Source organism: Perca flavescens, chromosome 1 (assembly GCF_004354835.1).
Source record: "Perca flavescens isolate YP-PL-M2 chromosome 1, PFLA_1.0, whole genome shotgun sequence".
NCBI classification, from domain to species: domain Eukaryota; kingdom Metazoa; phylum Chordata; class Actinopteri; order Perciformes; family Percidae; genus Perca; species Perca flavescens.
In genome coordinates, this window is record NC_041331.1 from 18,418,596 (window position 1) to 18,490,684 (window position 72,089).

Consider the following 72,089-nt stretch of genomic DNA (forward strand, 5'->3'; position numbering starts at 1 on the left):
CTCATTTTTGCTTTTACATGTAAATAAGTTAATAAAATTGCTTTGAAGTAGACATTGTTCTAAATCTGTATCACATGTGACACACATTTTATATATTTAAAATACCATTGATAAATTCCCATGTCAGTAAAATACATAATTTGTGAAAGAGAAAATGTTGCTTATGAAAACATATGTACATTACCTTTTCCATCTATAATTTTATCCTTTACGTTTCTTTGTTTCTAATCTATATTGAATCTGGTCTTAGCACAACCTTAGAAGTACAGTATGCCACATTTAAGTCTATATTACATGTGTATTGTAGGCTATGTGACAAATAAACCACAGAATCTTGAAAAATGTAAATTTGGCACACGTATATTATCAGAGATTGGGTGTCTTGCTTTGTGGCATTTGTTAGAAAACTCTTCTATGGCTCATTGACTCCCACCACCACCAGCATGCCCCAGGTGAGCAGATAGGCCCCTGAGCATGTCAAATCCAGTGACCATTGAATGCTGTCAGTCCCGCCACCATTTTTAACAATGTTCACAGTAGGATTAGTGATAATCTATCCTTTAAAAATACAGCCACTACCACCTCTATTGTGCAGCGATGTGGCGGCAGTACTAGGTTGTATGTAATGTCTCAGCTGAGGTTAGTTTGATTAATGCATGCTGGCATAAGTGAATTAAATGATATAAAACAACTACATTTATTGACAATATATCAATTTATGAATGTCCCATCAATAATGGGAAATAAAGTATAGGATTCTGTCATGCTTGATTCAGGCCAGTAAAGAGGACAATCTGTTTGACAGACTCAGGGGCAGCATGTTTATTTTATTATTTAAGATATGTGTATTAAACCAATGTGGAAAAGCAAGCGGTGCATGTTTACAATGCATCATACAAGACAGGGCCAAGATTTACAGTAATGAACCCAAATGTGCCATCCTACTCTTCAAGGGCAAAGGGGCGCCATCACTGCACTTTGGGAGATTAATGTTGAGTTTGCAGGTTGACCTTCGCTGCTGAGCAAGGACACTGCCCTGTGAGATAGGCCTAATTTTAGAGATATTGCTGATATTCCTCTGCGATGCTGCTCACAAATCTATTTGTGTATAGCCTATTATTCATGTTCTATCCATGTTGTACTGACAGCAACAATACTTTGATCTGCATAACATTAATAATTAACCAAGCATGTCTTAATTAGACAAATTAGATAGGCTTGATGTTGTCTAAGACAGTTCTATTACGGTAAAGGGCGTCCATGTGTAAGGAAAAAGATCATTGGCTTCAAAACAGGTTAGAAGACTTAAAAGAAATACACAGGCATCTGTCACCCAACAGATACATACAAGCCTGATATATCGTGATCCTCTTTGCCATTGTCCTCCATTGTTGTCCAAAAACTATTAAAATCATCAAATTCAACATCATTTTTGCCTCATCGTTGCACCGGTTAACATAACCTTCATGTCCATGAACATGCTCACTGCAGATTGTTTTTATTCAATTCCACATACAACATCCAGCTGCTGTATAAAAAATATTTTTTTTATAGAGGTATATATTTGTAGCCTGTTTTGTAAAGATTAACACATTGAATAGGACCCAATAAACCTAATGGTAAGAGCCACAAATGAAAGTAGGAAAGCACAGAGTCCAAATAATCCATTGTTGTTTCGGTCCTTTCATGGGATTTGTGGATCAAATATAAATCATCGACCTTATCTAATATTTTTATATTTTAGTCTTGTCCTTTAGTCTCTCTATAGCTTTTTCTGTGGTCAAGAAACATTCATCCTTTTTTAATATATTTAATTAATTTAATACCCTTATACTTCAACCTATGTATGTATGTTTGGGGCTAATTAGCAACAATGTACATATCTCTTCAATGTACTCAGAATAACTAGCCTAATGCATATGGATACTGGCTTTTCTAACCAGCCCACAACATAAACTAGTGTTTCTGCATGAAAAGAACCCAGCATAGCAGTGAGATTAAATCATATATAGTAAATTTATAATAGTACTTTCAAGGCTTGTTGTGCGTAGCATTGTACAGTGTATGTGTAGGAGTGACATTATCGACTACTTAATCCATCCTTTAGGTGTACAATATAACAAAAGCTGTTTGGAGGTGTGACCTTCTCAAATGGTGGAGGACAGTCCAAGATTTATGTCACAGTTGAGAGCTTCTGTTGGGAGCCCTGACAGACGGATAATCCTGTGGTTTAAACTTGGCAAATATTGATCCCATGGCCCTCAGTGACAAGCCTCAAGACCTGAAATTGAGGGAAATGGATTACTCTGCAGAGTCAAAAAAAAAAAAAAAGATGATGAAAGAGCAAAATATACTATCTTGACCATCAAGCTAGATAACACATTGAGAGGAAACATACACATTAATTCTCAGCCATCCCATTTGGATCTATTGCATCTATTCTTTCAGTAAAGGATTGTCTTGTCTGTCTTAGCATTCATGGTTTAAATGCCGGTTGTCCTCATCCATCAAAGCAAGCAGTCCCGTGCTTCTACTGACATTAACCTCAATAACATTGCCACACATTACAAGGCTTTTTAGAGAGTGATGCGATAGAGGGGGTCATTGTTGGGACCTTCATTTTTGTTAGAAATCTTCTTCTCCCTGTCCCCCCTCATAACAATCTGGACCATGTCTCATTTTATGAAACAAAATTGAAAGATGGTGGCTGGTTCACACTAAAATATTTGATAAGAGAATAAAAAAGTCTAATAGTAGCTTTCTTTTTTTTACTTACAATGACATAGTCATGTGCCTGTCACAGGCGCCCTAAGCGTTTGGGGGGAGGGGTTCGGTGCCTTAGTGATGAGCACCTTGGCAGTGTCCAGGAGGTGAACTTGCATGTCTCCAGCTACCAGTCCACCATCTGTACTTCGGTCCATACGGGGACTTGCACCAGTGATCCTCCGGTTCCCAACCCAATTCCCTACAGATTGAGCTACTGCCACCCACATACATGATTGTTCCGGAGCTTTTCATCACACAATGCATTCACTTGTCGCGTTGAAATGTCTCACTGCTGACAATACCAATTCAAGATACATAACCCATCAATCTGTAGCAGTATAAATATCACTACATTGCATGAATGCACAACACATCAGTTATGGGCAGCACAATGAGTGGTAAATGAGAGAGTGGCCATCAACCCTAACCTGTAGCTATACTGCATCAGGTACTTAAAAGTACATAAACTTGTCTATCAGAAACAAAATGAATGAATGAATGAATGAATGAATGTATTATGGAGAAATGTTGTGAGAATAATAGTGAAAACATTATGGAAGGTTCTCCTTTGTGAAAAAAAAATTACAGACACTCAGAATATCTATAGTAGGTGCAGTACAGTATGTGTGTTGGTCTTTTCATTTGTTCACATGTAGTGCTTTAAGAAATGTGCAATGCTTAGGGGTTACAGTCTTCTCTACAAGTTGTTCTTGAGCAAAATCCAGTACAGTGTGCATGTACACCTGGCAAGATGATAGACTTCTGACAAGCATCAACCAACGCTATTCTCAACAATACGGTGTACTACCACTTTACTGTGGTATTGAACATTTACTTTACAACTCAATCCCTCTGCCTAAGCATCTAGAAGGTAATGCATACACTTGTTATGCATTACAGTAATTCACTTCAGTTGGTCATTCAGATATTACATAAACTGATTATTGTAGGGGCTAAGACTGATTTGTATATTGAAAAAAGTGTCTGTGTAGTAATGATTTTTACTACACAGACACATGCAATGTGCAATATGTGTGTGTGAGTTCGCGTGTGTGTTCACATACTGTACGAGCAATTGCTGTGAGTAGCAGGAAAATAATGCACACTAACATTAAATTAGTAGGTGCTCTCTCATAGATTATTAGACATAATGTGTAATGTTGTGTAGTAAACACATCTATGTCACAACACAGTGTTTGCAGCACTATTCAGTCTTGCTGAAACTGCAGAATGATTTTCTTTCTTTTTTACCAATTCACAAACAATTTAGAAGGGTGTCAAGGTTCATGAGGGGTTAAATCTTGAATTGTACATTTTTATTTTACACCCCAGTTGAGTTATCTCATAATGGCACATTCAAGCGTATGATTGCAGTTCAGCTCAAATGGCATTTAAATAATTTTGTGTTTCCTCTATTACATATGAATGAAACATCATGTTCAGTGTGAAGCAAAGTATGTGAACTATCTGTTGTTATCTACAAGCTACATTAATAGTGCTACATTTGTAAACCATAATTGTTAAGAATTCAAAATCTTCATCCTTCTGTGATACAAACACAAACAGCAGCTAGGCCTACATCATATTCCTTCAAAGGTCAGGATCACCAGCACAGCACACTTTGAGCAGTTAGGGTTCAGTTCCTTGTTGAAGGGCACTTCAGTGTGTTGATGGAAACCATATTGCAACACCCTCCAGGGAGTCATTCACCAGCCACAATACTTTTGAATAGGTGGGTGTGCTTTGAGCACCAGCTGGATGCAGAGAGGAATTGGTTTTCTCCTGACATTGCCAGTTGGCACACCTGTCCATGAATCAGGTTAATTGGCCAAGAACAAGGTAAAGCTCTTTTATTCACTGATATATAGTGCAAGAGAATAACAGAGGAAGAGAGAGAGAGAGAGAGAGAGAGAGAGAGAGAGAGAGAGAGAAAGAGATCTTTAAAACCGAGGTACGCCAATAAAAAAAGTTATATTTTTCTGTACTGTATATGGATGGTTTCAGCAACCTTGCGATTTCTGGTCACTGTAGAGTCCTATTAAAAGCCACTTTTTTGCCGCAATGCGACATATATTATGTATTTTATATACCACACATACTATACATCTCCATGCTTGTGCAAGGAATACAGTTAGTTATTGATCAGTTATAAAACAAAATGTTTTTTACAATTTCCATTTACTCTCACATTCATACCTGAATGTATTCCTAAATCCTCATACCTTATCCACAAGATAGGCAAATAGTCATTATTAAAAGTACTTGGTTAGGTTTAGGTTAGTCAATCAAAAATCATCAATGCCTTTCTATTGGCAGGACACAGGACATGAATCCTAATCTTCTTGTCGAAGTCATTACTATATTTAAAGTACACCAATCCATTCATTGGGGCCAGTGCAGAGAACAGCCTTCCAATAAGTGACCACATTCGTCCATTTTTGTAAGAGTCTAAGAACATCATACTATTTCCAGACCAGCACAAAACAGTCTCCCTGGTCAGGCTCACAAGGGGCAGGCATTGGTTTAACAGCAGGGAAACCTCCATGTCGGATCCCCAGTACAGAGAATAACAAATACCTGTAGATCAAACAGAGACAAATGTAGGGCCCCAATCACACCTGAGCAACTTAAACTCACTATCTTACCTGACTTACAGACTGTGGAAGAAAATCAAAGCACCCAAAGGAACACATGCAAGGAAACAAGGACATTCCACATCGTTTTGAAATGACGGCTGAGCCTCGGGTGCAGTTATCAGGTGCAATCAGAGGAGTGAAAGGCTTTCGAACCCAATTTGTCAATCATATATCACCTCTGTTGTTAAGAAATTGAGTTTTATTCTCAAGTTCCTTGTGAAATACTATATATTACCGACAACCTTTATTGAGTCCTCACCTTTCAGATTGACAGCTGATGAGAAGCTGTTAGAAACGTTAAATGCTCCAAAGTTGTGCTGCACAACATGTACATGGCCACCACACCAGAATGAACACATGTACCTACATTTCTGATGTATGGTTTAGCTGTATTCACATTATAGCGTAAAAACAAGTTTTCTTCTCAGTGCAGGATTCTTATAGGATTGGGGAGGTCTGTGAGGCTAACTGATTCTGAGGGCCAATATTTCACCCAGCTAATGTTTACTCAATATGATGGCGCTTTGTTAATTTATAGATTCATTCAGAAACACTACTTATTTAATTTCTCCTCTATTTGTAATAGCAGGCAATGGCTGGAGGCTACTGCCTGGCAGCCCTCAGCCATCGCCTGCGGGTCAAAGCTCATCTTTTAGAGAGTGCCACATGCGCTCTGTGCCACGCATTCATCTGCCAAGGTCTGTTGCAAAAACCACGTTAAAAATAATGAAGGAGGCTCTTGCTGTTTTTTCACTGTAATTTCAAAATGGCTTTTATGTGATTTTTTTTGTCAGGGGTGAATGCATGGTTGAAATCATTACAAAATATGAAAACTATAGTTAAATGATTGTTAACCTCATTTTATGAGCTGAATAGATACAGTGGAGGGACAAACAATTCAAGATGGGTTATAGAAATACTACATACTATATGTAGATTACATACCTATACACTGAGAGGAAAAATGCAATACACATGTATGCAGTAGAATACATTTACACATTGGTATACTATATATATATATATATATAACATGTACTTTGATGTTTTCTGAATCCCAGCTTACTGAACAAAAAACAATGTTGAGCACAGCAATCAGAACAAGGACCAACGGTAAAAGGCAAATTTATGCTCAAATAGTTAGCCACACTGCTTGCTGCACAACTACTTGCATTTTCTATTTAAAAAAAGACCAAGGGCTTGTGAACTTTTTTCATTTGTACTATTACAGTTTCATCACACACAGCACCATTGAAATCCTTACCAACATAATTCAAAATACTGATAAAAGTAAGGTAATTTGTAGGATTCAAATGTATTTCATACGCCAAGTTTACTTGTTGTAATGCAATATTCTTTCCATATGGTTTCAGTCTGTATCTTGTTGTGTTCTACTCACAAACTCATTCAACATTTTCAGTCTTTGAGACAAATGTGCACTTGAAAAATTTTAGAAATGCATTAATTTACTTTAACAATGTACAACAATTGATGACACAACTGATAAATGGCACAACTGGGCATTGGCTGCTTGTCTTCCCTATTATGAATATACAGTTTTTTGTTGAATTTGTGAAATTAAAAAAGAACTGTCCTATATTCAGGAAATACACCCAGAACAACTCACAGTTTGGTTGCAGCCAAGCTAGTCTTGGCAAAGCTAAAGCCAATACAAAACAATACTTCTGGGCAGTGTTCCTATCGACTCAGTGGCCTCATCCAAATGCAAGGAACAAGTGATTAGATACTGTAAGTGAGTCCAAATTGACTAAAACCTTGCAACAATACGCTTACAATGACTAACAGTGCAAACAAAAGGGACAGAATGCCTCAAATAATGAAATCAGAGATGTGCCATAAACAAATAATGTCCCCACTGATAAACCAACTGTCTAAAATTGTTTTCTACATTCTGGCTACTGTACAGGTACTATTGCAGTAATTATGGTTTGAGTATTTTGCTTTAGAAGTATTTATTGGATAACCTTGAATTCATTCTTCCTCATTGTATTGTAGTTATGACTATATGTCCACCCAGTCATAACAAAGACTGGATAAATATAACAAAGTCTGACAATAAAATGTCCATTAGTTTTGTTTACTTATGAAGGCACAGTACATTTAGTTTTTCTTTTTTTCTATTTAATTGGATCACCCATTTCCCTGTTCTTTTCTATAATTCAGACTGTTTGGGCTTTGTAGAGTTGCTGTACTATCTGACCTATAGAATTTAAAACAATGCCACAGAGATGAATGAGAGAGGTGAACTTTGTAATGATTACTTTAGAAAAATAGCAGAAAAATCAATGTATCTGCTACTGACATTGTTTTATCCCTACAAAACTACTGCATGATTTCTACAGACCAGCATCTTTTGCTCAATATACTGTACACATTGCATTTTATAAGCACGGATGAGGAAAGTATTGTACTTAAATATGTATTTCATTGACTGCTTTAAAACTCTCCACAGTGCTTAGCAGCATTGGATGCCTCCCTACACATCATTGTGAATGTATTGTTTCCTGTTATTTACTCCTGCATCTTTTATTCAGATTTTTAATCTTACTGGTGTTTTTTTATGCTTACTCACCATTTACTACACTCGGTTTGGAGATGTTTTGTCTGTTATATGTGTTAAGTATATACAAAGTAAAAATTTAGTAATTACCAGTGTAAAACTTCTTTGGTAAGGAATGTGAACAGTGTTCTGCACTGAAGAAACAGCTCAAAATGCTGAAAGGCAATTTAGCATTTTTAGGGTGCCTACAGTACATATTAGACTGTTAACTACTATGTATCGGATGTAGATGTCCAGAAAGTAAAGTAACAAAGAAGCCAAATTTCCTTTACCTAGGAGACTGGGGTTGTGTCCTGGTTAAAAATAAAAGTAAACGTTTTTTTTCAACTTTATAGAACACACGGAGCTACATCACATTCCGCATTACATGCGTAACCAGAAGTGAAGTGACGTCTGATTTGAACCTAAACCAAAATCTTTTTCATTAACGTGTTTAAAACTGCAACTGTTACGCTCTCTGGTTTAGATCGTATCAGAGGGTAGAAATAAGCCGTATGGTTTTGGTAACTTGTTGGAAAGAGAACATAAAAAGGCACATTCTGGGCTGTGAAAGAAACAATATAAAGGAGTTGCTGAGAAAGCACCTGGCTCTTATTGCATCATGCAGACTACAAACATATATCACAATGGGCCCCTGGAGCAATTCCTTTGTGACTTTCAGTGACTTGCTTTCTGCCACTGCATGCTGGTCATTTCCGATGCCTACCTGCAGTTTGAAGTTGAACATATTTGTTGCTTTTTTAGCTACAAGTACATTTTGTATGGCCTGTTGTCTACAGACTTTAGGAGACAGTGTTAATAAGCTTACTGTCTTCACCGTTATTTGTGTTCAGATCTGTGTTTTAGTTCCCGCACTGTAGAATGTGAACAATAAACTAACTGATTTTGTATTTTTGGTTGGTTTTTAGTTAAGGAGCTCCATACATTATAAAGGAACATACTGTGAAATGTAAAGAAAAGGAAAGCCTTGCTGTCTAAAACCAAGATATAGGGACCTGATATAACACAACAAAAATGGATTGAAAACACTAAATGCTAATTTTTTTTTGCTGCCACTTATCTTGGTGACAGGAGGCTAAACAAAGTAGCTCAGACATCCTTTTCCCAAGCCACAACCTCCAGCTACTCGTGGGGGATCCTGTCCCAGGTCAGGTGTTCCCAGGTCAGGTGGGCTATGTAAATCCTCCAAAGTGCTCTGGGGATGCTTTCACTCTGCTGGTTGGATGTGCCTGGAATACTTCACAGAGAGGTGTTCAGGATGCATCTTGAGCAGAGGCCTGGAAACCTAAACTGGCTCCTTTCAAAGTGTACGTACCAGTGGGTCTAACTGTACTCTGAGCAGTCTCAAGCTTAAGGTGGGCCCAAACACTGCCAACAAAATTCATTTTAGCCATTGTATCCATGATCTCATAACAGATTGAGTAACATATTTATATATTCTCACAAATAATTTGTTTGTTAAACATTCACATATCATGATGTAATTATGCCGTAATTATGTGCTGCTTATGCTAATGAACGCTTGAACATTTTGCATATGCATGTGTAATTTTTTATAAATATATATATATATATATACAGTAGATATGTACAGTAATGCATATAAACAGACTTAAGATGTACTAATCTGTTCCAGGAAACTGTGGCACTGTCACCAGTGTTCCCTCTCTTAAATGCATTTTTCTAATTTAGGGAGTGTTTAGGTTTTCAGTGTTTTGGTCAAGGACACACTGCTGTTCGTGGACTGCCACAGAGATTGCACCTGTGACCTGCTATGTATGGGACAAACTCTCTAACCAATGTCATACTTATGTAAGCAGAATTTATCTACAGCACTACTAATGTCACTTATCAGCAGCAGTTTCCACTTAATATAATATAATAATAATAAAGACCAGTGCACACAAAATCCAAATTTGAATAATGAAAATAAAACCCTCACTCTGAATTTTCACTGCACAAACAACAAACTGAGGGATGAATTAATTTAAATATGTATTTGTTGACCTTACTGTACAGTAAATCTGTTTTCCACTCCAGAATAGCAAAAACATTTTGTCCAGTATGTGACTCATCTACAATAATGTTACTTTTTCCCACTATGTTGTCTTGCTTTCTGTTAACGCAGTGCATATAGGGAATGCATCCCCTCTTCAAATTGCATTATGATCGACCAATGAAGCCAAAAGATTAAAGACATTGCAACCACCAAAGAAGATAGGCTACTCAAACCATGCTATTATAATAGCCTATTGCTGACCTAGATGAGATTAGTAGGAAACAGATATTTCAAAGCCTTTGTGTGTTGCTATCTACAAATAAGCAAAGAAAGAAGCTGTCTAAGCAGTGCAATACAAGTATTAGTCAGACCCAGCACATGCCCACATGCTTGGCCCACGGCAAGCAGCATCACTGGATTGTTGTCTGCTTAATTTTCCTCTGAGAGATTATTTGCACTCGCTTTGAGACCCAAACAAATGCTGGAATGCTCCAAGAGAGTGTGTCACTAAGAGGGTAAATAAATAAATTGGGGAAAATCTTGACAGGTTATTACACCATGTGGGTTAAGAAGGAGGAAGCTCCAGTAATCCATTATTTAAAGTTTGTTTTGGACTTCAAATTAACTGCTTTGAAAAGAAAGTCATTGCTTACAAGATTAAAAGAGTACAGGCAAAGCAGGCCATTTTAAACTAAAGCCAATCATTTCTGCAGTACTTTTGCATGTAGTTTTCCTGCAGTGCTGGTATTTTATGCAGTTTCTCTTTAACTCTATCAAATGAAGCACATTTCTAAAGAATGCTTAATCCACAGCACAATGTCATGTTGAAAAGCTCGAATACCATACAACAACACAAATCAAACAGGAAATGAGTAAATGAAATGAGCAGAACGAATTGGTCAACAATGAGTAAAGAAGAGGGCAAACAGCAGAGACAGAAGGTTTTCAGTGCCACTTCTAATATGATCGAGCGAGAGCTGGTGAGAGCTTTAGCAATTCATCTGCTGAAATCTCCCATCCTGTTTTTGTAGAAAACCTTAAATGCTTGACAAAGCACAAAGTAATGTTTGTCTGCATACTCAAAATCACTGAAAAAATGCTTGAATGCTGATGTGGTTATTTTCATTGCTGTGAAACACATGAATTATGACTATAAAAATGATGAAACCTAAAGTAACTGTCTTCTCCTCTAAGTCCAAATCTGTAAACAGCAAAATATGTAAGGGGATGGGGGCAATGGGTGGACAAGTGTGTCTATTGTAGCACACATTTACACCTGCGCTGGTTGTAGCCAGAGAAACACATAAGCACGGTTATCTATTGAATTTAATCCTCAGAACCAAGTGTCAAGTACTTCCATTTGACATCTTTTTGCTGACACTCAATGTAACAGTAGTATTTTTAAAGTGTGATTTATTCAGTTTTAGTTGTACATCCAACGTGCAGGCTGTGTTTACTAGACTTCCCAGTACACACATATCAAGTTCAAACAAACAAACCACAACACACTGAACACGCTGCTTGCTCTGCAGTAATAGCCCACCATGCTAACTTGGCTATAGTAACTTCATTTTCAACACATTGTAGTAGAAATATTTGAAAGCAACTCTGTATTTAGGCTGTCACAGCGTAAAGAAACAATCACCTACCAACCCTGTTTGTATAGGAACCCTAATAATGCAGCAACTGCCTATTGTGTTTATTTCAATGCTAGTTTTATCAGTGCAGCAAGTAAGTTTGTCTTCTTAGAGCAGTGGTTCTCAACCTTTTTGGGACCAGCGCCCCCCTATCCATTATCCAGGTCCCTTAAAATCATCAAAAAATTGAATCATTGAATAAAAATTTTCGACAGCAGTTCATAGAATTATTAAAGATAAATTATGTTAACGTTTAATACAGACTATAAAGTTCATGACAAGAGCGATTCATAACGCTGCAGTACGGAGTTTATATAAGATGATACTCTGACGTCCCGTTCCCATGAAGGCAGCACGGAGCTGCACCACACAAAGCCTAAAGAAACACTAAATAGAAGAAGAGTTAAAGGCTGATTTATACTTCTGCGTAAAATCTACGCCGTTGCTACGTACGTAGGTACGTGAAGACACAAACCTACGCCGGACCCTACGCCGTAGCCTGACGCGCACCTCTCGAAAAATGTAACTACACATCTCGGTGACGCACATCGCTCAGCCGTGGCTTGATAGCGTTGCAATATCCCCCGACTCATTTCCTGGTTCTCCTTCTCTATAAACAACATGATATCAAGGAGAGGGTTAACTTTTCCTGCTACAGATTTCCCACCTTGGTCAGAAAGAACAGGGGAGACACTTTGCTTCTGTTATGACTCTAGAGTCGTTACTTGCTCCGAAGTGAATCGCTGTCACTCTCTCACTTCTCCCTTGCTCTACCACACACTCCCCACACACACACACACACGCCGGCTTGACGCACACACCAGGGCACAAGTATAAACATCAGGCCACTTATGTAGGCTACGGCGAAAGTTCTGCGTGGAGCCTCTGCAGAACCATAAAACAGCCTTTACGATCCACCGTCTCGTCCAGTTGCAGGGCAGTAAACTGGCAGGTTTTAATGTTGCAGACGACTGCTTTTTGTTGGTTGCAAAAATTGACAATACGATTGCCATGTTTTAAACTGCCTATATTTGGAGCAATTCATTTCTTTTGTAACCATACCACACATTTTAATAATGAAACAATGAGATAATGGCTTACAATATAATTTCCCATCCCTCTCAAATAGGGGTGCAACGGATCACAAAACTCACGGATCGGATCACTGTTTTGAGTCACGGATTGGATACATTTTTGGATCAGCACAAAAAAAAAAATTATTAAAATGTAATAATACCGTTTAACAATAATTACTTCTTTCACCAGTAAACTGCTGTTAAAAGAAAAAGCAAACAGATGAGAAAAGGGTATTTTACAATAACTATGAATGCACCACGAGGTTTACCAGTTTACCAGTAAACGCAACATTTTGTCCTGTCTGTGTTAACAGCTGTGATCAGTGCTAGTTTGTGTCTTAGCTCATAGCTTTAGCGGCAGACCGCTGTACGTCCTGCTGTGGGAATCCTCTACAGAGAAATACAGACACACTTTTACACCGTTTAACTGTCACCATTTAAACCAGTTGCTATAGCTAATGGTAGGCTAACGTTACCTGCTGTGTAACGTGTTATTAGTGTTTACTAGCATGACATGCAGCAATGTTTCTGTTGCCTCTAACACTCTAACATGGGTGTCGGAGCATCAGAGAGCAGCGCAGACATTTAAATAGCACCATAATGAGGCATCGAAATCCGCATTGCTATTTGGTCCGGCAGATACCGGGCGGCGTTGCCATATTAGCACTGGATTTTACCATGCGCTGTTAAGGTGAACAGAAAATGACGTTGCCTGTATGTTGTCACGGCAAACGCACGTGTGTGGAAAGTGGTTGCATAACAGCTGAAATGTTGCACACTAACGTAGTATTTAAAATTTACGGAGACAACCCAAGAAAATATTGACTTCTTTTGAAATCAATTTTCCAGTTTTGTAAGTTCTGATTTGTACAGGTGGTTGCCAAAGAGGACAACCAGAGACCACGAAACGGTTGCCATTTCTCTATTACTTTAACATCAAGCTAAACAGTTGCACGTGAATGCAATTCTTCTTGTTTTTTATTATTTATTTTTTTAACGTTTGTTCAATATGTATCTGTGTACACATTTTGTATTTTGCCAGACACTGGTTCCCCAAAAGTACTTTTCCTCTAGCATAACCAGAAGTGCAATGTTTTTACCTATCCTGTAAAATATCTCACATGTGCTCAATGAATTGGCACACAATTTCATGCAGACATTTATGGTTCCCAGACGTTTGTAGCCTAGTGAGCCACTTTTTCCGCTAGTGTCACTATGAAGTTAACATCTATGGATTTCAGTGAAATGTTTCATGTTCCTTTGACTTTTCATCTAGTGCCACCGTCAAAGTTCAATTTGTTCAAAACTTTGGTTTATGACCAAATAACCATCAGCCTCAAGTGTACTTTGTATTTATTGTTAATTATACAATGTAAACATACAATACACTTAACTACAGTTAAATAGTGATCATGGTAAACATCAGACCTGCTTACCATCAGCATGATAGCGCTGTCATTGTGAGTACATTAGTAGTTCACTCAAAGCGCCGCTGTGCCTAAGCTCTGCCTCACTCTGCCTGACTTCAGTCTTGTTTAATTTCAATTTACCTCAATGTTTTATAACCTGTTTATTATTATTATTATTATTATTATTATTATTATTATTTCTGTTTAAGTTCAGTCATGTTTAATGTGCATGTGGTCTGAAAATGTGTTACATGGGTTACAAAAACACATGTCACACGTTTTCAGACTACTCTTGTAGCCAATTATTTTAATAAAATGTTCAGATACAGAACCATATGCTGCTGCTAGATACATTTTTGTATCCTTGACCACTCTTTTTTCAAGTAAATAATTTGCACTAGCACGGATGCCTGCTGGCTGTAACGTGTTTCATGGAGTTTTGAACTTATCAAGATATATTTTAACTGAACAGCATGTGGGTTTTACCAAAAGCAGAATAGGAGCAATGGTCCCATATCCGAGTAAAATTTAAATGCTGATCAGAAAGAGAAGTGCTTGAATTTCTTTTCAATGCCTTGAGTTATATTACACATCTATATAAAATACAAACAAGCTAGTCCCTACTGACTAAAATGAAAGCTATTATGTCTCACTGTTATTGCAGGAATACAGTACCGACACATTTTTTAAGTCACTTGATATTTGGTAAATTGTGATTTCTTTTGAAAGCAGCATAAAAATAATTATTTCTAAGTCTTAATATGTCAGTGGAATGCTCTGTCTGTCACTGAAGGTGAGTTAGTTCTCCATTTACATATTGAAATTATTATTAATGACTGAAAGTCAAGATTTGCTGACAGTACCAATCAATCTTGCAGAATTGCAATGGACATTAGCACCCAGTTAGCGAACAGAACTGTGCCTGTTTACTGGCAATTTGGCAAAACGTCTATAGCTACTCTTTTACAGTGACACCGGTACTCAGCCCGGGGCTCAGCCTGGGGCTCAGCCCGACGCTTGGTGCCGCCCAAGATGATTGTGATTGGTTTAAAGACATGCCAATAAACCAGAGCATGTTTTTCTCCCATCCCAGAATGCTGTGTGGACTAGCCAGACCTTCCTCCCTGGCGCTGTGGTGGAAGGTCTAGCAATGCTAGACTAGTGTCACCTAAAAATTAGTCTATATCCTTGACGTTCAACTTTGGGGATAGCTCCCGTGCAGTAGGAAATTCCGCCGGATGCATGTATTTTCCTAGACCGTCCTGATCTCGCGAGCTCCAGTTTTCCACTCGCAGATCAGTCTGGCATCTTGAGGTAGAGAAAATTTGGAGCCGTTAGCCAAACGACCGGGCGAATCAGCGTTGGTTTTGAGGTGGGTTAGGTGGTGATAGACAGATGGTTTATCCAATCAGCTAACCAGTATTTTCAGAATGCGGTAGCCCTAATTCTGTTAGCCGCTCGCTAATGCTTTTTTTCTCTTGGATCCTTCTTTTGGAATATGATCCGGGAACCTGAAATGGTGTCTTTTATTCCTAAATTCTCGTTATACAAACGGCAAATATCCTTTACCGACATGTTGCTTGCAACGGAAAGTTCCCAGATGGATATGCCGAGCAAATGCGAAGCAATCCATCTGGCGGAGTCAGGTTAGTATTTTCCATTTCCTTCCACTTTCTTTGTGTTGGAATTTTAAATTTGGTGGATTAATGAGGACTATTACTGACTGCTTCACAGATCTTTGCATGGTAAATTGAGACAGCTAGTTAGACCTCACTACCTAGGTGAGGTATATAAGCAAAGGTTTTGGGTGGGTGACACACTCTTAATCAAACCCTGAACAATAAATCACACTAACACACCGTGGGCAGAGTAGTAGCCTCAAGGAAACTCTGTTGTTTTTCAGTTGATCAGCAAGATTGAGATAAAATAAAAATATAGGCTACAAGAGAAATGTAAGCATTAAGGTATGGCGGAGAATGACAAGAATTATTAAGTCACTGTGAAATTTAGTGAGACATCACTAAACTGTTGGTTGTTTATTTTTTCAGTACAATTTTCACATCACAAGAAATGAGCTGTTTACATTCAGTGTTGAAATACTTCTTAACCAATTCCATTCCAATTGGAAAAGTCCCTTATAGCCCTAATGCATTATATACTACTTAATACTACAGCACTACGTTTCAGAGGATATAACTTTTAACATCATTACATTTACTTGACAGTGGTTACTTCGTTGATTTAGATTTTAGACAAACAAGATATCAGATGAGCTTGAAAATATATATTTGTTTATAGATGAACAAAGGTATATAAAATAGTTACAATTATCTCCACTTTGACTAACTACATTAAAAACAGTTTACACGTTAATGCATAAGCTATGTAACAGTAATACAATAATACAATGGCCTATAATCAATAATATAAAGCTCTAGAAGAGGCCATTCTATAATAAGTAATTTTACCTGTAATGGGGTATGTTTTACATTATTTTTGAAAATGTAAACACTCACACAGTGAATACAACACAGTAACACATGTCATGGGCTAGAAGTATGACATTTGACTGAAATTTACTTCAGTGGAGATTTTGTGCAAGTGAATCATTACTTTGCCTAGAATAATGCACATAACAACTGCAGTGTGATGCGGTGGTCTCTATGGAGACAGATATATGATACATTACAAGATACAGATAGATAGCTGAGAAGGAACACGAAGAGCAATACTGCTTACTGCAACGGTTTAGGTTTAATTATAAAGTAAAACAATGAGCAGATCACACCTTTTTGCTCAGAACACAATCACTCATCATGAAGGGCCTGGTGAACCCACCCTCATTTAGAGAGCGATCAAAGCCCCTCTCTCAATGAGCTGGCATATTGGTTGCTCAATGTTGTTTTCAATTTCACCAGTATGCAAATTTCCCCCCACATTCCCTGAGAAGTAATGAGGAAAACAAGAAAGCTCTAACCCCAGATGAAAAGAAAATGGCTATTGAAATGACACATACCCACTATTTTGTGGTAGTGCACACAAAAACAAACAGAAACAAACACTGTCGCAAAATATTGGCTATAAACATAACAAATAAAACATTGGAACATACTTTTGGTAGTCTATTTGTGCAATCATGATAAATTGCATGCTGTATTTCTATATATTATATTTCTATTCATCTTGTAAAGAAAATAGTCCCCAATTGATTGTATCCTTATCAGTATTCTTTGAGCATAATTATTTATCAACACATAACAGAGATGTTCACAAGTCGTTTTTTGGAAGTCCAAGTCGAGTCTCAAGTCTTTGAGGTCGAGTCCAAGTCAAGTCTCAAGTCTTTTACCACAAGTCCAAGTCATGTCTCAACTCTCTGGCCATCTGATCTGTCCCTAACACTGTATTGTTAAATCTTATGAATTCAAAGCATGTCCTGTAGCTACCATCCATACAGTACAGTATAAAATCAGTTGTAGGATAACTTTATGGGGTCTACTTAACACATCCCTCTAGCCCTCGGACCTGGTGAAATATTAACCAAGTCACATGATATGGATACAACTATAAAGATACAATTTGCTTGTTCCCAGGCAATCCAAGCATTAGCACAACACTTTGGTTGGTTAGCTTGTTACCTGTGACGATATATGCTAAATGTCTCTTTCACTCAGAAAAATGTCGTAGTGGAAACCAAGAGAATAGTAGAAGCGCCACACCAGTTACAGAACAACATGCATCTCAGTGTCAGTCCAAATTACGCACAGTAAGCAGTTTGAACTCACTTATGTAATGCAATTTATTTATTTTATAAGTGTTAGTATGCTCAGTGAAACTAAATCCAGCGCGAGGGACAGCCGACTCAGAGGAAGAGAGGTTAGTGAGGCCAGCGTCTCCACGGCAACTGAAAGTGCGCACGGATCCACTGCGCCATGCATGGATGAAATAATGAAATAATAAATAGGACTACAGTAACAGAAATATGTGCAGAAATAAGAATCACTTAATAGCATACAAATCATCCACGGGATCAATTACGCATCATATGAGTTTGCCCACCCGACACAGCATTTGTTCCTGGGGAGATGGATCCGTGCGTCCCGCCTCCTGTGCGCCATGGATGTCTGAGACTCAGCAACTACTAACTATAAAGATACAATCTGCCTGTTCCCAGCATTAGCACAACACTTTGCGATGGTTAGCTTGTTACCTTGTGACGATATATGCTAAATTTAACGTCTCTTTCACATTAGCAAGTGACTGACCTATCTGGGTGCGTTTTGAGATGCCTGATGAAGTTCGACGTTGTTGATCCGGCATCATTTATCTTGGTGCCACACACCTTGTATGTAGCTGTTAGCTTACTGCCACCATTTACGAAGTTATTGTAAGCAAAACTAATGACAAAAGGCACAACTCCGGGAGAACTTGGTGTCACCATCGTCAATGCATATAAGGCATAACACATGCGTTACGTTGCACATTATGGCCAAGGACAGGGGACATGCAGCTCATATGTTTCCCCAACGTATATGCGGCAATACATATAAATACATGAATACATTTAGATTTAAAAAGCAATAATTGCATGAAAACAGGTTGTCGACGAGTCTCAAAGCTCGAGTCAGAGTCAAGTCTGAAGTCTTTTGGGTCGAGTCCGGGTCAAGTCTGAAGTCAGCTGTTTGTGCGACTTAAGTGCAACTCGAGTCCCCATCTCTGACACATAACGATAATTGCAACAGATTAATCTCAGGAATACAACATATTAAGGAATTAACACATGCAAAGTGTTAATTGTCTAATGTGCGAACAAAAAGCTTGTAGTTGTGAACATACTTCGTAATATTTCATAAAATTAATTTTACTAGAATAATTATAAATGTAAATAATGTAAAAATAATAATTTATTTTTTGTAAAGTGCTTTTCTAAACTGGTATTTAAAATTAAAATGATTAATTACATTTAAAGTTAAATACAATCAAAGTTTAGATGTATACTGGTTCAAACATGTTATTGTACATATTTAACTGATAGCATTTTTATAAAGACAGAAGCTCTGAGAGTAACCATGTCACTGTCTTATTTGCTGATTTAAAATAGGTCAGTAGACAGTTATTTACTGGCTTAGATCAAGCAAGCAGAGTCTGGACTGTGTTAATTTATCACCTTCTAAATGGCAAAGCTGACTACACTCGTGATGCCAGTGCTACATTGCATTACTTATCATCCACAAAGTCACATCAATGTGGCTGAAATTTACTCCAATGAAAAGAGCACAAGGGCATACAGATGGAGACAAAAACTTATGTTGATGAATTATGTTGAAGGACTGCATTTAAAATATTCCTCATATATCGGCGAGAAATGGAGCATATTACAACAAATAGATGTCAAAAAGACAAATCAGTCATGATTCTTTTCATCTTTAACAAAGTTTACGTGAATACACAGGAATGCATTGGCTGATTATAAAGTTGAACTTTTAAACTAATAACTCAGTATCACCCGGAATAATGAGTGAAATGAGAATTGTATTCCTCTGGTTGGTTAAAGGATGAGGATCACAGAAATGCATGGAGGCAGATCTTGCTTCACTTGAGTGTCAAAACATATTGATTTGTAATGTGAACCTGGCAGAGTAAAAACCACAAGCTGTGGTCTCAAAGAGGATTTACTTGTATTGCATAACAATCTATGGAGACGGCCTCCCTTATTAACCTTTATTTACACAGAGACAAGTTTCTCCTCTGCTGCTGAATTCTGAAATTTCCTCTTTAACCTTTGGGCTCTCATATGACTTTATCTGTGATTGTGCATACACATACTTACATGCATCTAACTATTAAGTTGGGTGGAACTGATCTGTTGTTCATTGACTTACTTAAGATGAGGTTTATAGGGAGTAAGTAAACCAGTGAGTCACTATGGAGCAAAGCCAAGCAACACTTTCTATATCAGAGGTTTAGCACATTTACAGTGAGCCAAAAAAAAAAAGAGACTTAAACTGAGACTGTGAGAAACATGTTCTCTGGTTCACGTGAGTGTGAGGGTTAGAGCAGCCAGAGGGTGGACTGCAGATCTGCAGTAATCAATTATAGTAATGTACAAATCCATTTTTATGGGTTTTTGATTAAGAACACAGTCTTCTAAGGTGGAAAATATGATTGTGATCTAATTTGCTTTGATGCAATTGGCAGTAAAAAGCATTGGATCTATAATAATACAGAGAGCATTGGCAGATATTCCATTCAGTAAAATTGCACAAAGAGGGGAAAGGTAAACATTTAAATGAAAGTAAAAATAGACATTTACTGTATGTGTCTCTTTTGCTTTTTCAGTGTCTGATACCGCTTATGTTGAGTGGGAGCTTAGGTTGAAACCATCTAATATGAATTAATCTCATTCTCTCCTTGTCACACCTCTCTTGCAAAGGCCCATCTGCTTCCTAAAGACTTGTTTAATTGTTTTGCTGAGCCTCTGTCACGTTATGTGTTTGTGTTCATGCTTACATGCATGTGCCAACCCTGTTGAAGGCTGCCATCAATATATGGTGCTGCTTGAGGTGACAAAGAGAAAGTCCATGATCACCTTATATCACCCTTAAGTATCCCTAAAATAAAAATCAGATTGTAGACACATTGGTAGATGAAGATTAGATGAGTGTTGTTGTTGTTGTTTTTTAGTAGGGATGGAGGGTGTTATATATATTAATATATTCCATGTTTATGTTGAGAAAATTGTGTTATATTAATTTAAGTTAAATGCTTTAGAAACACATTAAGTGTCCGTGAATACAAATATGTACATTATATGAATGCTTACATATTTTAAATTGTTTTAAACACTTCTGACATTGTCCAACTTTCTGAAAAAAAGTCAGAAACTGGGAAACTACCATTTCTGTTTATCCCTACTTTTAGACATTTTGCCATCAATGCCATCAGTTATGATGGCATTGTATTGGCATTGTATTCACCATTTCCATTGTCAAGATAAGGAGACAAGAGGATTCTGCTTGACAGAGCTAAATTTATATAACACAAGCCGTTATACCATATATCATGCTCCAGTGGGTCTGGCTCATTTACACCCCTGGTGATAGAAATGGCATTTTGCTTCTTCTCTTCTTGAATCTATTCAGGGGGGATGTCTGTGTAAAGGTGTTAAATGAACATGTGTTGGTGGCTTGGGTGCCACTTCAATCAAACGATTTAAAACATGAGATGAACGGATATCGATATTAAAAATCAAAAAGCCTCCTTATCATGAGAGTACATTCATCCTTATTTATTGTGAAGAATGTCCTACTTCTTGTTGTTAGTGAATTTCTCTTTGATGAAACTGCCCTGGGTATTTGGCGTCAACTAAAATGTCTTGCTCCTCTTCTACCAGGACTTGGTTGTGAGCATCCTGCGTTATGGAATCTCAGCCTTGTTTGAAAACCTCAGTGTACAGCTGAAAGCCCAGATTACCCGGCTAACAAAGAGCCATCAAAATTATGGGAGTCAGACAGCATCCCACACTCTAGGCTGTCTTTGACAAAACTATCCTCAGGCAGGCCCAGAAGATAATTTCAGACCCCACCCATGTCCTCCACCCCCAGTACAAGGTTTTCCCTTCAGGCAGATGCTTCAGAGTCCCCAAAACCAGGCTCACCAGCTTTGAGAACTCCTTTGTCACGCTGTCCATCAAAGGCCTAAATGGCAAGCCAGCCAGAGCCTAACCCCTGAAATGCTGCCTTAATCCTAACTACACACATGTACATTTTGTTGTGGATGGCTAGCAGAACCTGTAAAGTGCTCTGTGATAACATCCAGGGGATCACCAAAGGTTTTAAATTTCAAAAAGTTCAGAGATGGTGGGCGGACACTTCTTAGACCTAAAACAGTGTAGACTATACGTCTGTTTGTTGATATATTCCAGGGTAAATTGTATGTCCGGGTTAAGTCATTCAGGCATGTGATTGCCAAAAAGCAGGAAAATATACGGAGCGTCCACATCTACCCACGACACTATCAAAACGTTGTCAAAATATTGATAGTTAGATGTAAATACACTAGTCCAATTGAGTAAGGCCACGCATCATACAGATGTCCTTTGTTCATTTATTTCCATGTTTTATAGTAAGACACCGTGAAAACTAAAAGAAAAATAAACACCTAAAATACAATAAGTCAAATGCAATTCCACCAGTCATTTCACAGTCTCTAAAACACGTTTCACCAACTAGACGGGTCCACAATGTTAGCTTCACAACAATACGTTAAATGTAAAGAAAGTACAATATTAAACATAAATGTGACAGGGCTGAAATACAAGGGCAAAATTACCGTGTGCGCCTCTTGAACCGTGCATAATCTTAATTTGAAGCCGTACATGTGTCTCTGCGGCCACGTTTGCTCTCTCTGTCTGTCTTCGACCCACAATGCAACAGGTGTGGCCTTCATTAAACTCTGGTCATTTGACCTCCACATAAAAAATGACATTTGTACTACAGAACAACATTCAAACCCACTTATTTTAAAGTAAAATATTTTTGTGCAATTTTAAATTGAACATCCCCTTTTTAAACTCTTATTTATTAAATTTTTAATGTTTTTAATATGAAATTATCAGAAATATAGACCACAAGAGCAAATCTTTATAACACTGTCCCTCAGACAGTAACATTAGATAAAACACAGGGGATATTTGTTGCCACAAAGTAACTTTTTCTGGGTACATAACATTACATGTCATTTAGCTGACGCTTTCATCCAAAGCGACTTACAAGTGCTATATATCAGGGGTTGCATGCCTCTGGAGTAACTAGGAGTTAAGTGTCTTGCTCAGGGACACATTGGTTGATGTATCGCAGTGGGAATCGAACCCAGATCTCCCACACCAAAGGCATGGGTCATATCCACTGTGCCATCACCACCATCACCACCCACCTGGTAAAGGCCATGGTTAATGTCAAAAACTGCAAACAGTTTCTCTTTTGCACTCCGGAAGAAGAGTAAGTGCTATCAGGATAAGGACCTCTTTCATCACAGCCCCTACTTTTTGCACTTTTCTAAGTGATTTGGTACCAAGTGGCTTGGCCTGCCCTCAAGTGATTTGTGTATTTATTGCTGTACTTTGTAATGTGTTTGAATGGGTGGTTTATTTTGTTTTTGGAGTGTTCTGTCTATGGCAATCCCCCTGAAGAAAACCAAATTTTCTTTGTTCATGTTGACCTTAAAATTAAGCTTTTGCCATTTCTTAGATTGCCTTTGCAAGAAAGTAATGGCCCCAACACTGGGATTGACATCACAAAATTCAAATGCCACTTTCTTGATACTGTATTGTTAGTAATGTAAATGGCCTGCATTTATACGGCACTTTTCTAGTCTTAACGACTACTCAAAGAGCTTTTACATAGTACAGGCACCCTTCACCATTCTCACACACATTCGTACACTGGTGGCCAAGGTTGCCATACAAGGTGCCACCTGCTCATGACACACATTCACCACCTGAGCCACATCTGCCCATATTAGTAACATTAGATTACCTATAACTGTATTCAATTGTAAACCATTTGTTTAGCCCTGAATTGCCAGATTTGATGGCATATACACATATTCATCCATCACCCTGACCATTACAATATTTTAGTGTCAGACCACTTTGCGCTTTGTATGTCTACCTCACGTTACTTTTGGTAAGAAAGCGTATGTCACATTTTTTTTCAATGCATGTTGAGTATGTCTACACAGCAATATAATACCATGTTAATATGCCAGGCGTACTTTCATATTACATATACAGTAACTTATGTCTATTTTTTTAAACTTTCATTCTATAATCATTCATTGATATGACATGTCTAAACTTGCAAATATATTTGTCACAGTGACAAGCTTCTGCAGTTCTGATATACCTCCTGGAAGTCAGACATTTCATTATTTGAAACATTCATTGAAACATAAACATATTGCTGCCTTAAATAATGCAATCCATCATGTTGAACAGAACATGCATTGTAGTTTCCTAATATGAATATCATGCAGCTAATTCATCTGTTTAATGGGGACTATAATCACATTTTCCATTACTGCACACTGTTACTTATGTTGGCAGTGAAGAGGCAAAACAAAATTTAAAGCAGAGTGGAGAATCGATACATGCAATGATCTTTTTTTTTTTTTTTTTTTGAATTCTAACAGAATGGGATTAATTCTGATGTGATTGTTGTAAAGGATAGTGAGTTTTACAGAAATCAGATTAGAAATGAAATGCTAAAATAGCATTTGGTAACTGTGGAACTTGAGGGGGCGGATGTTAGGCTTGTATATTCATTCACACTGTTTGCAAGTTCTATAAATCAGACAAAAAAAGTCATCTGTGCATGCTATCACATTAGTGCATGGCCACCTTTTAAGTGGTAAGACTTCACATAGTAAAAATGCGTGAAGGTTCAGTTTTTGTTCTTTCTTCCTCCAAACCCAGGTAGCAGGGTTTCCTCAGGCACCCAAAAGCTGTGAAGCTCTCCACACACAAGCTGATAAGCAGTATCTATGCTGCAGCCAAACCTGCCTGAGCCTCACTGGAGCTGAAAGTGAAATGTGCACAGCTTCCTCTACCCTCCTTTCCATCCCACTGCACCCCTCCCTTATAACATAATTATTTCTGCTCTTTCTTCCTCTTTGCCCACACCTTTCCGCACATTTGTCTCAGATTAAAACAGAAAATGTTTGCACGCTCTGCCGACGAGTCTGGCTGGAGATGTGACAATCTGAGGTTTGAACATCCTTTTTGTCATGTTCATGCTATGGTGCTGAAATCAAATTGGATATCTATCCAAAAGATGTAGGCCTATTGCCTGAACTTACAGTACTTTCACATTATAGAACTTCTCATTTGTAGGAACAATGGTTATACTTGAGATACATACAACTAGACAATCCATGGCAAAGACACAGAAACATCATCGCTAAGTGGATTTCAAGCTGATTTTCTCACGTTAGTTCTGGTAGTGTCTACATGGTATTTGGAAACAATAAGAAATGGTATTATTATAAATATTACTAATAATCAAGCAAATAAGCATTAAAAGTACAGGAACCATTCACCATTCACACACATTTATACACTGTGGTCGAGGCTGCCGTACAAGGTGCCACCTGCTGATCAGATAATCAGTCACACACATTTACACTCCGATGCGCAGGGGTTCAGTGTTTTGCCAAGGACACTTCGACATGGGACTGCAGGGCCAAGGATTGAACCACCAACCTTCCGATTGGCAGGCAACCGCTCTACCACTGAGCCACAGCTACACACTAATAAAAAAACGCACAGACATATTTGTAGAAAAGAATTCATATAAAATCCATTTTTGAGTCTTTTAGCTTCTGAATTTTTTTCTGTAGTAAGCTGAGACGTGGCTAATGCTGTGTTGTCTGTCACCTGTCAGATGTGTTTACAGCAGTGTATTTTAATAATTTTACAGATTTATAACTTGGACAGAAATAAAAAATCTCCATTCTAGCCTCTGTAACTCTGTGTCAGTAAGGCCTAGAATCACCCTGACACAACTTGAGTGTTTCCTTTCCAATGATATCAGGCACACCCCTAAGTGTCAAAGTATATGGGAGCTGTACCACTTTTAATTTGGGTATGACGTTTAGACCAAAAAGCATGGAATTTCAAGCATTTCTTCAGCCACTTCTGTCTACAACAGTCGAGAACCATTTTGCAATTATGTAAGCACATAATGTAATCTGAAAACTGCTGCCCTGATTAAAAAAAACAATGCAACTGATCTCTGCTCGTATTCTGTCTGGAATGGAAATTTCTAAGTGACCCCAAACTTTTGACCGGTAGTGTGTATATATATATATATATATATATATATATATATATATATTTTTTTTTTTTTTTTTTTTTAAATGTTTTGGACTTTTTTAGTACTGCCAGATTAAATCTGTCCAGTATTTATTGATTTAGCTATTCATTAGTTCAATGCTATTTATGTTGCAATGTTTTCTGACATCATATTCACAATTTACAAATCAGTGAATGAAATGTGGCTTCTGTCCTCATTTTTCTAATTTATCCACCAGATCTGCTCACAGTATCAGGATGTCAGACTCGCACTCTGATTATAGATTACCTTTTTGTTACATGCTTGAATAAACATTGTCTCCTTGTCTTCAATTCATTTTCATGCAGTGAAGATGCCACTTTTTTGTGCTAGTCCAGGCGACATGGAAGGCGCTTTTGCTGTGAATGAATATGGTCGACAGTTAAAAGGTTACAGTCATCAATTACGGTTAAGAGAAGGATGGTACATGGGAGGATGGAGTCTGAAATCCTGTTTTAAAGGGAAAGACTGTACAGCAGATGTCGAGGATTTAGGTCACCCCAGATTAAGATAAATGGTCGCCTCAGAGAGCAGAATCAGTTTCTCAGGCCCAGCCAGAATGCCATTTCAACATCTAAGCACACACACACACCCATACACACTTGTACACACACAGGGCCTGTAGTCAACAAACATGTTTTGCAGTCATCATGTTGAGATTAATCTCTTTATTTTGTCTAGCTGTTAAAAAACAGTTGTGTGTTTCTTTCTGTCCCTCTGCAAAGGTTACTGAAATGTCTTAACGGCTTGGTGCCTCACTTGAAGGAATTAGTTAGATGTTTCCATATTTAACCCATGCTCCATTTCCAGCATAATCAGTATTTTGCTGTAATGATTAACAAGTAATCACTTAATCATGTATTACTAATAAGCCTCTTAGTTTACTGTCATGTGTACGATGGTGCATGAGTCTTTTGGGAAATGTCAGAGGCACATTTCCAAAGGCTCTGCTGTACAGTTACAGAACTGACCCTCTGGAAACCAAAGGACTGTCAACAAGGCCCTCCGAGGCCCATTAAAAGCATGCAAACATGGATCACTCTCTACGGTATTTTTGCTGCAGCACAGCGGATGAAGGTCAGCGGATCAAAGGATTTTGGCTGACACTCCTTGGTTCCTGATGAGCCCCCTTGGGTTTCATTGATTAGCCAATAAGAGGCTGGGGCAACGACATTGAACAGATAAAAACAAAGTGACTTGTCTTGCTTCAGATGTAGAAAACTTATTTTCCATGTCCCATGAGACAACGATCTTGGATTCTTTTCAGCAACATACACTTAACTGACTTTGAGTACTGTCAGTGATCCTCACAGTCTAAAATGCATTGACAAGTCCCTGACACACACAGACATGCTGTCATGTGCGTCCTTCTTTTGTGTCCTAGGACGCTTTGTTGATCTCATGTTTATGTTGATTTTATTTCATGTTGATTTTAGAAAGTTTTTTCTGCTACATGTTGTGAAGCAACAGATTGTTGCTATGTCCAAGACAACTTTCCCCTCGGGGACAATAAAGTGTATTCTATTCTAGACAGACACACACACACACACACACCCACACACACAAACTTTATGCCATTAGTTGCAAAATATTATGAACCAGGTCTTCAAAAAACTAGCAGCTGTGATTACAAAAAACCTTGTATGACATCATGCTCTATTGGCCGAATGTGTGCCTTTGAAATACTATACTATCTCACTTACACTGCTCTCCCCCAAATAAAATGTGTTTGATTGAATAGGGACCCCTTTTATAATCCCACAAGTGTTTTTAATTAAGTCATTAATTAGGGAGATATACTCCAGAGGTACAACTGGGAGTGGGTTTCTGATAATTGTGGATGAAATTAGTGAGTGTTATGTGTGTGACACAGGAAGTGAGAACATTCAAGTGGAGCTTTAGTGTACTACTGAATGGAAAACTGTAAAAATTATGTCTTTGGGGCAGAGGGCATTGGCTATCTCTACTGACATTGTTTGTAAATACTTAAGATAATCAAGTTTTAAAAGTTGGCTACATAAACACAGTAAATATACATCCCAACAGATTCAACCAGAATGGAAGACAACCTATTCCTGATATATGGTGTTTTGTCCATGCCTAAGCATGTTTGGATGAATGGTAATCTGACACAAATCCCGATGTAAAGACATAATCTTGTTGGTGCCTGTTATTCCAATAAGGTATGTATGCCTGAACACTGATACACAATAAAGACAACAAAACTTGGTACAATTCAGCATGCCAGCATGATTTAAGGACTTGCCAAATAAGGTAAAACAATTTCTGTATCGTGTTCCTACCGCAGGACAGAAAGACACAGTAGATGGGATGAGAGAAATGAGAAGGAAGGAAAGACGTGTGGGGAGAGAGAGACTGGGCAGAAACATTGTATTGTAACAGAGCGGCATGTTAATGACTATGTGTTCCCAAGGCTGCTGGATTCTGCACTGAAACATGAAAATAAGCACTAGCTTTGACATCTGGGAATCACTGTTCTCAGAATGTATAATCCTCAAGTGAGATTAGCATCAAAGAATGGGTGCAAAACATTTTCACTATGTGTGAGCGTGCACAATGCATTTTGGGCAACATTCTCATCAACATTGGTCAAAATGAGGCCCTTGGGCATTGTTTGAGATATAATGAGGATGAGGCACTGCACATCCCAATACACTGAAGCCTGTCCTCAAAGTTTCCCATGTTTATGCATATTTTAAGGTGTAAAGATGGAATCTGGAACATTCTCAGAGATTTTGAGTTGCCATACAAAGTAAGAGGCAAGATTTGTTTACTAATAAGAAGAGACTTACTTAAAATGACGAGTAAATGGAGGTTTACAAAATGGCTCAAAGTTTTCAAAAGGGTTGTAAAACCAATGCCAGGGTGGGTAGAAGGGCTCTTTACACTATTGGTATTTGTTAATTACATTTTTTAGTGTCAGTTTTCTGCTGACATTATTTTTGAATCCTCAAAACCAGATGTATGTGACCAGGTTTGCATTATGATTGTAATTCATTGAAAGACAAAACAACAGTATTTATGGAATGTAAGGAGGTGGACAAAGTGCAGAAAAAGTAAGACAGATGGAATTTCGAATTGCCTACAACCACAGCAATTTTCATAAATCCATCCTTTGGGATTAAAGCTGTGTTAATTGATTTTTTTGTGCCCTTTGGGGCTATAACAACTCCGCAACAGGCTAACAATCACACAACTCTTGCATATCATCCTCTTACAAAAGTATTATTAGTATAAGAATTAGGGCTAATGTATTATCAAACTAATTCCTACAGCAAGATGGAGCAACAAATGTTGCCAGATTGGGCGGTTTTCTGCCCAGTTGGGCTACTTTTGATTTAATTGGGTTGTAAAAATCTGTGCTACTTTTTGTCAAATTTGGGTGGTGTCTAAATATGAAACTATATTTCAATAAATTGGCCCCTCCTCTCGTTTTAATTGAGATTGACGGATAACTGATGACCGTCAAAAACAAATGTCATTTTGGTTTATCACAACTAGGGTAAACAGTTTTTCTTCTGTTCAAATTGTAATTCCATCGTAGCTCTGTAATAAAAGACTTGTAAAAGTTCAGAGAGTCGGGCTACTTTTTTTGATTGGGCGGATTCTGTCTCTGATAATGCTGTTTTTGTCAGTTAAATCTGGCAACACTTCTGGCCACCTGACAAAGTCCAAGATCCATTCTCTTTTGGTTCTGCTTTGGTCACCGGCAACCATCCACGAAAATCTTCTGTGCTTGTGCTATAAATATTTCCCCTTTATTTGGAGAGCGTCTGGATAGGACCCACAGACTGATAATATGACAAGAAGAGAAACCTCAAGTCAGTCTCTCAGTAGTAGTGTACTTATACAATTTAAGAAATAGGCATCAAAGAGTACAGTATGTCTCACTCTGTCTCATGTCTAACTCTGGGTCAGTCTTAAAAATACTATTGTCATACTGCATAACAAATGTGAAGAAAGAATTAAAGCAAATGCATAGCATATTGCCAATAAAAGCGTAAAAAGTGTTAAATTATATATCCTCAACAAAATGATGAGTCTTCATACAACTGACACATTGGAAATAACTTCCTACACTGTAAGCTCTGATTTCAGTCAAGCTGATGGTTGTTGAAACCTACCTACTACAGTAGCTTGTAGTGCAAGTGAAAATAATAATGAATGGAAGGTGGAAGAAGCTGTGAGGACGTGAAGAATAATTATCTCACATGATCTCAGTTTGTAGCAGAAACTTCAATATGGCATGAGGGTCAATTTAATGAGCAGAGGCACTAACTTGCAGCTTGTCAGCTGCCTCCTTATAACTATCATAGCTGCTCCTGCCACATTTGGATGGCAGAGGTAGAATAAATTGATGTTTTCCTCACTATTACTGTCTGTGGAAACAAGGAACTGCCAAGCAGGTAATATCTGCTGGTGTGCATTGAAACTTTCGTCATCGGTCAACCTTAGGAGGGACCGAGCTGCCACGCTTCTCCCCAGTGTTTTGTGCCTCTGGCAATCAAGACTGACACCGCTATGACAAAGGTGAGTTTATCTCCTATATACGTTGTCCTACAGAAGGGGTGGGCAATTAATTTTCCCAAGGGGCCACATGAGAAACAGGGACTGTTGTGGAGGGCCAGACCAATAGGCTAAACCCAATTCTGCTCAATATTAATTTTATGTCAGGCGGCACGTTCTCAAACGTTGCTTTTTTCTCTGGGCATATTAGCGCAGCAGAGTCCACCAAACACTCTATTAATAAACTTTGTGGGATATCACGAAGCTGATCTTGACGCTTGGTAAAAAAGCCTTGTTTCTTTTGCAGCTTAACTAGCAAAGCTTCACATGTCCGTGCTCGCTCTGCATCAGTCAAGTTGGATTTCCCTGCGTGTTTAGTATTGTAGTGGCGATTCAAATTATAACCAGTTAACACAGCGATCTGTTCTCCGCAAACTAAGCACACGGCTTTACCTTAGACTTCAGTAAATAAATACTTAGAAGTCCACGTTTGGATAAAAACTCTGCACTCTGTATCGACCTCTCTTTCTTTCTTTCCCATGAGCTGACATTTTTGAGGCATAACAGCTCATTGACATCTCCCGCTCAGTTTGCGGGAGCAATGTGTTCACACATTGCAGTTCTTCTTCTACTTCTTTTTAATTGCGACTTGCAACCAGAGAAGAAGAAGCTGCATACGTTCGCACAAAAAAACAGAATGCCCAGGTCTGGTGTAGTGGTTCCGGGCGTGATTTTTTTTCTTCCTTTTGGTTTTTTTGTTAGTCAAAGTTTTTTTTTTTTTTTTTTTTTATACACTCAGTAGGATAGTATTTGTAACATAGCGAAACCTCACTGCTCCTCACATTTTACAGACTTAAACATTATCAGTGCCTGCGGACCTAAATTGATTTGCGGGTCACATAACGGAGGACAGTAGATGAGGAAGTGTTCAGTAATTAGCAAATGGAAAAAAACCTTCTACTTGTGCCTTGACACACCTCAGAGACCCTGGCTGACTGGTTATTTGAGTGACTGTAATTAACTGATAGTTTCTAGCTCACGTAATGTTTGCTGCTCAGTCAAGCTAACCCAACATTAATGATACTTATTTAAATTGTATGTTTGCTGCTTTTTAACTTCTAGCATTATTCATCATGTAACCCGCTCATAAAAAGTGAGTTATAAACTCTGCAGTGAGGTTTTTAAATAAACTAAAGATAGGAGTAGACAATCAAGCCCCATGTAAACAAAATAAATAAAACAGTTGGTTGGATGGTTTACAACTTATTTTATTAGTATGTGCAGCAGCTCTGTTGTCTCCCTTTAAAACATCACAGCTGGTTGTGTGACATGCTGTGTCAGGTACGGCTGTCTTGGCTGAAGATTGTGATTGGTTTCACAACTTTGTACGCTGTTTTAGGCCAGGGCGATGTGTTTGGGATACTTGGCCAGCTTTTTTGAATCGTTTTAGTCTAATGGATCCATATTCAGATTTCTGTTGCCTGCTCACCTATGATGAGTTCTCTTACATGGTCAGGGTTTTCTTTTGTTCATGTGTACCACATAAGTCTCCTTCTTTGCATTCCCATTATTTTATTACTTTTTTTTACTTGCACGAAAAGCTTGGCCTTCCTCTCCAATGTATGTTTTATTTCAAGGTAGGCATGGGATCTCATAAATCATGGCACTTCTTCTCAATGTCAGTTTTGTCCTTGAGGTAAGTAGCTGGTTCAGTTTAATTCAAGGTTTCTTTGAATAAATGAAGAGAGTTACGAGGAAAGACAATACAGTAAGCACTCCAGAGTGATCATTCATAATGCCTTGGTAGTATTCACTTTGCTCTACAGTTTTATGTTGAATTCATAATTACATTTAAAAAATATTCCCAACAGGTAGTATTGTGTTTTGGCTCTACAGAAGTGAAGGCAGTAATGTCGAAAACACAGGGGATACAATTCATTCTGATGTGATACTTTGTGGAGAAAGATTCTTGTGAAAATGGGAGCACGCTATAGATCATTTTTGGTTGTAAACAGCGATGACATGTTTTGTGGGCGGAGTCTACCTAGTGGCAGAAAGTGACAGTTGCGGTGGCGTCTATCGTTTTTCCAACCAACTTTAGATGAAACCAGGGCCACTTAAGCCTTGACGGCTGCATTAGTTCAAAGAATTACAGGTTATTAAACATTTAGAGAAGAAGTAAAGTTGGGTGATTTCCTGCCCAATTTATGTCCTTTTATTTTGCTAATTAAATGGTCTGCCTCAGAAAAATGAGCCACTATGAGACAACAGAAGGAAATCGCGTGTGCTGGCATATTGTTCCATCTTACTTGGCGAATCAAGGATTTATTTTGACCAAACCAGAGTTTATGATTGTTGGAACAGTGGAAAGACTAGGTTTTGGTGAGTTTAAGTTTTAATGAAGTGTTTTTAGATAAGTTAAGGCAATTAATCTAGTCTTCGTTAGGTGAAAGAGAGAAACTTGAAATCAGAAGTTGTAGGGTTGTATTTTTCTGTTTAATAAGGAAAATAGCACTGTGAGTCACAGTACCTTTACATTACAATACTATTAGATTCACAAGGTCATTCTAACTGCTTAAATATGTCCTATTTATTGTTGAAACAGGATTAATAGGTTGGGACAATTTGTAAAGCCGTACATATGTAAAACTATATAGCATCAGTTAAGGAGTGAATGGCACGTTATATTGTGGGGTGGGCACACAGAAGCTGAAATTGTCAGTACAATTACTTTTTCAGTGCAATTACTTTTCACTAACAATTGAATGCTTTCAATTGTTCAAACACATAGGTATATCTGTGGTGCATCCCCACTGTAAGAGTCAAATCATTGCAGTGATACCAGTGGCCAAGGGAAATATGTGGGCCCAGTCTAAACTATCAAACAAAGGAGTTCCAGCATCATCACGAAATTAAGAAGTGTGTGTAAAGACCCCGAGGGAACCATGCTGTGCTCATGTCTCTGCCACTGGTTATCTTACACCAAAGGTTCCCTCAATGACAATTTATTAATGCTCTCTCTCTCTCTCTCTCTCTCTCTCTCTCTCTCTCTCTGTCACTGTCTCCCTCTCACTTTCTCTTGCCTCCTCCACTTTCTTTCCCTATCTTTTGCAGTCGCCCTACAATACTTCTTGTAAAAGTGTCATTGAACTGTGGCTGCCGGGCCTAAAAATACCCACCCCTTGACAATGTTCTGTAACGCGTCTTTCTGCCAGCTACCTGATCCATTTGAGCCTACTTTTCTGGCTCATCTTCGCCAGTCCCATTTCTTTCTCCTTGAGCTATGTCAGACTAACGTGGCTGTGCCAAAACCTAATATGACACTTAGGATCCATGTTTCCCCACTCAATGTCACCACATTAGAGTCACAGTCAATATGGCTTTAATTTGCAGGCTCTCTACTGAAGTGGATCAAACTATTCAAATCTACTATTTTTTCTAAATATTTCTTGCTTAAAGTATGCCAAAGTTGTCTTTGTTTCTTTTTTAAATCATTGCAGTTAAAAGTGAACTTGAGCACTCAAACAGTAGGCTTGAAAATGGAGACAATTTCCTGTTAAACAAATGTCATTGGCAGGGTATTCCTGTCTTGATACGGTCTCAGGTTTCACGACACAAGTAATTTCCTGGATCGACAAATAGCATTGATTTGAGTTGCATTGAAGTCACCATTCAATTGCATTTCTGAACAGAATGCAATCAAGCATTACTCGCACTATTGATTTAAAAGAAGTCCTGGTTTAGATGAAAAAGAATCAGGCACTTGTGTCTAAATCCACTGGGTGTATTTTTTCATCCCTGCAATGTATGTTGCCTTTGCAGCGTCAAGAACTCATTAGTGCAAAATAATACATAAATCTACTGTTCTCTCTTAAATCATTTACTGTTGAATGGGATGCACATAAAATTCTTTATTGCTGCCTAGTAGATGATAGGAAAGCTTATAATGTCAATACGTATGTACTTTTTTTCTTGTATCTTGTATGCTTGCAACACTTGGGTGCTTTTTTATATCTGGTGATTCAAGGGGTTTTGCTGTTTGGCAATAAGCTAGAATATATTATTAATTGTAAAACAATCTTATGTATGCATCCATTAATATTTATTATAGATTCAGAGAAGCCACTGTTGTAACTTGACATACATCTATTCTGTGGTGGTGGTATATGTGAGTAGGAGAGTGGGGGTGTGAGATGAACGATGGTGGTCTTTGGAGGGCTTCTTAATGAGCCAAGGTAATCAATGCCAAATGAGATGGCTTTGATGGATGCCTTTGAGAAAACAATGTGTCCGGACGACCTCTGTCTAAAGAAAACACAAAGCAGAGACTAAACAAGAAAACTAACCTTCAGCAGGTTGTTGCTAGCATGCAGCTGACCCTTTAAATCACTATTTGTGCATACAAGTGTTGATTTAAGCTTTCTTTGGTGATAAGAAAAGGAGATTTATCTTTTTGACTGTTTACTGATAAACGCCCTTGTGGTTTAGCCACACTGATTTCAATAGCAAAACATACGGCACACAAAAGAAGGAAAGAAACTAACCAAAGAATGAAAAGAGAAAATTCTACCTTTTTTCAAGGACTCAAGTTTCTTCAGATTAATTTATTTTTCTTGATTATTGATCAAATAGTAAGGATTTTACTAATCGCATGCTGCCATTTATTAATTTATTTTACCTTCAATCGGCTTTGCGTCGTGCCTAATTATTTTGACCCTTTGCCGCACTTTGCCATACTTCCTCGTAACACATCTTGCTGCTGCAGGCATGATGGAGAAAGACAGCAGCAACACAATTCTGAATGGCGCTTTTTATTTTCCAAAACTCTCGAAACCCATATGCACATTGTGTAAAGCCAAATTAAAATATCACGAAGCACATCAAGCTTGAGCTACCACCTACGAGCAAAGCATAGTACAGTTAACGTGACTCAGGTTGATGCTAGCAGGCTTTCTTAATCAGCCACTCATTTACAAGCTTAGTCTCCAACATATCGCACTGGCAGATAGACACTAGTCAGCTTGTAGGAGCGTGTGGGTTGAGAGCATCTGCACAATGTTTTATAGCCCAGAAGCAGGCAGGTTGCAAGCTGACCCGAATTAATCGTGATTAAAAAAAAATTCATTGTTTGACAGCCCTTCCTCGAATAACTCGAATGATTCAATTACAAAAAATCCTCAATGCAAAATGACTTGCCTCAAAGCTTCGTTAAATGTTACCAACGTTGTATGCTGACGGACGGTGTTTCCGCAAGGATCATTATTACTGTCGCACACCAGACACTGCTCAGTCTGCTGCTGGCAACACATGCTAGAGCGTAAATAGAAGAGACAGGCTGGAGAAAATGACATAAAGTGTCCAAAGTTTGGAATCAGTTCAAACATAATTAAAATGAAAACTCCGTACAGTGTGTCTACTGCAAAATCGAACTAGCTTACCACAATAATAGCATGACGTCAGTGCTTTAGCATCTCAACAGAAAACATGGAGTCTAACTTAATCCTCCATTCCACGAAGCGGACCTGACAAAAGTAAATCACAGAGTCGTATGGACAATGAAACTACACCAAACACAACTACCAAAAACAAACACAAGAAAATATGTAGTGGTGACCACAATTTGATCTAAAGAGCTGACGCGTTGACTATCCATACTAGCATAAGTGTAACAGAGATGTTTAGCATTGTAATCAAATATATAAATTAAAATAGGTTTAGTATAACTAATATTAACATATAGGCCTATATACAGATCAATCTCAGGTTGAAACTGAAAGTTAAGTTGCACAACTTAATGTATTTTCTATGTATGTTTAATGTATGCCTTAGTTCTCAAACTAAGGCATACATTAAACATACATAAAAATGTATATCATTTGAAAAAAAGAAAAATTCTTTAAAAAAACAATGTAATATGGCACTTGAATGCACTTAATATGTTTAGTTTTTTTAGATATGATATTGTAAGCAATGTAGGCAATACAAATACAATACAAAACAAACTATTGTTAATTATTGCTCTTCAATAAAACAAAAGTATTTCTTATCCGATTACTTGATTAATCGATGGAATAATCGGTAGAATTTCCGATTACTAAAATAAACAATAGCCGCAGCCCTATATATATACAGTAAAACCCTTTTAAGTACCAAAATGGCAATTGTCTTTCCTTAACTGAGAAGGGAATCCCCAAAATGCCTGGAAGTGAAATTTGGATCCAATTTAAGCCAAATAAGGGGAGTAATGTCTTCCTTCGTTCCCTCATCTCTTTTTCACCTCCCTCAGCAGGGAATACGGTATAATTCCTGCTTCTATCATGTAAATATGGTTGGGTAGGTAAATTATTGACTATGCATGAATGCAACATTCACACTCTGAGTTTAGACTGTCTTATTCTCACTCATGCATGGGGATTTTGGCAGATGTGTGGCCAACCTCCCTCAAAGTCTGGCATTTCTGCCTTTATAATGATGTATGACACAAAGTCATTCCATATTTGGCAATGAAGAGAAGCCATTACATCACAGTACTTGTCATGCTACCCATCTCACCATTATGCAAGTTTAATGGGAAGCTAACCGCAAGTTAATGGACTGCATGCTGTGTCTAAGAAATTGTTTTACAGTGACCGATATATGCATAATAGACAGAATTTGACAAGAAACTTAGTTGGAAAATGGGAACATATATAACCACATGAATTTAGATTAATTTCTTTTGAGAGGTTCTACACTGTAGCAGAGCAGTAAAAGCAATTTATAAAAGTCTCTGACAAGGTAGGGACTGACGTTGTAAATGCTGAGACAATTAAACCAGCATACAGTAAATAAATGTGAAAGACTTCTAAGTGTTCCACCTCTAGTCTCAATGGCAGGGAAGGTTATTGAAACTGTGGAAATCTCAATAGATGAACTATATATTTAAAGAAAGTGAAGCTGGTATGGAGTTTAGCTTATAATAATAATACATCAAAATTATTTAGCACTTTTCTACGTACTCAAGGTCATTTTACAGAGCAGAATAAAAGATCACCAAGAAAAGAAGAAGAAAAAAGATAGGAGCCTAGGGCTAGCTGGGTTGTGGATAGCCAGTTCAAATATAGTAGGTGAGATTTTACTCTTTACCCACGATTAGTATCCAATGCAACACCTTGAGGCTAAATGTATCATCAATTGTTTATCTCAAACAAAATATTCAACATGCAATTTAATTACTGGTCCTTTTCTACATTGAAGTACACTCGTGCCTACAGTACATTTGTGATAGCTTCTGTCTAATAAAAATCAGATGGATTATTATGGACATTTCAGTGGCCGTCGACTTTACTACTATACTGTCAGCCAGAAAAGACATTCTATGCATTCTATCTTTAATACATGTTATGATTTATATTTCAAAACTCTTTAGTATTACAGTTATAAATGCTACCACTTCTGCTTTTGCTCCCTACAACCTTGCACCATTCAGTGCTATTCCAGCCTCCCCACATCTCTTTAACATCCACATCAGTCTTCCGTGTAGGCACTCTGCGTAGTTAAATAGCACAAATGTCAGAATGACTAAATGGCTAAAAGCCAAAGTTTAGACCTATTTGTCATGGGTTTTTAGCACAAATCAAGTGAAATATCTTGACAATGTCCTTAGCTCTTGAACATAAATTTACGTTAATATTAAAAATCCCCAGAAGCGCAGCACTACACATAGAGATTTAAAATTAAATTAGGCCTATCTAATTCTACAAAATATTCTGCTTCTAAATGGCTACATAACTAAAAACCTGAAAAAAATAATACACTGTTATGACATTTTTCTCTGCTCAAAATACCCCATTAGTGCCACAGTAATGGGCTACTGGGCATTAGTATGCTACCAAAACATGAATATCTCTGCCTCTATTCCAACAACTACACCCACAAATTCACATATTACTCACCTGTTTTCAGAACAATTGTGCGTTGAAGATAATTAAGACTTCACTTAAAAAGGGAAAATTACATTAGATTCATGCTGAGTTAAAACAGCAGGGATGTGTCTGTCTGTCTTTGTGGATAAAAAACACCTCAGTGCATGTTAAACCAAAATTTCCAGTACAGTACAGCATTTTTCCTGGATGCTGTATTTAGCCTTTTTGCAATCAGTTATGTTTATAATATCACACAGACCACCAAGTTGGATTTAACAAAGGGGTTTCACAGTGGCGTCACACATGAGTAGGTGGCAGGAAACAGACATCAGTACTGCAGGGAGCTTAGGTTGTGTGCAGTTAACTGCGTGAATCGCAAAAGCGATGAGTGAAAACGTTCAATGTCACAAGAGGGAAAAATCTTTTCCAGGACTTAATAAATAATTATATGTATCCAGTGATTTATAACCTTTATAATGATCTTGTTTGTATACACATCTTTTATCAGATATAGCTATATTGGGATGCTTGGCCACTTGTTAGGACATAACAAGAACAAACCAATACTCAAGATATACCAGGTACCTCACCTCCTTGTCCTGTGGTAATTTAAACAGATCTAGTCAGAGTACTGGATTTTAATACATGCTGGATGAATTTGCTCAGAGGAAAAGGCAATGAAAGGGAAGTGGATAAATTAGGTGACAAGCTTGGACGTGGAATATATAATTGTTTGTCGTTTAGACTGCTTGAAAGAAACCATACTGAAGAAAGGCACATTTTAAGAAACTGCTTAGTACAGAATGAATGGAAATAGCTGAGAAAATGAACACTTGTGCATAGCATTCATAATATCCATGTCTCATGTTTTTTTTGGCTTTGTCATTAGTGATCGACCGATTTATCGGCCAGCTGACATATCAGGCCGAGATTTGCGTTTTTACGTGTATCGGCATTGGCCATTACGCGGCTGCTGCGTTCGGCGATAGTTTTCCCGGCATTATCTACAGACCGGCGTCCACAGGCAGCTCTGTGTTGCTGGAGAGCAGCACTCTGCTAGTGGGGGAGCTCTTCAAGACAACGGTAAGTTTGAAACTTTCAAAGGATCTTTTAACTGTTTGACTTAGCAATCCAGTTCAATGGGGGTTGAGATTTTCAGTCAGCTACCAAACAGAAGTTTGTGTGTGTGTGTGTGTTTGTGTGTGCGTGCCTCTGTCTCACTTAGTGGGACACACGCATCACAGAGATATATGAGAGTGCTGCGCCACCTGAAGGAGAGCTTTTAAAGCTTTGTTTTTAAAAGTTTTATACGTGGTTGAATATTTATACCTTTTAACGTTAATGCAGTTTAGAACAGAAACTTGAACAATTTGTTGCATAATGTGCATCTGACATCACGTTATTTTCCTCTGCTGATTTATGTTCTGTAGTTGACAAATCTGGCAACTTCTTTTACATTTTCGTTTAGACCTATTAGTGTGTTGTCTTTGCATATTAGGCGGCATATTAGCCTTAGACATTCTCATTTTATTTTATTTAGAAAAAATTGAAACCATGGCAGTCTTAAATTACAAATCAAGCACTTTATTTCAATGGCTACTTTTCAGGTATTTTGTTTTCTTAAATTATTTAAATGTTTTGATAAAGGACATTTTGTGATGACATGATTCTATCTGTCTTATAATGTCAGCAAGCAATGCATCATCAGGGCTGTGCTGTAGATGTTGACGAAAGCCTTTTACCCTTGCACAGTTAACCATATGCAGTGCACCCATCCATATGATGCACATTGCACACATAATTTGGGTGATGTGAATGTAAGATGATTGCAGAAGTGACACTGATCTGTGTTTTTGTAAACTGAGGGAGCAAAAGCATTATTGGCTCCAAATATTGGCTCAAGAAAATTGGCAGCCCGTATGGGTCATCGGCTCAAAAAATCCATATCGGTCGATCCCTATTTGTCATGCCCATGCCAGTAGCTTTATGAGGCTGTACTAAGGGACAGTTGTGGTTTGAGGTAAATGCTAACAAATCTTAGTTAAGAACATTAACATGCTAACATTTGCTTATTAGCGCTTAACACAAACTACAGCTGAGGATGATGGGAACATCATTAGTCTTGCAGGTATTTGGTCATAAACAAAGCTTTTGGACATTTTTTTTTGCCATGATGATTGCCATGTTTGGGATGGATACCAAATCAATCCAATCCTAGGGTTTCTGCTATATACATTTAGCAGCGGCGCACCGCCACTCCTTCAGCTGTTTATGAAAATTCATAAAGTCGCAATTACATAACCCTGCAAAAATTCTAGCGGAAACACTGCATCTTATTGTATTGGAGACATTTGACTCAAAACCCCAAATTTCAAATCAGATTATGGTGTTAGATGCGGCGATCACCAATATCTTTAGGGCGCATCCTTTATTTATTTCAGTCTGGACCAAAGTAGTTGACCAGCCAACCAAAACAACAGACTTAGATTAGATATATTGCAGCAAAAAAGCACTGCAATTTCTTCTGACCTTAAGCTAACGAGTTGCATTGTTATGCATAAATAGTGAGTTTGCTCTATATGAATTGTAAACTCCTAGTTACACAGGAGCGCTCTTTTGTATTAAGTTTGTTTTTAAATCAGTATTATAACAATGGATCATCTTTAAATCCATTAAATAATGTAGTTTTAATTAACACTGTTCTAATGTTAACCTGGATAAATCGCATTTGGTTGACACCGAATCAGCTTGATGCATGCTTGACTCTCCCGACATTTTTTATCAGAGGACATAAGTTAAACTGACGACACAGGCAGAGATAAATGTCTTGGTTTAAAATTACCATTCCCAAGGTCATAGCAGTGGGACATTTCAATTAGGGTCATTTCTGAGAGCAAATTTAAGGGAAAGGAGAGAAGTACTTAACAGAAAAATTACTGTTTAATGAAACTGTCATCCTTGATTGAAATTTAAAATGGAGGAGGGCAACCTGAAGGGGATGAATTTCAACATTTTCATGATAATATGAGTTCAACGGAATATAACACATATGAACAAGCAAACTATTTACTGACTTAAATTCTTTTCAAACTGTTTTCGTGTATTCACTTTACCTGTATGGGTACATGTAAACATTTGCTGTGGATTCAAAAAGGGTTGTGTTTTATTTTGTTAAAATAGTGCAATAGTACTCATATCATATGGACATGAATTTGGCAGGGTGTTGTGTATGTATGTGGCAGTCCTGTCAATCTTGCAATCAAAACTGACCTCTTTGATTTGTTGACATTATCACTTATAATCAAGTTGCAACATCAAAAAGGAAGCAAATCATAATTTATTCACCTTGTTGAATATATTTCTTGGGATGAACATGCCACACTCACAAAAACAACTCTTTTTCCTGCCCATTAGTACAACTTTCCTAGTTCTGATGGACAGTGTCAAGGCTGTGTGGAGGTGGAATTTCAGCAACTGACACCTGCCTACATTTTTTACTGGACACAGTTTGTGAAAAACAATAATCTATAAAGATGGACTGCAGACACTGCAGACAGTAATGTGCACTGTAACCAATCCTTGCTGTCCCTCACCAGTTACCTGTGAGTTTTAGAATTGATTTTACTGTATGGTTTGGCTTCTGCCTGTATATGTGATTTGTTTCACAAAAGCAGAATATATAAATCCAGGATAACCGATAAAGCGCGGCTTGACCTAGTCTGTTCTGTGCAGCCTGGCTTGGTGCATTTCAAGAAGGCCGAGCCTGGCTAAAGTAATTCGGATAGATGCACGTTCACGGCTTTCCTTAACAGACCGCAAGGTCGATAACGTTTACTGATGCTAAAATGGAGAATACACATTGTTCATATTTTATACAGAGTGAGCAGCAGCTTATTGTGGAAGTATGATAATGTGAAACACATTAGTTGTAAAAAAGAAACACGGGCGCTGTAATGAAACAGCGAAACAAAGCATGGCAGACGATCGCGGACCGACTGAATGCATAAGTAGCCTAAAAATATACATTTACTGACCACTGCTCTGAATTGAAACCGTTTCAAGGATTAGGCTACTAATAATTTGCACAAATTAGCCTAACCGTTGTACTCTTTGCCTTAAAAGAGAGCAGAAGATAATGTTACTCAGGAAATTTACCATGAAGATCAATTTTCTACAAGGCTTGAATATGCATAAATATCTCTTTCACTCTGTTTCTCGCTCTCTTTCATGGGCTAAAATATAAATTTCCTAAGTCATATTAACTTCCACTGCTCGCTTTTGATGCAAAGTGTACAACTGTTCGTTTTTGCAAATGACAAGTGACTCATTGAATGGTTTCAGTTAAGAGCAGTAGTTTGTAAATGTTTTAGACTATCATTCAGTCGGTCCGCTATTATCCTCCACGGTTTTTCTCATGTGTTTTTTTTTATAGAGGCCGAGTTTCCTTCTTTACATATTATATGCTTTGCTCCCTCGTATAAATGGACATAGAAAAGAAAGACAAAAGAAATTTGACTCTAAAATCTAGAAACTATAAAGAGAATGAAGTGACAAATTCTATGCACACTGTAAACATGAATGTAACAGAATGATATTTATCAGTTATTTCCCCCCGGCAAACTATAAGGTCAAAAACCATGGGGTGTCCTCTCCCTGTTGTTACATGAATGTGCAATAGTCTACAATATATAGTTAATGGTTCAGTGAACTAAGAATATAATTTGGATTGTACAATTAGGATATGTTCTTAAAATTGTACAATCCTCCCAAATAGTCCCAGTTTACTGGACAACACAAATTGTGTGCTAAGAATGCCAATTTATTGAATCCTTTATTGTTAAAGAATACAAAAAAAAATCAATCAACTAAAATAATTCAAGGTACATTGGTCCACTACAGAAACACACATGCGCAGCACTTTATTTCTTTCACATTATTGCCCTTAGTAACTGATTTCATTTAAAACACATTTGGCAACTTTATGCTTTTGCGAAACCGAGTCAAGGCTAAATTGAGCCAGGATAACTGGGAAATCCAGACTTAATCCCTTATCTTGGTTTTGTGATGCCCCTAATCGTTGCTTGAGATCCTCTGGCAGGGCCCTACTAATGGTTCCAAGATTTCAACTTGTCAACAAAGGTGACTGGGCTTTTGCTGTCATGGCCCCTCAGCTGTGGAACTCAGTCAGTATCTTCCTTAAAATCTCTTCTTAAGACTCACTTTTATCTTATGGCTTTTTCTTAATTGATGGTATATAATTATTATTATTAGTAGTAGTATGTCTATCCACAGCCTAGCCACAATGTAAACTTGCAATAACTGTGATATTTCCAAGAATACCCTGTGACCCATGTTTAATGATTGATCGTAAAATAAAACTACAATATTGCCATTTTTACTAAAGTTCATTGCATTGCACATCAGTATGTTCATATTTTGTCAAAATGTACATATTTTACTAGTACAATGGCAATTTTGATCCCAAGCACAAATACAAGTGAGAAAGCATTATTGAAAATGAGCATTCCCATTTAAAGTATCAGTCTAAGAAAATAGACATGTGGTCATATTCACACCTCAGTTGGTGCTAATAGAATAAGACACAAAGGTATCACAGCCAGCCAACTATGTGTGCTTTTTAAGAGAGCTCACACTGGGTAAATGTTGCATTTCTTTGATGTAAAAACAAAAACTATAATGGTATACGTTGTATGGTTTTCAATATGTGTTGCAGATATGGTTGGAGCAGGAATGGCTTAACCTGAAGAGCAACATTGGGTGATTAGAATAAATACTGATACTCAGACTCTGTACTCAACTCATTATAACATTATGTAAATGTGTCATCTGAAAGGTGGCTTTTGTGGAAATGCCTATAGTGCTCAATGCGAACGGTAAATTTCATCCAACACACCAACACAACACATTTGTACATCAAGATTCTGGACTTGGTTCTAGGACTGTGAATAAATGCCAAACAGATTATTACATGTAATCTGTTTTATCCATATGCCACAAGCAGCACATGCCACTTATGTAAAGTGTTTGTGCACGTCAGGTGGTGAGATGCAGTCAATCTCCATTTGTTTGTAGTGAGTGTGTGTGAAGCATGGCTGGTTACACATTGCCTTACCAGCTGCACAGCTACAAGCACATTTAAAGACTGCATGCTCTCCAGCTGCTACTTGCAGGACTATCTGTGAAAAGGTAGCGAGGACATTAGTGCAGTGATAGTATCGGTGACTTTAATATAAAGTTGTTAGATGTAGTTTCCACATGAGAACACAGGTTCATGTTATGGAGTTAGGGTGCGATAATAAACCCGTAGCTCTTGGTCTTAGTATTTTATCTGGCTGAATGCATTGCGTGTGTTATGTATACAGGATATATCAAACCATCTCAACCATATGCACATTAAAGAAATAACCACTGAGCTTCACTTGACATGTACATTTACTTTTTTTAAATAATACAACATTTGATTGAGATATTATACTTAAAATATATAAGTAAAATATTTACAATAATTCAGCCATTACAGACACTGCTTGGCTCCAAACTGTGTGCAACATAATATGTGAAATGAAAAAAATGTGCATAAACTGTCTGCATTACATCTTCAATGGTGCTATTCAGCGTTTTCATCAGGAGGGCAAAATAATGTTTGTTTCCTCTTCATACTGACCCTCCAGCCGGATGACTTTTGATATACTGCTCACGGGACACCTACCGGGAGTTTTTGTACCTTAAAACAGGCGCATTTCTGCCTTAACCTGGGATATTGTGTTATGAACAAATTAACAGAAAAAAGCTTTTTTTTTTACTACAAAGAGCCTGACTTTTAATGAGCACCCAAAAAGTGTACATACTGTGCAACCATCATGAAACAAGTAATGAACTTACATCAATGAATCATGAAGTGTCATTGTCTGATACATATACGTGTTTCTTATGAAGCTGATCCTTTGCAATGCATATATCAACAATACTTAATAGCCTGTTGACAAAGGCATATTTATCAAGAAGAAATGTGCAGAAATGTAATGTGCATTGGATTTAATTTATGCATATGATTGCTTTTTTTCATTGCACACAAAACATTCCCTTAAATCGTTATATATAATGTACAGGATGTACTCTTGTTAGTTATTGAATGCAGAATTATTGTACCAAGTGTCAGGTTAACACAATAATAGTTCCTAGTTTATTTAATGGAAGTGATCTTGAGTTCTCAGGAATAGTGTGAGATCTTACATTAGAGTCAGTGTGATTAACAATGTAAGAGCTTATACCAGATCCAGGATGAGAAACAAGAAGAGGGTCTGGGCAAGAGATGCGATGAACATGGTTGAGAGCCTCGGTGAGAAACAGTATGACAGTCAGAGTGACGAACCATATTAGAGCCAGGGTGAGGGCCTGTGATGGGCCATCCATGCTTCACACTGCTGTGGCCCAGATAAATAGTCTGACAGGTCCATCAAGAGTGATGTAATGCTTTCTATGTCCCTCAACATTGTATCCAAGAACCAGTGATGGAGAGCTCTCACTGGCAGATGAAATGATACATGTATGCGTTGCATCCACATTCACTGGATAACAAACCACATTTTATCTTGAATATAGTTTTTTTTCAGTAAACTATGATATTATATAATGAATTATTTAAATTATAAATTAAATACAACAAAATAATACCATCACTCAACATTGTGGCTACTTATTAAAAAAGGCCAACAAAATAAAAAGATTAAACAAAACTGTTAAATTCAGAGACTGTTCTGTTCTCTTTTCTTTAGATTCTTCATGGTATCCTGAAGGACCTTAAAATAAGAGGTCTTTTTTGTTTTGTTCCTAAGACAATGGTAATTGCAAAAAAATTCCATTTATATACCCAGGGTTTTCTCCAAAGCTGCCATACTAGCGCTTCAAAAAACAAATATCCACTATAGTCATGCTAACCAGCCACCGTCTCTGATGAGAGGTGGATAGGTCTCTTTCATCTGTGCCACAGTGTAAAAATTAGTCCATGGAGTGGTTAATTTCTATTCTGCATCCAGTGTCCTTGATTGTTTGGTAAAGACAAAGACCGCCTGCGTGCATGCTGTCTCCAGCTTCCCTCGTCCTTCTGTTATGCTCCCCGTTTCAATATGCCCTCTTTAATATCACCCACCCCTCGCTCTCCAGGCCCCCATCCAATCCTCATTCCTGAGATGTTGTAGTGTCTGTGACACCATCAGCCATGTTCGAAGGGTCATTAGCACAGCCATCATTAAATAAATGAAATCAATCCCAAAAACAGCTGGCTCCTGGGGGGGGGGAACTGGGAATATACCGGGAGGTTCAGGCAGAAAATATTGATGGGGATGCTGTTGTGATGTGAGCACGTGTGTGTGTTTATATGTGTGCGTATGTGTATGTGCGTGCATGTGTGGCTGGTGGAAGGCCTCATATCATGAGCATTAGATTGTTCTCGATCTTCGCCACAGTAATTATGATGTAAGTGGAACAACAGCGTGAGGTGTGTGTGTGGTAATTAACCCCAGGCAGCTGAGAAATGAGTCTAATGTGGAGAGCGGGATGTTGAATCTGTTCAATCAATCCTTTCTCTCTCCTCTGGAGCATTTAAATGTATCAGTGACCTTGTAATGGTTAACTGCGACAAACATTTGAACCCATTTAGCACATCACCGTCTCTTCATTTATTTTTCTTCCTAGTTTTTGTCACATTGAAGGGGACTTAAAGGAGAATTCCGGTCAATTTCAACCCGTAGCTCTGTTGTTTGTAAATCAGGACTACTGTCAGTAGCGAGAAAAACAAAAACAAACGGTGCCGCCTACACCGAGTTATCCTCCTGCTAGATTTTGCACCCAACAGTCTTAAACAAGGCTTAAACAGGGCAAGTTTTAAACGTGTTTTTAGCCTCTAAACGTGTTCGAAATACCATTACTAGTGCTTAGCCATGTGCAGTTATTCCTTACGAGGGAACACAGCAAATTTGACGGCAGTAGATGTGACAGAAAGGCATAAAAGTTGTGTTAATCCTTACCTTTGTTTATGTACTGCTTTCCGGTCAAGTCCTTAACAATCGAGTGCCGATCTCATACAATCCAATAATCCAAAATGTATTTTTTCCACAAAAAAAACGATTTGCCGAGGTCCTGTCCATAGTAATGAGCATGTATCAACAGGCTGTAACCTGACACCGCAGTGAATCAGAGCTGACCAACAGTTCAAGAGTTCAGAAGCTCATTTGCATAGGTAACCTAGCAACGGCGGAGCCTGCCTGTCGGCAGAAGCAGGGAGGAGCTCACAGAGCTGACAGACGGAGCTTGGAGTTAGATCAGAACTAATATCAGAAAATGGTTCGAGTTTGTGACTTTCCAAATTGCGGCAACCAAATGAAGAGATATTTGAGCTTGAGCTTTCACCGTCTACAACCTCCGCAGCCGGGAGATTTTACCGTTACGGCTGGTTGCACTTGATGCGGGTACATGGTGGTGCTCGTGTGGATACTGTATCGCAATGACCACCGAGGAAGAAAGCCCGTGCTGTAAGGATACAGCCTGGTCTGGACGGGTCAACGGACATTGTTTCGCCCATACAGAGAGGTTTCCCCATCTGATCTATAAGGATGATCTAACCGGACAGACCTGATGGCCAGCTGTCTAATGAGTGAGTACAAAAGGCTTTCGTGGCTCTGTCTAGCTTAGGTACATTTGTTTTTAGTGGTACACACATTCAAAACACTAATCAAAACACACCTCTTAAGATTAGCTTTCCACATACAATAATCTTACATTTCTCACCTGATAGTTACTGTTTTTATTGTTTTTAATTGCTTCTAAATATTCTTGTTGTATGTGTTGGTTTCATTGCTTATCTGTTTTTAATGTGATATATGTGCTGGTTTTTACTGTAAAGTGTCTTTGAGTATGATGAAAAGCCCTCTATAAATGAAAAGTATTATTATTTTTTATAAATAAATGCCTCACTTCTTTAGTGAAATAACCAAAGCTCGCCCTCGCCCCCCAGCCAATGCAGACTCGTGGCCTACCGGGTGATTCTGGAGTGGGTTCTGAGAGGAGAGCGCCTTGGCCGGGACACCAGAAGAACATTGCCTACCTGTGTTATAGCAGCGACCAGACAAGAGTACCCCTCCCCAACTGGAAGTTACACAGGATTCAAAGAGGCAGAGGACATTTTCGGAGTCAAAAACTATGATTTCTAGTAATACTTGGTATGGCCAGGAATAAACAAAGCAATTGCACAGTTATATTAGGAAAACATAAGAATATGTCTATTGTACAAGTAAAGTTGAATAAGTAAATTGTAAGAATAAATAAATTGTAAGAATAAGTACATTGTACAGTTCTATACTGCACCTGTCTGTTACAGTGGTTTTATAATATAACAATACACATTACATTTGTGCTTTTGTGTCTTTACTTCAACAAAAAGGAAATAACAATATCACAATCTAGAGTATGTACAGTACAGTGTGTGGTTTTATACATAATCATGCTGCAGCATAGTCTGAAGTGTACAAAGAAAAAAATTGTTCAGTACTCTTTTCCTAGACCTAGAACATGCTCTTATAATGTGACTTGGCTTGAGCAACCAGTTCACTCTTATCCAGCAGAGGAACTGGGGCTATGTTACAAAGCAGTCGCCTTCTTCTCTGTCCATGATGGGGTAAGGGTTTTTTTTCTTCTGTGGACTTGAAATAACTATTTTGAAACTGGCTGGATGACCAGCTTGACGCCTTCTTGGGAGTTGACTCTGGCACTGCAGCTAATTCTGTCTCTATGTCACTGGATGGTGTCCCCTAAATAAGTAAGAAGGAGAAAGAGCATTGTAGTCAGACTCAATGGCCAAAACAGTAACATTGAGGATGCATCTATCATAATCAGTGTTGGGTTTAAGGCAATTACAGTAATATATACATTTTTGCTGTAACGCAGTAATATAACTCATTACTAATTACATGTCGGTAATATCATACACGGGTCTCAGTAACGGGAGTTACAACATTTAGTGTTTTTTTTTTTTTTTTTTTCAAGAATTCACCAACACCGTGAAACATTTCTTCACAGAAAAAAAAGTGAGAATTACAATAGCCTTGGAAAGTATAAAGCATAAAGACGTTACCTCCAATTTGTCTGCAGCTGGTCTTTTCGCTTTAGGAATGGCATTTTCCTTCAGATACCGGGACTTGGCGCTCTTTTCGGTGAAGTCAATGTTCGCTACAAACACGGTAATTTCTCTCATGTAGCTAACGTTATCAAGGGAGCTGAAGTGCAACCAGCCATAACTGTAAAACCTCCCGGCTGCGGAGGTTGTAGACGGTGAAAGCTCAAGCTAAAATATCTCTTCATTTGGTTGCCGTAATTTTGGAAAGGCACAAACTTGAACCATTTTCTCATATTAGTCTTGATCTAACTCCAAGCTCCGTCTGTCAGCTGCTTCTGCCGACAGGCAGGCTCCGCCGTTGCTAGGTTACCTATGCAAATGAGCTCCTGAACTCTTGAACTGTAGGTCAGCTCTGCTTCACACGTCAGGTTACAGCCTGTTGATACATGCTCATTACTATGGACAGGACCTCGGCAAAACGTTTTTTTGTGGAAAAAATAAATTTTGGATTATTGGATTGTATGAGATCGGCACTCGATTGTTAAGGACTTGACCGGGAAGCAGTACATAAACAGAGGTAAGGATTAACACAACTTTTATGCCTTTCTGTCACATCTACTGCCGTCAAATTCGCTGTGTTCCCTCGTAAGGAATAACTGCACATGGCTAAGCACTAGTAATGGCATTTCGAACACGTTTAGAGGCTAAAAACACGTTTAAAACTTGCCCTGTTTAAGCCTTGTTTAAGACTGTTGGGGGCAAAATCTAGCAGGAGGATAACTCGGTGTAGGCGGCACCGTTTGTTTTTGTTTTTCTCGCTACTGACAGTAGTCCTGATTTACAAACAACAGAGCTACGGGTTGAAATCGACCGGAATTCTCCTTTAAGGAGACTGGTTTGACTTTGTGCTGTAAGAGTCTATTTCTTGTTTAATCATACAGCGTATAAAGAATTATTCAATGTGGTCAGTCACATGAGCTTGTCTCTATGTCAAATTAGTACAACAATTTTATGAAACCTTGAAAATGTTGTGAGATGATTAACATGAAAATGGAATATTAATTTAAGAAGTACATTTCAGAAAGACAAGGATAATAGAGTGAAAACCACATTAGGGACCATTGAATGTATGTTATAACCAATATTATTTCCATATATACAGCAATGCAATTTTGGTCTGTTTTATTGCCCTGAATGAGTGACAATTTTTAATATACAGTAATTAACAAAAAAGTAATTAAACTGGCCTGTGGAGTAATTTGAAATTACAGAATACAAGAGGGCAAAGCACTCAAGTTTGCTGACAAAATATGATTGTAATGTTTACATAGAAAATGTAATTTTAAGGGAAAATAATTAACACTTGTGCATTAGGATGAGTCATGTACTAGTCTAGTACAGATACTTCAGAAATTATTGGACAGTGTATCCTAATTTATTGATGTAAATGGTTCAATAATAATTCAGAAGAGGGAACAAATGTTGGCGGTCTGTATGCAGTTAACTGCCCATTTTTATATGAGATTACCTAGCTACCAAAATATAATTCCTGCAGCAAAAACAATATGAAACATGGCTCTGCTGCTTAGCTATCACATTAGGCGCACAATTCGTGTTATCAGATGTTTAACAAGATCACGTTAATGAGTAATACTGTTCTGGTACTGCTTTTATATGTGGTTATGAGTGGTTTTGATTTTCTTTTTTTTACAATGCCCCGGAGGTATGATAAAGCATAAAGTGTTGATTACAGTCAGTTCTCTTTCAGGAGAGAAATAGGTGTGTTAAGGGTTCATTTAAAACCAGGTGGATGGTACTGGGAGGGTTGTGGATGTTTTGCCTATAATAGATGCCAGAAAGAGAGATTCAGGGTTACATCGGGGTCTGTCTGTGTCTCATATGGAGCAGAGGTCATGGAGGTGAGCCACATGATTCAACACCCTGTAGAGGGGATGGCACATTAATCAGTAAAGTAACATCATCTGCCACAAATGGGGGTGTATACCGCAGCCAAACTCATGTATAAAGGCACTATTAGCAATGCCAATCAGAGAAGTGTTCGCTCACATAACCAGGCCAACCTGGGAAATTGCAAGACTCGTTCACACAGAGAGAATGCATCAATATAATTGGAAATTCTGACTGGAAACCTGTTAGTTTCAGAGGTGGTAATGCTGAGAGACATACTGTGACTGAAATAGATTGAGCTGATGATGTAGAACATTAGATAGCAGAACTAAAGAGTAGTTCATGAGTATTAGAACAGTTTTGCATTGGCTCTGTACTCCGGCACATTGGATTTGAAATGAAACAACGACTATGCGATTAAGTGCCAATTTTAAGATTTTATATGAGGTTGTTTACATCTACATCTGATTAATTGTGTAAATGCAGTGCTTTGTATAGATTCTCAAATAATAAAAGGGGCTACGACTTAAACCCATTGTTCACCCATTATGGATTTTAACAGCCTCAAACACCTGTGAAACTGTGTCAGCACTTTAACCTCAAAGTTATTATCCAGTTTGCTTGAGTACAGAGCTAACATACTTAAATATATGTCACTGTCCAAATACCTACAAAACTTAAGTATATGTCATGTAGCACATTTTAGTCATCACAGCAACTGCAAGACTTCTACTCAACATGTCAGAGTCAGGGGATAGTTGATAGTTGGATGTTACTTCATGAGGTTTCTGATGTTGATGATCACAATGATGTTGTGGTACATCAGGACAGAGGTATGGATAATTTTGTTAGGGAGTGTTTGTTTGGTTGCACCACCTGCACTGTCAGTCTTTACAGATGGACTTCAGCACCTTTATCCTGAGAAAGTTTGGTTTCATTTATCACTACTTGTGATGCTATCAACTGCCCCTTATTTTATATTATATTTAGGTATACTTTGCAGTCCTAATGGATTAAGTTGTGTCATGGAGATTGTTTTGTATCTTTGTCAACTTTTGCTTGGTTTCATGCTCATTTGATTAAGAAACCTTTCAAAACATAGTGTTATTGTTATTATGTGTTGTAACAATGTTTAAAAGGGTCAGAGTAAAGTTAATTGTTTTTAACATGATAGATGCAAGGCCATATGTACCAGTTGCATATTTTTATTTCTAAATGTATCTGTCACTCATCAGTATTACTGCAACTGAAATATGATTATTACACAAGCTTTTAAATACGGAATACCTGTTTGCCAACAAAGGCTAAATTGGGAGCATTTGTAAGGATTCCGTGAGATTGAGAAGGAAAGAAAAGTGTGTTTTCACCGACGGTAGGAGGGTGGATGACAGTTACAAATGTATTTGTGATACAGAACCTATACCTGACGTGGTTACAGGCTTTATGTAACTTACTCAAAAGAAGTATAAAAAAAATCAGATGAGAATGCTCTTTTAGAACACCTGTGATTACACCTCATTAGAGTCAGTTGTTTTATTATGGAGCATCTATTGAGTCCCCAGTGTTCAAACAACTGTAAACAACAGTATAGTATGAAGTAACTGCAGCTGATTCTAGCAAGAAATGGCCATACTATCAGTCAGTCTCAGTCGGCTACAGCATGTAAAGAATATAAGGAACAATGACAAGCTGTGATAATAAAATGTTTGTGATCTGTAGCACTGTATCGGTATGCCCCTCACTTCCAACAGGCATGAAACAAGACCTGCAAAATGTATGTTCAGTTTGCCAAACAGTCTGTCAGTCACTTCCGCCCAAAAGGTTAACTGCAGTACTTCTGTACGGCCATGCCAGCATTGATCAGAAAGGTTTGGGTCCATCCTTTAGGGGGTAATACATGTATGGACACATGCCCTGTGTAGAATTTTGATCCATGGGACTCGGAATTGAGCAGAGTTAGATATTATGGATATCCCTTTGTGCAAACATTAGTGAATATACTTTTAATTTTTTTATACCACAACATATTACAATGATAATTGTATAGTAGGTGTAGATAAATATATTTCAACCCACGCAGCGCGTTGTAGAAGCGTTCCAGAAGCGGCTCTCCACTCTGCTCCGCTCTTCACAGCGCTTCGCGGCCAATGTGTCCCTAACGTAAGTATGTTCCTTTCTCACTGTCTGAGCCAGTTCCCATTTCACTACCAGACCTGGAACCTGTATATTGGTCTTTTCTGTCCCTCAGTCAAAGGCTGTCCCTCAGACCCTGTCTTTTCCTGAGCTTTAATCTGTTTTACTGTCAGAGCCAGCTTCTGTCAGTTCCATAGCTTGACTTTTGTAAGCCTCTGCTCAAGTCTGTTCCCCTCAGAGCTTGGCCCATGTCAATTTATCTTAATTCTGAGCCATAGTACTGCATTGTATTGTATTTCCCTTGTCAAGCTTAGTCTTCCAGCATCCAGCCCTTTTTAGTCTAATTGTTCTCAGCCTGCTCCTTGATTTTGGGTATGTGTGGTTGGATTTATTGACTTTTGTGGTCCTGTCTGTTTTCCCCAGCTATCATCCTAAGTGTTTCCGGCCATCCTCCCAGCATCTGGACCACACACCTGAGCAGTCTCTCTTGTCCCCTGGCTGCCTTCCCGAGCTGTCCCACCACTGTTCCCACTGCCTGAGTAGTTCTTCCCTGCCAGTTACCAGTGCCCAGGCAGACCCCCTGAGCAGTCCAGCCTGTTTCTCCAGTCCAGTGATCATCCTCCTGGTAACTGTCACAGCATCCATGCTCCCTGTTACCACATCTGGCAATGGTTTTTAACCAGGGACCTGCCTCTCTCCAACCCTAACCACCGCTCCACAGAGTAGGGTGGTTGTCTCAACACACATGATTTCAATATGTAACCACTATTATGACTACTGGCAGAGATCCCAGCTCCACATTATGACTAGAATCAGTTTAACTGACCTCTGGGCCAATAGCCCATTTGTCACATTTTAGCCATATCCAGGCAAATCTGTTCTTTTTTATTTTAGATATCTACTTCACTAAAAAACATTGTCATTGTCAGACTTTTCTTTAAAAAGCACATATATTTAAGTTATTGTTAGAGTCCTTTCATATTAAGTAAATCATCACTGGCCTCAAAGTTTTAGTTAAGACAGGGAGAGCACACCTCACTGCCCTTCCATGTGCATGGAAAGCCTTAAGCAGGGAGAGCAGCAGTACAGGATCCCCATAGGGTACAGAACAGAACAGAGCGGCATCAATGACAGAGACACAACATTGATTAAGTCTGACAACATAAATTTAAAAGGAGGAGCTGAGGTGGAGGTGGGTTGCAAGTGCTAGCAGAGATGCAGCAAGGTAGGCTGGGAAAAGCAGTTTAAATAGAGCACGCTATTTGGAAATCCAATCAAAAGAGGAAATCAGCTGAGCCATCAGCTGGTGTGCTGGTTTAGGAACTATCAGCTATGAGCTGAGATAATAGCCTAGCTTGACTCCATGACCTGCCAGAACTTACGCTATGCCATTATAACCATAATTACAGCTACAGGAACTCAGGAGAACCGTGCGCTTGAATGCATGTGTATTTATTTTTTTATTTATCAATTTTTATTTTTTATTTTAAACATGATGGTTTGAACAAGGACCATCCAAGTGTTCGGACTGGCAAGCTGATGCACCCCCTCAAAAAAAAACGTGAAATACAGTCTATGGGCAAAGTCTTTCTGGGCCAGCGGGTTGTCAGAAGTTGCAATTCCACCACTGGACGCTAAACCCATGGTTGCTTCAAGACATGGTGCTGTTCCTGGGGGCTTTGGCAGGAACCGCCTGCTAGAATTACAGTGTGTTTTGAGCTACATTATGAGGCAGTGTGAGAATCTCGTACAGTAAAAAGGGAACATCACTGCCTTTATCGCTGACACAAGAACTTCAAAACACTACCGAGGGTAAAAAAAATGAAACACAAGCACCGAACTCCTGTGAAATAAAGCTGCGTTCAAGTGTGGTCAGAAACGTCGTTAACTACAACGATTTGCAAAATATAAAAGTCTACTCGCACTTTGGAACTGCACTACCCAGCGTTCTCCGAGGGAATGTGATCCCGTTGCAGGAATGACATCATCCATTAGTGACACTGGCACAGGTCTAGCAGTGGAGGTAGACGGAAGCAGGGCGGCTGATTTCGCACCGGACTCCAAGACTTCAAACTTGGAATTCATGCCAGCGAGCGGTGACTGGATGCCAGACAAGGCGGACAGGACGGGGCCGTCCCCCGAGCCCGCGGAGCTAGCCGCTGGAGCTGAGCACCGGCCCTTCTTGCGGGAGCAGCAGAGTCAGCGTTTCTCCTGGGGGTAGAAGAGCCAGAAAACAGAGTTCCCATCACCGCTGGCCTCCCTGGCCTCGGATTGTAGGAGCTGGGACCCATGTCGCAGTCGATCCGCCAAGAATCATCCCCTTGGATGTGGGTCGACATGACGAGCTGCAGGGCGAGGAGCCCGGCTCTTCCCATGTGGCAGACATCTTGCAAGCGCTAGCAGAGATGCAGCAAGGTAGGTTGGGAAAGGCAGTTTAAATCAGCTGAGCCATCAGCTGGTGTGCTGGCTTAGGAACTGTCAGCTATGAGCTGAGATAATATCCAAGTTTGACTGCGTGACCTGCCAGAACTTACGCTATGCTTCATGTAGTGTACAGTGGGTTTTTTGTGCTGCAAACAGCTGCCTGCTGTGGCTAATTCAATTCAATTTTATTTATAGTGTCAAATCACAACTGTCGAAGAATAAAACTAGAGCTTTGAGAGTGAACCAAAATAGTAAAGTTGTGGGCCGGACAGCTTAACAATGCGCTGAATGACACTATAAAGGTCCATAAAGCTAAGGGGAATGTAAGAGTCGGGTGATAATTACCTGTGGACTTGTCACCATAAATGACCTAGTCATGTAATCCAATTATTGATTATAGCCACTTTAAAATTATGCTTTGTAAATTGGTGAGCAGTCTGAGAGCACAGAAAGTAGAGCAGATGATGTCTTTAAAATGTAGAAATGCAAATGTTTTTTTCCCCAAATGAAAACAGGAAAAACTAACAATCATAAGTGTGTTCATATATTAATTACCCAAGGAGGTGGGCTTTGCATTGACAAATGACACCACTGGTTTCCCCTCCGGGCAGAGCTGACAGATCAAGGAGCGATTAAGATGGAAAAATCTTGATGTCGCCATTCTGTGTTGCTGAGGATCATTGCTGGTGACAGGCAGGGTTGTTCCACACCCACCCAACTTGAAACAGTTGCCACAGGGTATATACACCTCATCAGTCTTCACCTGTCAAAATCAGTTTCAGCATCAAACTAGCTAAGATCAGGCATTGTGCTAAATGCTCCACTGCAAAGACGGAAAATTTGTCTTAGAATTGGAACGGTTTAGAATGATGAGAGAATCTCGGACGTTGGAGTTTGTGTAAAAAGATTTTAAAGATTAAATTTGGTGTGTTTTTGCCTATGAGCCCTAGCTGCACCAATACTCTCACATATCAGGAAGATATTTGAAAAAGTTGACATCTAGATGCTATCTTTGTTATTTTGGAAACTTTTTTGTAAGTATATAAAAAAGCACTAATAAATGCATTAACTACCATTGTAGTATTTGTTTTCCAACAAAACTACTTGTAAGAAAGCCCCAAGGTCCTGTTTGACACTCACGTTAGTCAAGCCACACCAGAGAGTCACTGACTCTATAAAACACTCTCCTCTACAAGCTACTCTGATTTTGTTCTAGTGTGTGTGTAATGGCTTGTTTGAAGCTCTAACATGACGTCTAACTTCAGGATGGTTTAACAAGTGGAAGAGTGCAGCTGGAGAAGCTACTTATCTTAACTGACACCCAAAACACCCCCTTTTCACAATAGATGAATTTCAACATTACTTTCAATTAAACCACTTAAACTATATTGAAATGGTTTTACTGGTGGGAAAAAAAATACAGGTTATTTATAGACCCCAGGGAAAGAAAATAAACCTTGATTAAAGGTCAAAAGGTAAATTACGTTTGCAGCTCTTTTTTTTAGCACCACCCACAAAAGGTGGGTCCATACTAGCTGCTTATTGTTCATGTTGTCTTTAGAGTCCATAGTTTGACTTTCATATGATTAGGAAAATAATGTCAGGAGACCTTTGGAATTCAAAAAGAATCAAATTACTGGCTTAAGTACCATCTATACCCTAGCGCTAGCTGGCTTTGGTTGACAAGGTGCTAGCAAAACGCTGAACAAGACATATTTAGGCGACCAAAATGTTCCAATTAAATTTGATGAAGTGAAAACACACAGTGAGACTGTCAAAACTATTTCAAGGCTATTTTAATGTACACAGTGATATGGTTAACATTGCTATGCCTCTATCATGATTGACAGGTCGCCGTGTAGCCACGCCCTAAAGCATGCCCTGCTTTATTGACTTTTTATAAAAATGAGATTATAAACTCATGAAAATGTTTACTGAGGTAATAAATCAAGTGAGAAGTGGGGTAATTTCCCCATGAGTCTATTAAGAGGTAATAGAGGCCATACCACCTCAAAATCAATGTTCCCAATAAAAACTTATAACTGCCATGTTATCTGTGATCTGTGTGTTTTTGTAGCAAAATTCAAATCCAAATCTTGTTTTTTAATTAAAACAAGTTAGCATGAAGGAGGGAAATAGTATTTTCTTTGACCCCATTTTCAGTTCAATGTATTTCACCCACCATCTCATGTATAGTAATAATAATAATAGTCAGTGAATTAATTGGTCTTTTAAATTCTATTTTACTCACAGCCTTGCTTTTACCACTCTTCTAATTGTGTGTTTCATGAATTCATGCATTGTTATATATAGGCCAACATAGTGGGCAGTGACGGACTGGTAATCTGGCATTTGGGCAGATGCCAGAGGGGCCGCGGGTCCTCATGGGCCGTTTGGGCCGGCCGGCCAATCAGAGAGCCGCATGATTGTCACAGCCATGCGGCCACTTAATTACAAACTGCGGCCCATATAATTTCTCTCGGCCCCCTTTCAAGCATCAATAACAAAGTTATTTTGCTAAACGATAGCCAAATGTATCCAAATCCTTCACACTTACTAGGTACTTAATCTGATTTGTATTTATACCACATATTTTATACCACATATGAGTCTCTCAATATTTTTTTTTCAGTCTATGTTTTGGTGCAGTTATTTATAGCATGGGAGTTTACGTTCACCATCACTGGGGCTATCAAAAGTGTGTGTTCTTTCTGTGCGTCAAAAGTTCTATCTGCGACCCCCCCCGCTGGTGGGTGGAAATGCCAGGGCCGTTTTTTGTTCCCAGTCCATCACTGATAGTGGGATATGTGAGAAAGAATAAAGGAAAAACAATAATGTTCAAACAAAAAAAAATCATCCCAGACGGCTACTAAGTACAACAGTACAACAATTAGATTTACCACATTTTGCATCTTAGAACATCCCTAAGCAGTTTCAATGTTTTTAGTACTGCTATGGGAGGATTAAATGCACTCCTGTTTTCTAATTCATCCTAAACTGACACTTTCCTTAAATATTTGATCTTCAGCTGATTATCTTAACCTGGATTACAGTCAAGCAATGTTGTCTGAAAATTTAAATGTTTCCCAATGGGTACAGTAATTAAAAATTAATCATTGTGCGAGTGCAAAGTCACTGTAAACCAAGTTTCAGCTCATAGTTTTTCATGACTATTTCATTGGAATGGGTCTTGTGAGATTTCTTCTCACTTTCTGTGGAATCTCTGAATACGTGTTTACTTATTTATACTGAACAATGGCTACATTTGCATGGGGCCTTATATTCCGATTATAATCGCTTTAAAAGCACAAACAGAATAAAAATGCTCAGTGCCGGAAATAGGCACTGGTATTGAGTAACGCCCCTTCAGATTTTTGTCCACATGAGTTCCCTTACTTCTTACTGAGTACCTCCACCTCCTGTAGTGAGTAGGTACGCAACTAAGGTTGGGTATAATGTTTAAATTTTTCCCGGTACCAAAATACTATACCCAACGGTACCTTTTTTCGGTACTTTTCCTTTGTAATAACAAAAAATGAATTTCAGTTAAACCTTTTTATTCTATATAGTTAGAACATTTTGTTGTTTATTTAAAATATTTTACACCCCCCCCCCCCCAACTCATCCCTACAACCTATTAAATCAAATAATTATTCATTTCTCACACTGCACTGTAACTTTTATTCTTGTATTTGGATCTTATTATTTTTTAGCCTGTTTTTATTTTCTCTCTTTTTAACTGCTCTTTAATGTTTTATGTAAAGCAATTTGAATTGCCTTGTTGCTGAAATGTACTATAGAAATAAAGTTACCTTGCCTTATAACCTTCAGCCTGTCAACAGGGCATAGAGAACACTGCTGTGCCTGCCTGTCTCAGAGGAAGTGTTAACCGCACCGTGACTTCTTTCACCTCGCCATTAATATTATATTGCAGCAAATGCTGTCCGCGTGGAGTTTCGCAACTGCTTTACCGGCATTGCCGTCACTCACTGTGACTTTAACAAATTGCAGAGTCTACATAGTTTCGCTCCATCTGCACCGCAGCTCTGTCAACATTCAGGAAGGACAGATAAGCTTGCGCTCTCAGGTACCAAAATTTGGCACACTAAAATTTGGCATGCCCTCCATCTGGACATGAATGCGTGGGGACAGCTTTTGTCGCTACAGCATTACAACTGCGGTCAGAATGCACAGGGTAGACACGTTTCTTTGTCTCCAGGGCCGAATATGTACTCACTCCAAAGCTTATTCCAATCAGCAGCTGGGAAACAAGACACAAAACGGCAAACTCTGCTGTTCATACACACATCTTAAACTGTCCTCTGCTCTGACTGCTCCCTCTCTTCCACTCACATTGCACTCACCGTCTCCCTCCCCCCTAAAAATATAGGATTAGAGTTGAACATCAGAACCACTGTTCCCTCTAAAATGAGGATTTATTAGGCACCGTAAATACCATGTGCCCTCTTAACGCCTCACCCAACAACCACAAACCCATTTTCTTTCAGAACATCCTGAACTCTTTGAGGGAAGATTTCAACAAAGTGCTGGAAACCTTTCAAGGGATCTGAGTCCGTGATGACTTCATAGCTTTTTGGCGGCACCTTCACAGGCAGAGACAGATGCTGGAGATTTACAAGATGATTCAACAATTGTGGAAAAGCCAGATGGGTAAAGAGGGGGCACTGTTCTATTAATAAAAGTGGATTAGAAAAAGTGAAAAAATATCAAACTACCGCAAAACAACACATTTTTACGAGAGGTTTGTTAGAAATGACACAAATGACAAACAATGGTCATTTCCTCCTCAGCGACCATTTTAAAACAGCCATTGGGTTAAAGGCTTTGTAATACTTCTTGGTAAAGATGGCTATCATCTACAAACTATGATTAGTAGGGGTGTCACAATTCTCCAAATCCTCGATTCGATTACATTTTTGATTCTAAGGTTACGGTTCGATTCTCGATTTAAAATCTTTTTTTTTTTAAAGCACAGGTTGCTATGCCATTTTTAGACTACACTTTTATGCAATATAATATCGGACCTTTGATTGCAATGTACCACACTACATTGTCAAATTTATTTCATACTTCATTTATTAACAACATAATGTAACAAAAACGTAATATCTATAACTTGCCATTTCGTTTCTCTTTTGTAACTGCAGTCTTCTTCACAGAAGAGGACATTCAAGTACACAACAAAACAAACAAAAAACAATAAAACAGCCATGTCCATAGTGTTCTCTGAACAATTAAGTGTCTTAACAAACTTTTTCCGAACAGTTAAACATAGAAAACAGATTAACTGCCATGTTAGTCGTGCTGCCAGTGGAAGAATATGGTACACGCACGTGGCAGAGCTTGCAAACTGTGGCTTTTTTGTCGACAACGCGAACGTTGTCAACAGTGTTGGGAAAGTTCACTTTCTACATGAACTACACTCACCTTAAAGATTATTAGGAACACCTGTAAGATTTCTCGTTAATGCGATTATCTAATCAACCAATCACATTGCAGCTGCTTCAATGCATTTAGGGGTGTGGTCCAGGTCTAGAAAATCTCCTGAACTCCAAACTGAATGTCAGAATGGGAACGAAAGGTGATCTAAGCAACTTTGAGCATGGCGTGGTTGTTGGTGCCAGACGGGCTGGTTTGAGTATTTTCCCAATCTGCTCAGTTACTGGGATTTTCACGCACAACCATTTCTAGGGTTTACAAAGAATGGTCTGAAAAAGGAAAAACATCCAGGATGCTGCAGTCCTGGGGGCCAAAATGCCTTGTTGATGCTAGAGGTCAGAGGAGAATGGGCCGACTGATTCCAGCTGATAGAAGATCAACTTTGACTCAAATAACCACTCGTTACAACCGAGGTATGCAGCAAAGCATTTGTGAAGCCACAACACGCACAACCTTGAGGCGGATGGGCTACACCAGCATCAGACCAGACCGGGTACCACTCATCTCCACTAAAAATAGGAAAATGAGACTACAATTTGCACGAGCTCACCAAAATTGGACAGTTGAAGACTGTAAAATGTTGTCTGGTCTGATGAGTCTCGATTTCTGTTGAGACATTCACATAGTAGAGTCAGAATTTGGTGTAAACAGAAATAGAACATTGATCCGTCATGCCTTGTTACCACTGGGCAGGCTGGGGGTGGTGGTGTAATGGTGTGGGGGATGTTTTCTTGGCACACTTTAGGCCCCTTAGTACCAACTGGGCATCGTTTAAATGCCACAGCCTACCTGAGCATTATTTCTGACCATGTCCATCCCTTTATGACCACCATGTACCAATCCTCTGATGGCTACTTCCAGCAGGAAAATGCACCATGTCACAAAGCTCGAATCATTTCAAATTGGCTTCTTGAACATGACAATGACTTCACTGTACTAAAATGGCCCTGGATGTGCATCCCACAAATATCCATCAACTGCAAGATGCTATCCTCTCAATATGGGCCATCATTTATAAAGAATGCTTCCAGCACCTTGTTGAATCAATGCCACGAAGAATTAAGGCAGTTCTGAAGGCAAAAGGGGGTCAAACACGGCATTAGTATGGTGTTCCTAATAATCCTTTAGGTGAGTGTAGTTCAAAGTTCAGTTCACAAATTTTAAAATAAGATAAGATAAGATAATACTTTATTGTCTGTAACACAGGGTTCCAGAAAATTGTCTTTGACAAGGCTCCAGTTACAAAGAGACATTCATACATACATATAAAAACAAGACATGGGGTGAATTGAGGTATCAGCTGACTGTAGTGTTCATTTTGTGCTATTCAATATGGCTATTGCAGATGGGATGAAGGATTTCTTGTAGATGTTTTTCTGGGCCAATGGTACCCTAAAACGCCTGCCTGATGGTAATAGCTGGAAGGAGTGATGGAGGGGGTGAGACGGGTCCTCTGTGATCAGGTTGGCTTTCCTGATCACTGAGCGATTGTACAGCTCAGATATGGGAGCATGGGATGAGCCAGTTATTTTGGCAGCGTGATACACTATGCGTGAAAGTCTTGTTTTGTGTTTGATGGTGAGTTGGTTGTACCAGGAAGAGATATTGAAAGTGAGAACTGATTTGATGAGGGAGCGGTAAACCAAAGTTGAACTAGTTCAGTTCAGTTCATACTTCAAAATTTTAACTGGTTAATGGTTCTTTTTTTCCATAGGTTGCAATTATTTTTCAAAATTATTGCCACACTGGGCACTGAAACGATGTGTCAGATTTCATCTTCATAATCAGTTCAATGTGCCGTTTCAGGTTTGCTGTGGATGCGACTGAAGTGCGGATTTTCTTTTTGAAAGCCAGCGGGCAAAGTTTGCAAAGAAATGTAAGATTTTTCGCATCCTCACCGATATGATGTTTACCGTCATAAAACTCGTTTAAATTATCATATGACGCCTCCTTGCTGCTTTGTCACCTCCATGCTGCTTTTTGGTTTGATGATGCATGCGCTGGTGCGACACTGATGTCTGGTGTTGCCAGATTGGGTGTTTTTTCCGCCACATATTAAGGCCTGTTTACAGTGTGTTTTAGCCGGGTTTTAGCTTGGAAGGCTCTAGAGAAATCTGGCACCCTATTGAACAAAGTTAAACTGAGAGAGCGTGCCGTTCACAGACACCAGAAAGAACAAGTTCACAGTAACGTTTATCAGGCAGTAATACAGTACGTTCAGTTCACGTTTGCCCAAAATATGAACCAAGTTCATGAACTATCGTTCAATGAACGTGTTCAGGCACAAAACTGGTTGTCAAAATAACTCACTGGAAATCCAAAATACTTCCACACCGGCGACTTCAGTGAAAAAGGAGGGGGTTCAAGTTCTGTCGACGGGTCTCTGCAGTTGTCATGCTATCTTTTGATTGGCTGTAGCTAAATTAGAGGAGGGTGACTGACTCGCAGCACTTCAACACGCGTGTTGACAAACTGACCAAAGAGCCGGTTAATTAACCTGAGTAGTGTCACTGAACCGGGAGAATGAACCGACTCACTCCTGTTTTTTTACCTCATTCATGCCGGCCGGCAGCGCTTCGCTCAAACGATGAGTGTGATCGGTGTATGCTCCGTTGTGTGTAGCTGGTCTTCATCTGCTACTGTGTGTGGAGCAATCTAGCTCATTAGCGCCCCCACTGGAGTGGTGGTAGAATTAATCAGGAAATGGACTACCTCAAGCAGGCTACACGTGTGTTTTTTTTCCGTTTGGCAAGCCGACCGGATGTGACATGGGGGCGTGGCAGCATCGACAATTTCATTTTTTTATTCAAAATTTGAGATTGTCACTTAATTTCGGACCGAGACACCCTTAATGACTACAATCCTAACTACGCGGACAAGCAAGACCATCTCTGCACCCAACTGTACATCAGAGTGGGCACAGAGACAAGCGGGAAGGAATTGAGCACCGAATGCAACTTCTCTGCTGGGTATCCTGCGAGCTAGTGTGCAGGCATCGGACAGCAAGCCGGTTGTCCTACGTGGCTGCTTCGGATTCCAGCGGGATGTCGGGAGCTGCGGTTTCCTTTCGCCGAAACTTGGCTGGACCCTGTGATGTCAGTGCCATTCAACCGGGTGACTCTTTTTCTGTGTCCCGATCTGACAGCCACATTCTGCTTTATGGAGCTGATGGGATAACATTTCAATACCTCATACAATTTTGTTACAAACAAGTATTGATTGATTGATTAATTAATTAATTTGTACGTGAGAGGTTAATTAATATTTGTAAGGCTGTTCATGTTTATTAGTTTGGTACATCCTACGGTTAAAATGGGCTATACTCAAAATACTGAAAATAAATCTGTCTGGCTTGGGATTGCCTCCACAACAGCTTTCCTCAGAGTTTGATTGACATTCAGAGTCTGGGCCAGGAATGGCTGCACACAGCTCTCGCCTCTGATGTGACAAGCAAACATGGAGCTGGCTAAGCCATAATGGCAGCCAGATAACAACGACAATAGTGCTTCCCCTGGCTGGCTAAATTCTGCCGCTCAGCACTTCACACTACCCAGGTCGGGCTTCCGTGGGAGATTGGTGCTCATACGGAGCTCATACCGATGATCAGCGCATCATGAAGAGAGAGTGTGTAGAGGGAACGGAGAATGCTACAGTGCAAACAGAGCATTAGTTAGCTCCATGGTTGGCTCACACTGAGTGGACCATGCTTCTGCGGCAGAGTAGTGCTTATTAATAGTATAGTTAACCATCCCGACCGGGACGTCGGCGTTAACGTGCGGCTAAACTCTGTATGAACACTGATCTCCCACAGAAACCAGGCCTGGTTAGCGTGCAGTGCAGAGCAGTGGCAAGTTTGACGCCAATGGGAGGGACTCACATGCAGACATGCAGACATGAAGACCAGTCAGGCTACCAAAGTCAAGAACAGAGAAGGTCAGATTACAACACACACAGAGGAAGAGACTTCATTCTCTGCTCAGGGCGACATTACAATATCTTTACATAGCAAATATTTGTTTACTGCTATATTGATGTTTTGAATGTCAAATACAGACCCTTTAACTGTTAGCAGGACATCATTTGTCAATGCCTTCCAAAAATGGTACAAATCACTCTTAAAAAATAAATCTGTTCTACGATGGGACAATGCTTTGGTTAAGGTTTGTTCACTTGGTTAGGTTTAGGGAAAGATCATAGTTTGAGCTACAATAAGTACTCAGTTAAATTGGGATTTTTGTCGTCATGGTTACACTAATAAACGCATGGTTAAAGTTAGGGAAAAATCGTGTTCAGTGTTAACTGTGGGTGACCAAACTGTTCACCCGACCTCTTTCATACATGGACTTTGTCGCTCTATAACGTCACCTCACTTCGTCTTTTGCTCCTGTTAAAATTGCTTTGGCCACTACAGGCCTTTTTTTTTCTTTTTTTATGGGGGGATGGGCATTTTAGTCCTTTATTTTAATAGGACAGCTGCAGACATGAAAAGGGAGAGAGAGGGGAATGACATGCAGCAAAGGGCCCCAGGTCAGAGTCGAACCCGCGGCCGCCACGTCGAGGAGTGAACCTCTATATATGGGCGTGCGCTCTACCAGGTGAGCTACCCAGGCCTTTGTGACTTGAACGTGAACATGTGTTGTTTTGGGGTACTTGCTGAATTGACTGATGCGGTCGCTTGTCTTGGGAGGACAGTCTCTACAATACTGTTCTCACAAGAAAACCAACTGCATAAGATGTTTGTTGCAATTTTTTGACTTAGGAACGAGGTTGTGGTGGATGGTATGGACAACAAAGTGGGGAAGATTTGATTCATGTCCCATCTACTACCATGCAACCAGATAGAAAAACAAAATGTTCCCTGACACTAAAGGCCCTGACGAGGCATCCAGCGATTAACCGATTTCACAATTAACCACGCTTAAGCTCCGTTACACCAAGTGTTAACTGACTGCACGCTATGTGTAGCAGTGTGTGCACTTCTTATTAAACCTCCTTAACATAAACGTTGCGTGCGCACACACATGAAACCAGTGAGCGAGCTGACGATAGCGCTACGTTCGTACGAGTCAAAACTCTGCAAAAGCTCAATCATGTCACTGACGTTACCACTTAACGTTACTTATGTACCTTACTTACTCCTCTTCATCCCCTATGGGACATAAGGCTGCAAAGAGATTTCTCCATTGCACTTCATCCTTGGCAACATTCTGCACATCTCCCTGTGACAGATGCATCTTGGCTAGCAGCTCCTCCAACTATTAAACACACCAGCTAGCAGGGCCGTTTCTAACCCAAAATGGGCCAACTTCTTCTTAAGAAGGACAGCACTGTCTTGTTTTGTGGTGGGACTGATTCACCTCTAGTCTCTATTTAGAGACAGACTGCAGAAGAAATAAAATAGTAAATAGTCTGTGACACCCTAAGCGAGTTCTTGACTATTAAGAGATTTTTGTCTGCAGGGCTGTACCGGGTTTTTTACAAAAGTTTGCCGAAGAAATAACCTAGCCTTGTGGTGACGATCACATTGAAAAAGAAAATAGTATACTAAAGTTTCTGTCAATCATGGGTCCATGTGAAGCATCAGGACCCATTGTCGGTGAGATGAACCAGAAATATTGACCGAACTGCTTGAGATGTCTGACATATTGGGCCTTTCTTTAATTAACCTATTTTATCTGCTTTTATATGTTTAACTGTTTTAACTGCTCTTTATTCGCGTATTTATCTCTCAGTTCTTTAAATTCTTATACTGCACTGTAAAACATTTTCTTGTCTTTTAAATTGTTTTTAATTGTTTTCTAACTGCTCTTTCATGTTTTATGTAAAGCACTTTGAGTTGCCCTGTTGCTGAAATGTGCTATATAAAAAAAGATGCCTTGCCTTGCCTCTAATCTTTTCAGATTAATTTAAATAAAAAGGTTGATGATTGATCATATAATCATTTTCAAAACATGCAAAACTGTTACTGGATTATTTCTGTTTTAAAAGGCAGCAAGAAATAACACATTCAAATCTAAAGTGTTCATGTGATTTCGTATTAGTAGTGAAATTAGTTAATGCATAATAACCATGATAATCATGAAACCGTGATTATTCTTCAGACTATAATCATAATCGTTGCATCCCTAGCCCTGACACACCAAGCCGACGGCCAGGAACTAGTGGCACCTTCATCTTGGCCAAAAAGGACCACTTGGACACACCATACAGACTTACAGCCGATGGCCAAACACCACATACGTTCTGCGCCTGTGGGAGAGGAAATACCTCTCCATACCAGCAGGCGGTGGTAATCTATACTAATCTAACTAAACTAAGATAGCTTGCTTGCTGGGGGGCTAATTGATTAAAGGTGCAGAGAGAGGGAGGTCTTACGGTCTTTAAATAATCCTTCATTTTGTAAAGATCTTTTAAAAGACATGCTATTGTTTAAAATATCCACCTTTCCACCTTTATTTATAAAGCACTTTAAAAACAACATAGTTGACCAAAGTGCTGAACACAATCTAAAATAAGCAATAACATATAGTAGTGACACAATAGAACAATAAAATAGCAATACAAAAGAATTCTAAAAAGAAAAACAGCCTCAAAAATCATCCCTCAAACTGAGTTAAAAACCAAAGAAAATAAATGAGTTTTAAGACGAGATTTAAAAACGGGAAGAGACTCGGTCAATCTGATCTGCAAAGGCAGTTCATTCCAGAGTCTCGGAGCTGCCACCGCAAACGCACGATCACCCCTGGATTTACGTTTGGTCTTAGGGATGACCAGTAGTGCCTGGTCCGCTGACTGGAGCAAACGAGAGGGGGTATAGGGTACAATCAAATCGGACAAATACTTGGGGGCCAAATCATGCAGACATTTAAAAACAAATAAAAGAATTTTAAAATCTGTGCGAAAATGCACAGGAAGCCAGTGGAGAGATTGGAGGATAGGTGTGATATGATCAAATTTTCGAGTTCCAGTTAAAAGACGAGCAGCTGCATTTTGAACCAATTGTAATCGTGCCATATTAGATTTGCTAATGCCAGTGTAGAGTCGCGATAAAACCGGTTTTTATGTATATATATATGTATATATATATATATATATATATATAAAATATATAAATATACCTACACAAGTAGCTATGTATATCCCGTTATCCACGTAGGCTTTTTTTGTTTTGAAATAGGTTTATTGCAGATCAACATCTGGTACGAACTGCAATGGTTCATACAAGCAACATTATTTTTCTATTTTCTTATTCATACAATAACAACAATACAGCAGCAACAATTGTAATTATTTGGCGGATTCGAAATACATCAATGGTGAGGCACAGTAGCAAATAGCAAGAAATAAGAGACTAAAGAGCAAACCAGGATTCAAAACAGGAATGAAAAATTTCCTTTGCAACTACCATTATTACAGTGGTAGTTGCAAAGGTTGCATATATATGTGACCCTTCATCCCACACATTCTTCCCTCAGCTCCCGTAAATGTTTCAAAACTGGTCCCCATGCCCTATCAAACACACTCCCTGCATTCATAAATCTAAGCTTCTCCAGATGGAGGACATGTTTGCCATATTATGGGCATAATGTGCAAAAACAGTTATTCCATCGTTCAAACCTATGTGTTTTTTAGAAGAAACATTCAAATGTCATTTTTGGCCAGTTTTGACAGCCCTTATGTGTATTAGACTGATCAGATCAGATGAAAAATGAGAGGAGCCTTGTGCGTGCTATCACAGTTGCTTGTTTCCTTTCCTCACTACAGTTTTCAAGCTGAACAGCCAATCAGATGGATTGGCACCTAAGGATCACCAATTATGAGTCCCCCTTCTACTTCAATTACAAATTTTGCCTTACTTTAGTAATGTAAATAAACAATTTTATTCTTATTTTTGATCTTTTGAGCATGTATAATCACTTAAAACTTTTCATAGCTCATGCAAGCCCACAGGGGTGGCCCAAACAACTACTGTTTTACACCATCAGCACCACACAATAGCATAAGTCTGCACACTTCAAATTATTTTGAGGCTGCACACTTCAGATCATTGTTTATCGTATGTTGCGTTTGTGATATTTAGTCATGATGAGTAATGTGAGTCAGTCTCTTTGAACCTGATCTTCATCACCCACTTTAGGAGCCAAAATCAGCCTTTGTTGATATCCCATAAGGCTTATGTTACTACCTCAGAACAAAGCAAAACAATGTCATTATAATGGCAAAATAATGTGTTTTACACATCATTTTGTGGATTGCTATAGAGTTGGTATTGTAGTTCTTACATAATGCTATTAAGGTGGTGCTCGAGTTAAATACTTTGTGGAATCGGCCGACGTTTGCACTATTTATCGCCATCAGCCCATCAGCAAAAAAGGGAAAATGCTCCGATTGCAGTAGCCAATGTTTATATATTTTTGCACTGCCTTAATGTTGTGTTAATTGGTCTGATTCATACAACAGTAGCCTGCCCAGCTTCAAAAAAAGAATGTTCCTGTGACATTTCAAGTGTATAATGATTACCTGAAAGCTAATACAAAATGGAGAAATAACCTGGAGGCCAAGAGAGCACAGACCGATAGAACAACTCAGCCCATGTTAACCACAGCATTCGAGAAGGTGAAATCCCTGCGGACACCGGACAGTGTAGCTTAAAGGCTGGTAGCATGCAGCCAAGTCACAGGGTAACGTTAGCTTACCGGTAACATGCAGGTTGACTATTCCAGAAACAGTGGCCACTGCCGGAGTCTGAGATGACAAAGAAACAACAGAAAATCCTCCTTTTTCCCTTAAGTCAGCATGTAGCAACATTTTGCCTTTGAGTGAGTTATGTAAACAAACAACACAGCATGTGTGCTCCTACAGGGACTATGTGGTGCCTTCAGGTACCTTGCTAATGGTGGGAAATTTCTGCTCATTTTTATACTGAGATTTATCTGTTTACCTGGCTCAAAAAACAAACATCAACATCGGCCAAATGAAAATTCTACGGTATCGGTGTATCCCTAATACTTTGTATGAATTTTCGGTCTCTCCAGGATTTTGCGGCCTTTTTGGGGATTGTTGCGGGCCTAAATGCCTGATTTTGCAGGAGCTTTTGTATAAAATTGCAATAAAAGTGAATTACCATTTAATCGCCAGTCTCGTGTGTGTGAGTGTGTGTGTGTGTGTGTGTGTGTCGCGGAGAGAACTGAACAGCAGCCCATCCCACTGGGCAAAGAGCAGATGGGATTGAAACAGCAGCAGCTTTTAGTGACTGTGGAGTGACAAATTGAAACTGAATGTAGTAATGTAATAGAATTGTTTTATGTCTAGTCTTTCGCTGTACGTTTTGTAAATGTGAGATGATTGAGTCATACACGTCTCATCATCATACCAGAAACAAGGAAATGGATTTGGCCATGTACTTGTGTTACGTCCAACACGGGGCGTTTCTCAATACCAAGAATGCAAAGTACGGACTTGTGTTCTTGGGGAGAACGTTCTTCCTGGTTATTCTTGGAAGAATAAACTCGCAAGTTCACAAGCACAGAAAACGTTGTTAACAGTTTGAGACGATGCGTTCTTCCTGTTATTGCTCAACACCCCCAGCACAGAGGCTACCTGCAAGGCTCCAAAATAACAGCTAGATATAAAAACCACAACAATATAACCACTTTGTATTAAAACAATCTCCGGACAAGAAAACGTCATAATGCTACAACTATTGCAATAATATTGAAAAATAAAACTAATTGAGCTTTAATTTGATTGTTTATGGTTTAGCTCAAACACCCTTTACTTATTCAAAAGAGTGGAACGCGATCCCTATTATTAGTGTAAGTTTAAGTCAGTTTAAATAAAAAAAATAAATAGGCATATGCACTGGTGTGTCCTATGTGTTCATATTAGTATTATGTGGAATTATCATTTCTATATTATTGTAGTGCACTGTATATGCCCAGGGAGATGGAAATTAGAAATTCAAATTATAAAGGTTGGTGTCTCCCCTTTAGTCTACATAACATGTCATAGCATGTTACCACTTTATGTACAACTGTTCATTTATCATACAGACTGAAACTCAACTTCTAATAAATCAGAAAACAAATACACCAAAAATATGAACGAAGTACAAAATATAATGTAGGCTATAGCCTATGGCATAATTTAAACAAGTCTCCCGAAAAGAAACGGGTATATCTCATAGACTAATAATATACAGTCTATGGTATATCTCTCCTCTGCCTGCTGTGCTGTGTGTGTGTGTGTGTGTATGTATGTGTATGTGTGTGCTTGTTGAGTTTAACTCCAAAAAGACAGTTAACACAGGTTCCCGTTAATCTTATGATGGACATGTGTTGTGATATTTAAACAAACGATCCGTCAATGGCGAAATAAAAGCCTCTTATTTACGGAACCGGTCTAAAAGACCTCCGGGGTCCTACAGCGGGGTCTCCGAGTGCGACTGTCCGAGCGCCGAGCTAGTGGACCCGGCAGGCGCAAGCTGGCGGCCGCGTCAATTTATGGAGCTCCGAAAACTCCGAAAACTTTGGAGCAAATTGTCAATTCGGCAAGATTTTTGCAAGACTGCCTATATTCAAAATCTAAACCTTTCATTTCCCGCCTAAAAT